The sequence below is a fragment of the Solea solea genome, chromosome 12 (genome assembly GCF_958295425.1).
Source record: "Solea solea chromosome 12, fSolSol10.1, whole genome shotgun sequence".
Taxonomy (NCBI): Eukaryota; Metazoa; Chordata; class Actinopteri; order Pleuronectiformes; family Soleidae; genus Solea; species Solea solea.
Window position 1 is genome coordinate 18744956 of NC_081145.1, and position 72089 is coordinate 18817044.

General features: G+C 39.1%; 3 protein-coding genes across 9 annotated transcripts in view; 2 read left to right on the top strand and 1 right to left on the bottom strand.

Moving 5' to 3' along the window:
• Positions 1-12244, top strand: part of LOC131470564 (protein inscuteable homolog) — a 44937-nt gene extending 32693 nt beyond the window's left edge. For all 3 annotated transcript variants that reach the window (XM_058646467.1, XM_058646468.1, XM_058646469.1), the window contains exons 7-13: positions 2158-2283; positions 7049-7220; positions 7802-7980; positions 8222-8288; positions 9278-9433; positions 10298-10374; positions 11319-12244. In XM_058646467.1, coding sequence (XP_058502450.1) covers positions 2158-2283; positions 7049-7220; positions 7802-7980; positions 8222-8288; positions 9278-9433; positions 10298-10374; positions 11319-11447 — 906 coding nt within the window. In that variant the 3' untranslated portion in view covers positions 11448-12244. The remainder of the gene's footprint in view (positions 1-2157; positions 2284-7048; positions 7221-7801; positions 7981-8221; positions 8289-9277; positions 9434-10297; positions 10375-11318) is intronic.
• A 20473-nt stretch (positions 12245-32717) lies between these two features.
• LOC131470556 (ethanolamine kinase 1-like) lies at positions 32718-53309 on the top strand. Its single transcript, XM_058646457.1, has 8 exons — positions 32718-33167; positions 35224-35486; positions 36575-36727; positions 43059-43207; positions 43732-43815; positions 44602-44759; positions 47252-47325; positions 51916-53309. Exons 1-8 carry the CDS (start codon positions 33033-33035, stop codon positions 51989-51991), a joined length of 1092 nt encoding a protein of 363 aa, XP_058502440.1. The 5' UTR covers positions 32718-33032; the 3' UTR covers positions 51992-53309.
• Positions 53310-59608: 6299 nt separating this feature from the next.
• The window catches only part of LOC131470218 (transcription factor SOX-6-like), a 100549-nt gene continuing 88068 nt past the window's right edge, over positions 59609-72089 (bottom strand). For all 5 annotated transcript variants that reach the window (XM_058645888.1, XM_058645892.1, XM_058645891.1 and 2 more), the window contains 4 exons: positions 67190-67298; positions 66109-66279; positions 64228-64441; positions 59609-62581 (listed from right to left, as the gene is read on the bottom strand). In XM_058645888.1, coding sequence (XP_058501871.1) covers positions 62233-62581; positions 64228-64441; positions 66109-66279; positions 67190-67298 — 843 coding nt within the window. In that variant the 3' untranslated portion in view covers positions 59609-62232. The remainder of the gene's footprint in view (positions 62582-64227; positions 64442-66108; positions 66280-67189; positions 67299-72089) is intronic.

Genomic DNA, 72089 nt, shown 5'->3' on the forward strand with positions numbered 1-72089 from the left:
CGATGAGTATGAAGTCAGTGGAAACAATGGAACTGCAAGTGGTTTGATTTTCACAAATCGTTGGGCTTGTTGTTGTTTTTTCCCAAGTGTCTGGTAGTAGTTTTTGTTTTTTCTCCTCTCACTGATTTTTGGAGTGGATTTTGAAACTTTGGTAATTATTATGATGTGCTGTAGTAGAAAGTCCCCTGCAGGGAGCCCCTGAGCAAGGTACCTAATCCTCATTGCTTATTGTTAATTAGACACTCTAAATTGACCCCAGTGTACTCCTTGTGCCAGTCCCAAGCCTGGATAATGGGATAATTCCTGATAATACCCATCAAAAATATACACCGTGTATAAGTATCGAGATCCAAATAGTTTATGCTGCTGCAGCTAAATTGAGAATGAGTGTGCTAGTATCTCTGTAAGCCTGCTTATGCTTTTGTGCTAAATACTAACATAATGCTCAGATGTTGGCTCTAGATGAGAAGTCAACCGATCCGAAAAATTATTACAATTCATCCAAAGAGGGACAAGAATGTTGACCGTATTTTATGGCAATCCCTTAAACAGCTGTTGTCGGTAATTCACTCACAACCACAAATGTGAACCTTATGGTGAAGGTAGAGAAAAGGTCAGAGGATCTGGGTAAAGACTCTGTGCACCATCTGGAGCGGAGTTCATGGCCGTCCATCCCACAGTCGTTAAAATGTTTTAGTTTGGACCAAAGTGTTGTACACACCAACATGGTGTTAGCACGGCAAAGACATCACCTGGTCAAAAGATGTTTTCCGTTTTATTCAAGTTCTGCCACAGACATTTTTCAGTAAATCATTGAATCATTATCATTTTGAAGCAAAGAGCTAAGGCTTCAAAAGAACATCAGACCACTGTGAGATTCTTTCACGGATTCTTTTAAAAAGCTAAAGCAACGTTACACAACAGGTTCAACATCCTCTTCATCACAGACGCCCAAGCATAGATTAAATAAGCCAGTGAGCCACTCTGGAGCTTTGAAAGGTTTACTGAAAAGTGTCTGTCGGTGTTGGCAGTTCCTCCAGAGATGGCGGACCAATATTATGTAGCAGAGAACAGAGAAGAGCGGTCAGGCTAGAGAGCAGAATGATTAGCCACTCCAAACCTCAGCAGCGTGGCCTTAACAGCGCATGAGACATACCAGCCTCGTATAATGGCCTTATTAGGATAATGGCGGTAGTTATCGGCCACGTCTTCCTCCTGGTAATTCTGTCTATCTGCACAGTGAATAGAATTCAATACCTGCAAATGTTTTTTTGTTTTTTTTTGTCAGTGCGGTGCTTTAGTGTAGACATGGAGCCAATACAGGAGCTATTTTTGTATGTTTACAAGCATAATCCAACAGAAAATGCTCTGCTATTATGGCTTTTTTTTGTTCCCTGCAATGTTTTCCATTCATGAAATGTGTACATACATATATTTTGGCTGTTGTTGGGAGACGTGACAAAATGCTTGAGCCATTTGATTGGCTCTGGGTTTGGCAGGCATAGTGAGCAAAGCTGGCCAAATTCATTGGCCATTTCAGGTCTCGTCGGGTTTCTACAAGCAGCGTCCTGCTATTAGCTGAGGTCTATGGGACCTGATGACGGTCACTGTTCTGTCTAACAAGGACAGGTTTGATCTGTCATTTTGACCAGTCCCATGTGCGTCAGGACAAGACCTAAAGATGATGATAGATTATATGTATGAAAGTCTAAATAGTCCCGAACAATCCACCTGTATACGCTGCCCTAAGTAATACTGCTGAAGACCAAAAGAGAACTAACTGTACCAAAGTACTCTCTAATCTCTTTATCTCTCAGTCCTCCTCATTATATTATATTACAATGAATATGATGGAACAGTCTGGAACATACCTGCTTTGAAAGCCAGGTTGTATCAAGCTGAGGTACCAGACATAAAATGCTGTTTAACAGTCATGGTGTGACTGTTAAACAGCAGGACATGATTAACACTCACTTATCTTATTAGCTACTTGTTAACTACTTGTTCAATTGAGTCAAACTGGGAGTTAACTCAGATTTTCTTAGTTCTCATAGTGATGTATGGCATACCTTTATTGTATTAGGGATTGAAACACAATTATGCATTGTATACTTTCAAGAGGCTCAAAGATAAAGTAAACATGTTTTCCCTCGACAGGAAGGAGCTGTGGTGGCCCTGTTCAAGATCTGCAGGCAGGACCGCTTTAAAGACCTCTACGCACATGCTCTCAGAACAGTGGCCTCCATCTGCTGCGTGGAGGAGGGAATCAACCAGCTGGACAAGGTCGGTCTCAAAGTAACTACAGCACAAGATACTGAAAACATAGTAATTGTACATCACTGAGCAACTTTTGGCCTTCAAGGCAAATCTCACTCACCCTCTCAGCCAATCTCATCTGACATAGAACAGGACTTGGGGTACACCGTGGACAGATTACCAGTCCATCACAGGGCCGACTCACAGAGATGATCAACCATTCGCTCTCAATTTTAGTGTCCAATTAAACCTCTGCATGCTTTTGGACCCTGGTATGAAACTGGTGTACCTGGAGAAAGCCCACGCACACACGGGGAGAACATGCAAACTCCACACTGGGTCAAACTGGGATTTGAACCAGCGTCAAGGCAAACCTCGCTCTGTTAATTATGCCTAGATATAACCAATCAATGAAAAGGGGGGAGGAATATACAGTATGAGCACTAATCCAAACATTCTTGCAATATTAAAAAGGGTATTTGGATGTGTATGATACAAGAGAGATAGAGGGACATTATTCAACATTAATCAAAAGTAAGTAAATACAGCACTTCCAGTAAAATCCCTTGGCTACTGCCAGCACAGACAGATTATATATACACTAATCAGCTGAACGTTGTAACTCAGACAGGCAGTTGTTCCTCTTTCCAGCAGCACAGTATATTCTGTCTGTAGCACACGCTCAGTTCCACTCTCCCCGTCCATGTTATGGCTGTAGTTTGTTTTCACTGGCCAATGTGCAACAATGACATCAGGAGCTGGAGGCCTGGCTCAGTAATAAAGTGTCATTGTGAACTCAGGATCAACAGCTGAATTAAAGTTTGAGCAGAAGAAAACACAAAACTTTTTTTTTACTGGGAAAATGTAATGAATACACTGCTTTTATTTTAAAGTGTGTTAATATAATTATTTTATACATGGCATTATCGCTACATATAGACCTCACTTTTCTTCCATTGTTTAACCTTTACTGAGGACAACACATGTCCAAGGTGATCTCACCAGCTAGAATTTAGTAAGTAAAGTTTATTTATATAGCACTTTTCGCAGATAAAAATCCCAATGTGCTTTACAATCATAAATAAAATACTACAGCAAGGAAAAACAAGAGAGCACATACTACGCACATTTGTCATACACAAATTATAATCATCAACCCTAAGTAAAAACCTGTCTAAAAAGATAAGTTTTCCACTCCATACAGCACGGGGGCAGTTTAACTTAGCAACTTATATCTCTTAATGAATAATTGATGTAGCTCGTTCATTTGTTTCGGAGGCAAACGCTGACTCATACAGGTTTATTACTTTACTTATTCTTTTTTTTTTTTTAAAAAGCAATACATTTTGACTGCATTGCCAGAGAGAGCACTGAGGAAACAGATGAGCTGTGAGCTGCAGTGAGGTTCTACCATGCTGCGAAGACATTGAAACATGGGAACGTTTGACCTCTGAGCTGAGAGGTCAAATCATTTGATATGTGTTTAAAAGAGAAAGAGAGAGAGAGAGAGATAAAACTTTTCTTTTGTTTATTCCCTTTTGTGGATTCAACTAAAATAAACAACATACGCACCTGTGTCAAGTGAGCCTTTACAGGAAGACAAATATAACCTGATTCCGGCGAATAATGATGCCACAGTGGTGTCTGTGCTCACATGTATGGAGCAGCTGGGACGGCATGAATCATCTGAGTGTGAAAACTTTTTAACGGGAACCAAAGTCCGCCCCAGATTAGCATCTTCATCTCACAGGGGAGAAGCTGTCAGGCAAGTGTGCGCTACCAAGCGCTTGCCGGCGACCGCTCAAGCTTGAGAAACACAACTGTCTCTGTTGAAGGGTGATTGAGAGAAGGGGCCGGTACGCACCAACACTGCTCACCGGTGAATATGCAGTATGCTTCTTAGTTTCACTCCCAACAGAAACATGATGCGATCAGAGCTCGGTGAATGGGAAACATGTTGATAATGACAAACACACAAAGTAAAATAACATCCACATTAAAGGTCCGGTATGTAAGATATACATTTCTTTTTTATTTTTTATAATACAATCCCCTGAGTGTATGAATTCTATTTTTATTAATTTTTTTATTACCACAAAATGAGCCATTTTTATTTACAGCAGGAGTGGGTCTTTTCCACAGAGGCCACCATGTTGGACGACCATGTACTTTAAAGATCCAGCGTGTCAAATGTAGTTATTTTCATTTCATTTGGCAGATATTCAAAATGAAATAATTAGACTTAATTTAGTGCAATCGTGACATCACAATGATCCTTTTATATTTAAATCAGGAGTGGTGTCAGCTCTACATTATGGACCACCATGGTTTTATAATACAATACAACACGTTTTGAGTTTTAATGATAAATGAAGGCTACCATAGGTTCTCATACATGCCTGGAAGGGAAGGGTGAAGAGAGAGAGATTCAGCCGCACCAGATGTTGCTAAATCCTACACACCGTCATTGATAAGTGTTAAATGGACAGATTGCAAGTTGACCACATTCATGTGCTCGGCTTTAGTTCACATATCTACATCATCATGGTACACAATCGCCCGAAAGCTCAACAAACACTCAGATAACATACAAACTTACACACATAAATACCTCCATACCCCCAATAGAAGTAATATCAAATCTGATAAGGACGTTACTAAAGGTGTCTGTATTTTAGTCAGGTCTGGTTGCCAAACCTTCAATTTCATTCCATTTCCATTTCCTGTCAATGCAAAAATATATTTTATTTTGCTAGTTAATTATACACCAGTTGCAAATTTGTGGTGCTAATCAAATAAGCTTTTGTCATAATGTTAAGCTGACAATTCTTTCAATGTAAGACTGAGCCCTAAAACACCTACTTGATACATCAGGTTTACACTTTTTCTGTTTTCCTGTGGAGTAAAATAGATTCCATGGTCTACATTGTTGATTCAGTTGACATAATGTCATACAGACTACATGTGTGGAAAGTAAAATCTATATGATTCATGATGATGCTGGCAATGTCCTGGCAGTGTTACCCTGCTACTCTGCAGGACTACTTACTGACATTTACTGTGGGAGTGGGAAGCGTTATATTCATGTCCACAATTGACAAATCCTCTTAAACAAAAGCATTCAATTAATTCACCTCATCACAGTCAAAGATAGTTGAAAGCAACAGTGACACTTTAGCTATGACTGTTGACAGTTATTCATGAATGGCATTCGCTAGCGTTGGAGAGCAGTTTATTTTTGGGAGGTTCATCGTCATTGGGTGGCTCGGGCTCACGGCTGCAGACGTCCGCAAGACAAAAATAGTGATTCGCCCTGCGAGGATTAGTGCACCGATGCCCGTAAGCACAAAAGACTGACAGGTGTGAGGGCTGAGAGCCGACTGTCTACGTCACCCTGGATGTTTCTCTCGAAACTTGGTTTATTTCCTTTTTTTCTTACCTAATTGACATCAGTGAGAGGAGGCTGTGATAAAAGGCAAAGGACTGCTTTACGTGTCCATCACCACCCTGGGTATCATCGTCCTGCAGGTTTTAACAATGAATTTAAAATGGAAGTGAGTAGTGATTATCAACACTTGCACAGACAGGAGTTGTATTCAGGTGAAGTAACAATCGTCATCACCAGCAACTGCTGTAAAGATTGTACAAACTGAGCAACACTGCCCCCAAGTGGATACAAACCCATTCTACAACTTTTTAAAGCCTCTCCACAGTGAAAGCAGATCATAAAGTAGCTCATATCGCACAATAAAATTAATGACTCAATAAAGTGATAAAAGAAGAAGAAGTCAGCTCACTAGATATTTTAGAAAGAAGACTTAAAAGCTATCTTTTTATATTTGCATTTAACCTCTTGACTCTAGCCTTTTCCCATTTCATTCCACCCTGTGTGGTGTTGTACTGTTTTATTTATCTCTTTTCCCTTAAAATTTTATTTTCCTTTTATTGTGAAGCAGTATGAGCTGCAATTCTTGTTTTATTATTGTTATGAAGTGAAAATGATTTCATTTTGTACCTTGATGTGAAAGTGTTGAATTTATAGATGATCATATAATGTTCGATCATACCACCAGCAATTGTATCCTTGCATTCCTAAAAAAAAAAAAGATTCTGTAAAAGGCAATAGAAAATGTTAAATTTGATTTCACAACTGTGCAGATATGCGAGTAAAGATGTGTTTTATCTCAATAATATAATGTTAAAACATACACTTCTGCATTTCTAACAAGCATTATTTTTGTAAGATGGAGCTTCATTGCAGCACAGAACCTAAAGGAAAAACGCCTATTAAAGTATTCTCCAACATAATTGATCTGGTCACTCAAGTGACTCATTTTGAGATGTGTTCACTTGAAAATGCTCTTATATAAAATGATCCAGTCTCATTTTGGTTGATTTCCAATCATCCTTCCAGCCAGAAGTTTCCATTGGCTTGGTGGTGGGGCGAGCTCAGGGATTTAAGTGTTCTGACTAAAAATCAATAATACATTGTTGTGACCATGAAGTAGCTATTAGTCGTGACTGGAGTGTACAGGATCCTCTTATTGGTGCATTGTGTGTCACACTCACACAACAGACTTTATGTTGTTTGTGCTCATTAGTAATGTTACCTTTAGTCATTTGAAGAAATAGAGTCATCAATTCCACGTAACTCACACACAAACTCTTTGATCATTTATTGTTCAGTGAACAACAAGGTTCACATAATGTAACAGTTGGCTATTCATACACTATCAACAGAGTAAGACATGATGAGTTATTCTACTTACACTGTGTGTCGCCTAATGTGCAGGTGGATGGGATCCTGTGTCTGGCAGACATCTTGACTGATGAAAGCAGTGTGGAAGCAGCCAGGGCCGAGGCGGCGGCAGTTGTGGCCCAGATCACCTCGCCTCACCACACGTCCACTCAGCACCTCGCCAGCTTCCTGGAGAGCATGCATGACATTGTCACTTCGCTCATCAGTATGTAGATTTGACACTCATACCGACCCTGACCTTTGACCTGCAGATAGTGAAACAAACTCTAGAAAAAAAAATTGATTTAATTTTTATTTTTTATTCATTTAATATTGTGCTTAGTATGTTCATTGAATCTTGGATGCAAGTTTATTAGGTACACCTTACTAACCCTAGGACATCCCTAATATAAACTATGTCTTTATGAAAGTAACAAAATTGTCTGGATTCATTTTAGACCTGGTGTTCCAACATTATAGTCATTCTAGAATCTATATTTTATGTTACTGTTGAATATTGTGGTGTTATTTTCAAGCCAACAAAATAATAACAAAGTAAAAATAAAATAACAGTAATTAGGAGAATATACACAGTATACAGACAATAAATTACTGTTACACAAAAAGGCAGTGAAGTCACAGTCACCCCAGGGTCTGAGCACACAGTGTGTGAAAAGGACCACGAATATTGTGTTCATAAAAGAGTTCACTTCTGAGACTGAGCCTGTTTTTCATTGCATTACATTTGACTTGATGTTGACTTGTATTGAACCACTTTCCTAAGCAAGTGTTGCCTTCTTCCCTCAGAGTTGTGCGAGAGCGCCTCCTGTGGTGAAGTATTCCTCCTCGCATCTGCAGCCTTGGCCAACATCACCTTCTTTGACAGCATGGCCTGTGAGATTCTCCTTCAGCTCAATGCCATCCACATCCTGCTGCAGGCCTGCAAAGATCGCCAGAGAGTGGACACGCCGTACTCCAAAGACCAGGTACACATGTGCAGCTCTGTCACTCTCAGTTTGTCATTGTTTGTGGTGGGGATGGTCAGTGGGAATGACCTTGACTTAGGGCTTGATTCCAGCTCCACAGCAGAGTATATAGACTGTATTCTCAGTGAAAATTGAATTGATCAATTTAAAAAAAACTGCATTTCAAATGACACTCTCTGAACACACTAGTTAGAAAAGTGTGCGTATGTGTGTGTTTAATTGTCTCTTGTTTGAATCTCAGGTGGTGACAATTTTGGCGAACCTGTCCGTCTTAGAGCAGTGTTCCTCTGAAGTCCTGCAAGAACAAGGTGATCTATTCTGTTTTTCAAACATCGTTTATCACTGAATATTATATGCAATTATTCTTTATTATGGAGAACAAATGTCTCTGTTCGTTAAGTATAATTTGACATCTTAATCAAGAAATAATAATGTGCTTTACTATTTGTTTCTCTTTATTTGTTGTAAAACGGTAAATTTGAAAAGTCATGGATAACAATAATAATCATATTTTATCCAATCTAATCCAACTGCATTTGTAAAGCACTTTATAACAACCTCAGTGGGCCAAAGTGCTGTACAGAATATTAAATAAAAGACACAATAAATAAAAGACATAGAAGCTCACACGCGGTGATAAGATACATCTAAAACAACAAAAAACAATTAAAAGACATAAAAATGTTGATAAAAATGTGGATTTTAGCATTAAAAAATATCATTTTTGGTTAAAGAGCTTCTACATACTGGTGTATTAACCATTACAGAAACATAAAACATTTTTTTTGATAATTAATGATGCTGTTAATTTAGTGCAGCTGTGGCTTTGGGTGGTGGTCTAATGCATGTGTTAAGCTCTGTATGTGTCAGAAACCAATGAACTACTCTTTGCATTCATTTGCCAATTCAATGACACATTAGTGCAATTCTTCTTTAATCCTCATGATGGCAGCACCAGGTAATCTCTGTGCAGTGTTGGGCGAGATTGATGTTCATGATTTTCATATTTTCTGGTCTTTATTATGTCTGCAGTCCGTCATGTTTGTATTTCTGAAACCAATTTTACGTGCACTCTTCCATTTACTCCATTTTTCATGGGCAAATATGGATGTATGTGTTTTTATCATGATTCTAAATCATTGTTTTTGGGTTAACATATTTATGACTGTCATATATTGTTATGTCTTTATTTTCTTTTACAGTTTTCTGATGTGACTCTGGTGTTTGTTGCACGTGTGTTCATTTTTTCTGGATTCTCCTCCGGCTAATCGGTGTACTGTATGTTCCTGTGTTTTAGGAACAGAGCGACTGCTCTTCTTTTTGGGAGAAAAGCCATCCTCTTCCAGTCCATCAGAGGGAGCTGCTTGTGAGCGTGTCCAGCAGAAAGCTGCGGTCACGCTGGCCCGTCTGAGCAGAGACCCTGACGTTGCCCAAACAGCTATCCAGCTAAAAGGTGCCACACCTTGTCTAATTTGTTTAAAGCAGTTACATTTAAAACCACATGTCCCTAAAGTACAAATGTTTCAGCAGCAGAAATATTGGGAAATTCCAGCACCACAATCCCCGGAACATAAATGACCTTGTTGTAGGTTCCTGCAACCACTAGAGGGCGCCCACACAAATAAAAAATATTTGTTCTCATGATGAAGAATTTAAGTGACTGTCTTACATCTGAAGGCTTCTGTTACAATTTTATAGATTAAAAAGAAATTGTAAAAAAAAAAAAAATTTAATTAATGTGTAAAGTTCCTTTAAAATGTAGCTGAAGAGTATGTACAATAATGGTGGGTATTGAATGACGCATAGCAGCCTAACTTAAAATTGTCAATAAACTGAATAAATCACTGACTTTATTTCCCTTGTCCAACATACTATTGAACCCTGAATATTGACTTAATTATTGATCCTGATATTTTCTTACTTCTATTTAAGGGGAAAGACATGTCTTATTTCCCTGTGATAATGCCACCATGTATCTGATCACTGAGAGGAAACCCTCCTCCTAAATACTGCATGTTTGTATTTTCATACTTCTGCATATCTCATTATCTCATGGGAATTAGCTCTTTATGAATACTTTATAAAATCTCACAATTTGGTCTATGACACTCCATAACAAGCCATGTAAAGAAAAAGTGTATTTTTCCCTAATTGACTCTGGTATTCGTAAAAGAAAAGAATGTGAAAGCAAATAATAGCTTTTAATATCCTATTATTTATAGTTTAATGCAGCTGTTTTGCACATGTTTGATATCAATATCTAAGAATGGGACAAGCATATAATATAATTATTTTCTTTTTTTCTCTCCTGTCTTAGCTGTTCCTCTTCTTATTGAACTGTGTCGGTCCCCTACTGAGAGAAATAACAGCGACTCAGTGCTGGTCGCTTGCCTGGTGGGTGTAAAGTGTGTGTCTATGTGCTTGTGTGTGTGTGTGTGTGTGCACTTTCACATACGTGTAAATTAGTCCATGTCCTGAATACAAAATGTGTAATGTGAACATTCAAATTGTCCATTTCACTTTCAAGAATTTGCCGTTGTGCATACTATATAGGACTTCAGAAGAACAAACGCAGGATGTTCTACCACAGGCCTGCATGTGTAGCACGAGTGCAGCAAATGACTGTCCGATTTAATTACATCCACAGGGTAACGTTTGAAACTGAACATATATACATGTACATGTGCATGTATAGCTCCACCTCTATCTATAAGTCGTGTTTAAGTAGTGGACTGATTCACATCATCTCAAATGACGTGAATCAAATGTCCCGTGTTTAAATATGTACATATCATGAATAATATCCCCGCTTATACTTTATCTGAATCTGAATCTCATCATTATTATTAAAAACCAGATCTTAGGGCCGATGAAGAAATTAAAGCCGCATAACGGTCGGGGCCTTAATTGGACTGCCTCGCTGTGCTGCTGCGGAATGCCCTCCTCCTCTTCACTGTAACCACACTCGTCAGTCTGTTCAAATTAGTGTTTATATTTAATCCTTTTGGCCCTGGGGTTAAGGGGTGCGTTTGTAGGTGTTGGATTTGTATCTTCAAAGGACGCGGGAGCTTTCACAGATCATTTGTAATGTTAAATGTAAATGTTGGACACTAAAATCTGAATGAAAGGGTCACAAAGACTACACCCATCCTTTAAAAAGCTATGTTGCGTTACAGAGATCCCAGATCTAGTTGAATTGAAATGAAATTGTTTTTCAGTGGTCTCTTTTGCTGCTAAAATAATGTACACACAGCACTGCAATATCTTGGTATGTGAAAATATACACACACATGTTTTAACACACCTGTGTGTGTGTGTGTGTGTGTGTGTGTCTCTAGGCTGCCTTGAGGAGACTGGCAGCAGGGTGTCCAGACAGCATTGAGGCAGCCGACCACCAGCAGCTCATCAAACCGCGGCTGGTGGACTCTTTCCTGCTGTGTTCCAACATGGAGGAGAGCTTTGTATGATGGTCCGGACACTCGACACTGAGAGTGGAGAGCTGAAAGTCTTAGCACACAACCATGTACATATAATGTGTCGGGACACGGAGAGGACTACAGAGCATTTACATTCAAAAACATTCCGAGTGACCATTTGTTTGTCACTCTGGGTTAAAGAAATGAAACTGCGTCGTCAGTGTGAACGGATGCAGAACGACGTAAAGAAATGTGCTGTGTAGGTGACGTCATGACGATGCTAGACCTGTTCTGAATGAAACACTTTATTTGCTACCACTGTGCAATGTTTTTGTTCTTGTTTGAAGATTTTTTTTTTTTTTTGTTCTGTTGCATTTTGACGTATCAAAACAGTGGATCATACAGTAAAAAGGCTCCTGTCTGATTTCACAATGTAAAACCAAAGTGTATGCGGTTTATTTCCTTGTAACTCTCTCTTTTTTTTAAATGTTTTAAATCAGCTGCCACTTTATTTAGTAAAAAAGTAAATTATACATGTTTTCTGTGTGTATGTTATTTGTCTACCTTTATTGTCAGGGCACAATTGATATTTAATTTTTTTTTATTTTACAGAAGCATATGGTGACGTAATCTACGTATTTGTGGAATTTGTGGAATGAATTGTTTCTTTAACAGCACCGTATGGCTGATGAAAGTAATTTGCCATTAATCAAGTAAAACACATATTTCCTACTGGAAAATATCATTTTAAAATAATCATGAATTTGAATATTAAGTTGCTTTTATTTAAAGAGAATTACCATTATTGTATGCTATGCATGGAATAAAGGCAAGCATCTCGCTCATGATCGGTGTTTTTCATTTACAGTGAACTACAGCTCAGGGCTGTTGAAGCTTTATGTGAGGATGTATATTTTATATTTGTAAAGTACACTGATCACTGCTTAAACTAGTGATTTACATAAAACTGTTTTGCTAATGATATTGATCACGTGGTTCATTTTATATTCACAATATTGGAAATGAATGCACAAAGCCACAGAACTGAAAGGGAATCCCCATGCTTTGACAAAATGACAAAATCAAAATTACAGTAATCAGCCAAAGCATTAAAACTGGTAAGTGGTGAATTGGTTGTGTAATAAACATTGTAAATACATTCTTATTGTTAGAATATCACCTGCAGCTCTGCTCAGCTTTACCGAGTCCATTTTGATTCACTCTCATATATCACATCATTATCAGCACCTACATTAATAGCTTTTGGCAGCTAAAGAGGAGGATTTTTCCCTTGGTAAAAAAGAAGCTAAAAGAGTGAGAACAGGACTGTAACACGGAACTCCATCAGTGATGGTGGTGATGATCCTTGCATCTGAAAAGCAAGAAATAGCAGGTTTGCCAGAATGTAACTGATGCAACTCACCCACTCCCATTTGGTATTTTGGCAAATAAAATTTCAGAATTTTCATGAATTCTTTCATGACTCGCTCACTAACTTCTGGAAATTTACTTCAGCCGTGTTTGGCTTTTTTTTGCAGCGAATGAAGACTGTGGTCACGTGCTGCTAGAGCTTGGGAAAGTTGTGTGCAGGTAAGTGACATACAGGTACGCAGAACAATCATTCCAAGTGGTCCTAATTTATAGGTACAGTATTATGAGTTATACAGACGAGCGGATGACATGAAGATGAATTCAACAGCTATAATAAAACAAACTAATTACAGACTGTACATGTAAGTGAATGTGAGAAACTGTGCTCATGAGGTTTCTACATAGGGTTAGAAAATGTGGACAATAATGTGTACACACCTTATATCTGCTGCCCTCAAGTGGACAAAGAAGAGGTTCAATCATGCACACACTATTATTACAATGCCAATACTTTAAAATGTAGAGGCAGTTTAGCTCATCTTTACCGCTGAACAGAATTTTAACCTTGGTACGAGAGCCAAACGGGGTCTAGGTCCATGCAGCTCAAGTCTTCCTGAAGGTCCTGCCTTCACACTCCTCACACATCTGTCTATAGCCACAAATGCAGGTGCAGAGTGAAGCCGTTGAATGAGCCACACAAAGAAAGAAGGAGACTCAAGGTTAGCACACTCAGTAACCAGTGAACCAGCAGGTCCTCTCAAAGAAATATGGGGAGGCGAATTTGCAATTTGCCCCTCCAATTTCCAAAAAATCGTACACTCATCGGGAGGAATAACAGCAGCAGAACAGATGTGCACAAAACAAACACGTGTCAACACTTTGAAACAGGATTCACAAGCTCAAGTCCAGCAGAGTTGTGTTTTTTCCCCTCTTCTTTTTTAGCTCGAAAGACGCAGAAAGTGATAGAAAAGAAATGTGAGGATTATCTGAAAAACTTGCCCTTCGTATTGTCATCTCTCTGATGAAAACATTCTGTTTTTTTTTTTTTTTTTCTCTCTGTAAGTCTTCCTCTCCTTGGAGAGACAATTGAGGGCTCTCTTGCTCGCTCTGTAGCTTCTTTTTCACCTAAGGGCACTTATGCTGAGCCTCAACTTGTTACACCCTCACCCAGTGTCGGGACAATTGAGCTGCTTTGTATGTGTGCATGTGTGTTGTCCAGCATCCGCGTGGGACTGTGTTCAGAGGCCTTTGTGATAAAATATGCTCCTGCCTCGCTTTGTTGAGACCCACTGAAATATGTATAGACACAGAGGAGAACTAAACAGACGGCCTCAAAACACAGGTTCCTTTGATATTGTTTTGGTTCCACCATGAACAACAAGTCTAAGTATTGTGGAGTTTTTCTGCTTCTCTGTTTCTTAGCTCATCTGTTTTCCCTCTTCCCTGTATTCTGCATGTGTGTTGTGGCTATTGTTAATGTTTTAATCCACTGCCAATGCCGTTTGAGGGCGATTAAATGATGAAAAACCAGATAGACATATAGATAGATATGATTTCCATGTCCATCTTTACTGTTTCGCGTCCTAAATCACAGGCATTTTGTGTAAGAGCGGGATCTGAGGACCTGTGGTCTAATGCAAAAAGACACTTCTTTGTGACTCTCTTGAGACTTGAATATTTTATGTGTCACATCTTTTGCTTCTGACTGGGAAATCCTCCCCTCTGTCTTTTGCTCATTACTTCAAAGCAACAGAAATTTGTTTTGCTTTTAATCTGCTTCCCAAACTTTATACATTAGATGTAACTTTTCTAAAAAAGAAAAAAAAAAAACTCACAAATTGGGAGCTACTTGTCTCTACTGTTAGTGTTCTAATGAATGAATGAATGAAATCATCAGGAGTGGAAGATAAGAAACTCCAGAGAGAAGCATATGACATTAAAAGTATTAAAGTTAAAGGTAATATATCTACATACATGTCACATTATTGGGTCATTCAGATGGATTACTCTCGTACATAGTTTTGATCATTTCAAAATAAAGTCACCCTGTTGCCATCTTTAGCATGGCTGCATCAGTAATGTCAGTGTAATGTCAGTTCTACCAGTATAGTCTTTTTGTTTAAATGGAGATATTAAGCCATCAATTAATTCCATAATTGTTGTTGTAGTCTTTGTCGTGTCAAACAACCAAAAATTATCCACTTGGCAAAAACCTGAAAGCTTATCCAATGCACAATGATGCAAAAAAGAGGGGATCCACCGTGAAGGATGTGCCCTGAAACTTTATAATTACATGTATTGAAAACACACTCTGGACGCGTTACCAATACAAAAGGTTAAAAGACGAGCAACAAACAAAATGAAACCGACATGACAAGATCACCTCCCCATCATACATAGTCTATATGTATAGAATGTAGATGGAGACTCACCTGCAGTTTTCCTATTGCTGACATATAGTGTATACAGAGGGAAACAAACAAAATTTGCGAGTAACAAACAATATACACAGTTCATTGGGTTATTTTTCCTTTGTCAATACAGAGGAGACAAACACGAATAGTTTGCTTTTCAACACACACATGTTATATTTGCTTCTCTCATGCCTTTGCACATTATGTTTCAAACACATTTGCTTTTTGTCCCCGTAAGTAAAGCAAGTCCCCATAATGTGACTGTGCGAACAGATTTTGGTCCCCACAGCATGTGTAATACCTGACACACACACACAAACACACACTGGTTTCCGTGAATTGGACATTACATTAACTTACATAAATTTCCTGGAGACTTACTTGAACCTTAACCTTAATTACTACCGGTCTAATCTTAACCCTAACCCTAACTTTAAAACATGTCTTCACCTTAAAATGTAGTATATTATATGGACTTGACTTTTGTCCCCATTGGAAGACAAGTCCCCATGATGTGATTGTGTGACAGATTTAGGTCCCCACAACATAAGCAATACCAGGTACACACACACACACACACACATGGCACTAATTCCACATTAGCATCCTGCAGCAGCACATATAGATCTGTCTGTATCAAGACTAATTATTTCCTATCACCTGTTGGACAGCCAATTAAGAGTGTACTAGGTCTGGTCCAGTCCCCAGCTGACTCCCATTAGAGGGAACAGTGGGATTTTACAGTAATTGCTGAAATACAACCAGAGCATTGAGTGCAAATTAATATCAGCACTTTGTTCTCACAACTTTTGGCCAAAATCAGTGGAGGGTAAAGACTTAATGCCAACAGTGGTCAGAGGTTTGTGTACTGTGGCCGTATGGATTTATCATTTAACTGCCACGCATTAGCACAATATCAAGTTTAACCCAATGCACTGTAACGCATTTCAGATTTTGATTCAATACAGCAAATTCATGTAATGCAATAATGACACCATCTGACTGAGTAACTGGATTTTCTTAACCGTTTCTGTCGGTTCTGTGGTGTAGCAGACGTTAATTCCACACATGCCACTGTCTGATAAGTCTGATGAGTACTTAAATCCAATATTTCCATCATTCTTCTGGTTCTGCTCGGTCTCTTACCTCCTACCCAAAAAGTACTTACAAGTTAAAATGAAAAAGTGCTACAAGCCTTTTATCTGGCCTGTTATTTACAGGTGCATTGTATTTGCTATAGTTTCTTCTTCTTCTTCTCCAAAAGATTAGATTAGCACAAGGCAAGACAATAACACACGCATACGTTGTGGATCTTGATATTATATTGTGCAAAACAAGATTATTTTCTTTTGTGCATCCATACAATACATATAATTCTGCACAAATGTCTAATGCCTCAAATTGGATTTGTTGTTTTCGCAATGCTTTAATGAACTAACGGTATACAAATATTAAATAGCGTTATCTTCAGGAAAACAAAACAAAACATAAAACTGCCTCTATGTTAAGTGTTAAGTGTGACCCACCAGCATGACCTTGGCTCTCGTAAACTGGAGTGGAACACTAATTAATGTTATTGGTAAAAACCTGTGTTTGTTCTATTATGTTATGCTGTGGGAAAAAAAGTCTATTATGCCAGCTTTATTCTCAACATGCACCCGTCGTACGAGTTACAACTGCATTTTTCCAGTTTAAATGAGTATGGCACATATTTCACATGTGTCTCTCAGATCCACACAGCTGCCATCAAAAGGAGACTCAACTATGCAAGTCATATAAAGAAACTCTTAGGATTGTCATAAGAAGGAATTAGATGTGTTCCCTCAAAATAATTAACATGTGTGCATAAGATTAGAATAATAAAAAAAAAAACCTTTCCAGTGAGGGGCTCTGTCTCTTTCTTAGTCACTAAAAGTGGTCAAATGTTTTTGGTTGGCTGCATAGAATGTCTGATTAGGTGCTTTCCTAATTTTTTTGGAATCTATTTGCTTTGTTCACCCTTTTTTCTGTTCACTCTTTAGCCACTTCATAAGACCAAGACATTACATTTTTTAAGGCATTTTTAAATGATCCAATTTTGGTAGAAATGCATGTTAATTTTTTTTTTAATGAAACTACCATTAAAATAAGTCAGGCTGTATGTACTGTACACTCAACTTTACTTTCACAGACCTTCAAGGTAAAACAAAACGCAACCCTTTTTTTCTTTTTTTTTTTTTTTAAAGAGAATTCCTGTTGGACTGACATGAATTTGTTCAATTGTTGCCTGAGTGCACCTTAATTTGTTCGTGGCAGGCAGGATAGCAGGAGGTTGCTCTGTGTGGGTCAGAATTGACTCTCAAATAAAAGCACTGCGCCAAGGCTCCAAAAGCTCATTTTTTTGTCTCAAGACGCATGGCCTTGATCAAATGTTCGGCATATTCAGGACTGTAATTTATTTTCCATGCCGTAAAGTAAAAGATAAACAAAGGTGATTAATTTTCAGTGAAAGAAAATGAACATTTTCAATCTTTTTTTTTCTTTCACTAAAATAATTCTTCGGCGTGGTGTACAGTAGCTCATTGGACAGCGAGCTTGTGGAAAAAGGAATGAATTAATGAAATGTGGTGATTAAAATTTGAGCAGCCACACTCTTGTTAGTTTCAAAGGCTGTTTTTATGTCTTTTTTGCGTTCTGTCTATTTTGCATCTGTGTGTGTGTATGTGTGTGTTCCTGGGTGTGTGCATGCATGTATATATATTTGCATAAGTGGGAAAGAGAGAAAGAGACCACTGCTCTTTCAGGACCAGAGCAATTATATATATGTATTTTTTACCCCTGAACATGTATGGACCTAGAGTGACTTCTTTTTAACACATTTTCTTCCTAGCATTCAGAGTTTAGTGACAGTTTTATTTGTCCATATTTTCTAATGCTTGTCTCCGACAGTGGGATGGCGGGTTTAACTAATCCTAACTGAAAAACAATCTTATCTTTACATCTAAAGTGTGTATTTATATAGTCTTGATGACCACTTCATTTTTTATTTATTTATTTTCCATTCACACACCTGTACTCATTCACATACTGTCAGTACTGCTACCAGGAGCCATTTTGGTCATACTATAATAATGATAACTAGTACCCCAAGCGGTTCCTAACGGGTTTGAGCTCGAGGGCTCTCCGTGTACCCATGTCGACATGCGCGCCTCTAGCTCATCTCCCGTTCATTCACCGCTTGCGGTACTGGTTATTTTCAGTCCTAGTTATTTTCTGCGCGAAGTTAGAGGGCACTTCCTGTTTGAAATGGCCGACTTCCTGTTGGGTCAAAGGCTTGTCCTTAAACGTGTTCAGGGAAGTTCCCTTGACTCACATATCAAGTTTTGTACAGATCGGACAATGTTAGACTTTACCTCCTGTTTCGGGCATTCCACTTCCTGAGGGGAGGTCATGTTTTACAGACATGTTCAGGACGGGTCACATATCAAGTTTCAGGTGGATACAACAATCCATGTTAGAGCAGCATCAAAAACTGTAAGTGTAATTCTGTCTGCTGTCACCAGGGGCGCTGTTTTTAAAATTAAAAAAATATATTACTTCAGTTTCTTAAAACCACAAAGTTGATTGGGAGGATATAGGATGTGTGTGTGTGTTTATGAATAGGTGTATGTATACATATGCATATGTAGGTTGTTGTTTTGTGTGTGTGTTTTGTAGTATGCAGAAACATTCTTGTCTGCTTGATTTTTTTTTAATGTTTTAAACTGTTTTTATTTCTATAGGCTATGTCTATTTTTTTTAATTGATTTTGTTTTAACTTGCCTATGTATATCTGTATATATATATATATATATGTATATATATATATTATATAGGCCTATATATATATAGGCCTATATAATTATTATTTTTTTATTTTATTTTTACTTTTAAGTAATAGTTCAGTCAGAGCAACATTTCGATCCCCACTCCATACCAGATGGTGGCGGTAATGCACCAAATCGTTGTTTGCCAACCGCCATTAAACCTCAGAAAAGAAGAAGAAGAAGTAGCATAAAGCGGAGACTGGTGACACACAACACACCTGCTAATCTTCACGCAGGTGTTTTTCCAATCAGCTGATGACCGCTGATTGCTTCCTCCTCCTCCTCTTATTTAATCTCCCTCCAGACAGCAGTTCCGTGATGCTACTTTGAAGAGAAGCTGCACGAGCTGTGAAACGAAAAAAAAAAAGACGCGAAAAAAGTGTCGCTGCTTAACTACTGAAACTGTTCCGGGAGGAGGAAACTTATGGCGGTAATGCACCAACCGCCATAAAACCTCAAAAATGGAGGGGACTTTAAAAAAAGAAGAGAAACACAAAGAAAACTACCGCGGCGTGACGTCAGACGCCCGAAAATGTGTCCGCGTGCATCAGCTCCTGTATAAAACGCACCAAGGCGCTCCAGGATGGCGTGTTTGACCTGGTCCAGACTGGTGGCCCGTCCAGAATGAGAGGGGTCTAGCTGCAGACCTGCACTGTCAGGACCCTTCGTTGCAGACCTGCACTGTGAGGTCTCCTGCACTGTCAGGACCGGAAGTTGATTCGAAGCCTTTCAAAATAAAAGCGAGCATACCGGAAGCATACATTCAAAATAAAAGCGAGCATACTTGAAGCACGTATTTTTCATTCCCCATGTGAAGTGTGAAGACGACGAGGTGAGTAACAGTCAAGTGACAACAACTTTGCGTCATACGAAGAAACAGAAACCGTCTTTATTCACTAGAACGTTATGTTGCACACTATATATTGTCCTGTAACGTTATATTAATTTGAAAGAATCGGGTTTTGGACTTTTGGGTAGTTTTCAGCGTTGTTATCGTATGATAGTGCTCACTTAAATGTGCCATTTTCCTACTCAAAGACCAAGAAAACTGAGTTATATCATATAATTTTTATATAATTTTGTTTTACTTATTACGACATCAACACTTGTTTGCAGCCAGAGTGGAGATGCCTCAGATTTTGAACATGAACAGCACCCAAACAGAGGAGGCTGCGCAGGAAATGGGAAAGCTGTTTGACACGATGGATCTGAATGAGGAAGAGAAAGAATTAATTCTTGAGCCTTTTAAATTTATTTTTTACCAGATTGAAGATATGTGGCTCTTCTGTGAAGAGATTATGGACAAACGAGGGTACTTGTCGTACTGTGAGTACAAAGAGTAGAAAGAAAAAAAAAAAAAAAAGTTAAAATTGTGGAAAAAGAAAAAAAAACTGCTTAGGAGATATTGGTTATCTGAGTCATAGGTATTCAGTAATTCACTTTGAATACACAAAGCTAAGTTCATTTAAAATCATCAACCCTCACACCCTCCATGTGGTCCAATAGCACAAGGTAAGAACATAGCACAAACAATATTAAGCAATTATTAAATGAATTATGAGGTGTTATAATTGCAAACAAACATAAGATATTGCCTATATAAAAAAATAAGTAAATCAATATGTATATGGTCCAGCAGTATATAATATTTTGTTCGTTTTTTATCTTGACATTTTCCTGAGTTTTTTCACCTTATACAGTTGAACTGGAAAGATATACAGTTTTTTTTTTTTAAATCTCTTTCATTAAACACATGGATACACGTAAACATATTTACATTGTAAACATAAAATAAAGATCCAAGAAACATTGGGAACGAAAAATACGTGCTTCCGGTATGGTCGCTCTTATTTTGAAAGGCTTCGAATCAACTTCCGGTCCTGACAGTGCAGGAGACCTCACAGTGCAGGTCTGCAACGAAGGGTCCTGACAGTGCAGGTCTGCAGCTAGACTGTCTTGTCCAGAATGGTGAGTAACTTTTGTCAAGTTATCTTAACGGTTTGCCATTTTGTCTGGTTACAGCAGTTAAATCATTGGTTTAAATGGGGCTGCAACTAATTTTTATTTTCATTAACCTGTGATTTATTTTCATGTTTGGTCCATAAAATGTTAAATGTTGTTCACTGTTTCTAAATTCAGTTATATTCTTAAATTATTTCGATTCAGTGATTGCTTAAATAGAACAAAGCAATTAGGAAATATTCACATTTAACAAAATCTACTAACAAAAATCTGAAACTCAAACACTGAAACCAATCCATTATCAAAATAGACAAAACAAGACTAAAAACATGTTAAAAAGGCTGCTGTGCTATGTTATCTCACTGTTCCACTCATGGTCATTTCTATTGAGTTTTTCCACTGGAAAGAGGTATTTTGTTTTTATGTTAAATGTTTAAAAACAGATTCAGGGTTTTACATGTATTTTATAATTCTAAACTTTTAATGTAGTCATTAAAATACAAACTTTTTTTTTTTAAAGGAACAACCTGCTTCCTGCTCACGGAGACCTGGTCGGACCCGCCATATACAAAAGCCTGAGGCTGTCAAAAGAAGGTGAGTGACGCCTTTAGAGAATTTAATACATCATTGAAAATGTTATGGCTAATTTTCATAATGTATTTAACTGATGGCAATATATGATATTAATTTAATCACACATGTATAATATAAGTTGTTTTGTGTTTTTAAAGAGTGTGGCTACTGACATTTCTATACTTGAACTTAAAAGGCATTCCTTAAATCTTAATCAACTTTATTCTACACCAATTGTGATTATGTTAATTTCTTTGTTCACTGTTAGAATAGAATTTGTGCTGGCAGCCATGTTTTCACTGAAAGTGAGTCTTTATATCTCAGGCTGGGTGAACCATGTCTGTACCTCATACAAACACATTGTAGAACACCTTACCTAGTTATTTTACACCTGTAACGGTATTAACTTGAACATTGTCAAGGTTGGAGACTGGACTCAAACATTTTTTTGTTTGTTTGTTTTCCCCCCCCAGATTGATCTTCATGAAGACTGTCAAATAGTAGGTGTCATGATTTAATTCTGGGTGGCCGCAGTGTCCCCACTCTTTTTTGGTCGCTGTGCCTACATCTATCTCCATTGTCCAACGTGGCCACGTTGTTTCTATTCTCCTGCTTTCCATCTGTCAAATAGCTGAGGGTTGTACATGGAGCATTTGCCACAGGTTGGTTATGTATGTTCCTGTCCACTTTATTGGGTGGTCTGAAATCTGGTCCTTGTTGGTTACATTTTTGTGGAACTGCTGAGCGAGTGATTTGAAAGAATGAGGTGACTGATGGAGGGTTTGAAATTCTCTCTCTGAATGAAGGGGTTGTGTGTGACTGAGATGCCTGGATTGAATAGTTAAGATGGTCTGAGAATATGATTATGTTCAGCAGTTCACATTAAAGTAGATATGGTGTCTTGAAGGGCTTAGATGCTTGATAAGTTATAATGCACTAACATTTCCTTTTTAGGTCTGTCTACAAAGGGTGAGTCCATATTTTTTTTTATTTCTTCTCTGGGGGCTACTGTCTTGGCCTCCATGTGTGCTAGGGTTTGCAGAGTAGGGGAATAAACAAAATAAAACTTGTGTGTTGTGTTTTTTGAAAGTGCAGGTACTTAGGTGTCGGCAACTGATTTGCTAGTCTAGCTGCCCACAGCTAACTACTGAGTGACACTGACAATTTACATGCAAAGGTAAGAACACGCCTCTCTATGGAGGCGTTTTCTTGCCTTGCCACTGTGCCCTTAACCACTTTTTCTTTCCAACTGTTACGCAGGCCGCGGGCCATCGCTCTTCCGGCCGCCGTGTCGATCTGTCCTGGCCCTCGTGCCTTTCCTTACTTCTAAAAGAAAAAAAAATATGAACTTGAACTGTTTTCTTTAGCACTAAAATATAGTGATGTTGGAGGACCAGATCTTAAATGAGGTTTAAATGGATGTTTGTGTACAGTTAAAGCTAGAAGGTAGGAATAAAATCAATGTTGTCTCAAGGCAGAGACTTCTTGGCCGCTTTTTTTTTTTTTCTCTCTTTTCCATCGTGGCCATTAATCTACCGTTAGCCCTAGAACGTTAAAATAGATCCTTGTGATCTACAAACACAGTACCTGGCTTTGGATGGCAGCCCTGCCATTGCCTTTATATTGCCATACGTCCTTTAATGCAAGTTTAATCCATATTTACTTAATACTAAAGTGTGCTGACTCTTATTTATTTTATTTTTTTGTTAGATGCTGGACCTTGCCAAACTGTACACATGCTACGTCACTCTGCCCAACAGGACATCACCCAGATTTTTTTATTTTTTTTAAATGGACTTTAACCCCCCCTGTCCCCACTGACCCACAACCACACATGACAAAACACTGTACATGTGATGCATCACCACAGTACAATACAGACACTGCTACTTTCAGCCTGTAATGTTAGACATTGAAAACTTGTATTTATTGCCTTCTTTATATCAAGTAAAACTTTTTGTTCTTAACTTTATGGTTGACTTGTATTTTTTCAGTGATTCTGTGATGAGTGTTAGTTTGACAAGTTAGTGCTTCGAACTTAAAGATGTGGAATTCTTTTAAAACAAATTGCACTGATCTGTTACTGCAGACTTGGCATCTTTTGACACTGCTCCAAGTGTTTGGTTGATTTTAACCAGAAAACTCAAACCCTAAATGGATTTGTACAAGGTTTTAAAGGGAATATAATAATTTGGACTCTAAAGCAGGGAATGCTACAGTGGATGGTGATGCTGCTACTTGCCCCCATCTCACAACTTCCTTACTTCTAGCCACTAGCACTAAATATGACTAATGCATAAAAATATGCTACTGAATATTAGACTACTTTGCTTTAAAATGCCTTCTTTTAACTACAGATGTATTTTTACTATTTAATTTCATCTGCTTTTCATTTTATCTTTTAATTATTTAAGTCTTTACCTTTTTACGCTTAAAGGTTTTATTTTTCTACATGCAAAGCACTTTGTAGAGTTGTTTTCTAAAGTGCTATTCAAATAGTTATTTGAACAGTGTTGCAGTACCATGAACACCAGCAGCAATATGAGCAGCCACACATGCGATGCTAATATTTCTGACTGTCTCAGCCTCATGTAGGTGATGTGATGAATCACAGCCAGATAACGCTCCACACATTAGTGTAGGAAAATATTCAGCAGTTAAATAAAACACCAAAGTGAGGTGCTGATGTACAAGATGTTTCCCAAAGTAAAGATCAGACTTGGGACAACCAAGCGGTAGACAAAGAAATCAGTGGCTTGTTGCAAGCTGCAAACACTGGTGACCCAAGATGGAGAGAGGGGCGAGGATACGATTCTTCCAGTCTCAGCATCCAGTGCATCATGAATCCGACAGGAACAGATAACTGAAATTTTGGTTGTGTGATGATGCTTTTGTGGAGAAGGTGGCTGATTTTCCTTGTGCCCACGTTGTAATGCGCGCCACTTTATTTTTTTGTCTCAAAAATCCGACTTTGCACCGTTGCCATGGCAACACTGTTATACGATCTGTCATTGTATTCAGCATGCATCATCTTCCATGTGTTTTGAGTGTTTTCAAAAACTGAGTTGGATATGATAATCTCTGTAAAAGTTATTTCCAAAATCGTACAGTAACCCTTCTTTGGTTTATTTTCTGCCACCACCAGGAGGTGATCTTTTCAAACTTGACAGTTTTTACATATACGTCTTCAGCACTGGCCCATCATCTATCATCGCAAGTTTGGTTGAGCTCGGACCTTCCATCACAAAGTTATAAGAGTTTCGGTATTAAAAAGGCAAACATATGCAGGAGCCAGACTTTCTTTAAAAGTGGTGGTTCTAAAGCTCACAGGTAACCAGTAAAGGGCAGGTAGGATTAAAACTTGTGACGACAACATTCTTACTCAGCTTTAGTCTTTGTAAGTGCAATGCATTTTAGAGGTCAAGTCTGGAGCAAATAACTAGGGACCTGGGGATGAAGTGTATCAAAATAAGGCTTGAACATGGTCCTCAACAACAGAGAAAAGTGTTCTCTCTCTCCCAGAGCTGCGAGAAAAGAATGACATCATTTTAATTGTAGTGTTCATTTGAGAGTTCTTGCAGCTTGTTCTTGACACATCGTCTGGGCAGAAAACTTTTTTCTTGTGTGGTGTCCGACATGTATTGTGTGACTGGCCAGAAATTTGAAGTGGGTGTGGTTAATGCGGAAATGTTGTCATTCCCTATGAGGACTCTCAGGAGTTCTGCACTTGAGTTTCTCATGAAGTATGAAATATGCTGGCCAGAAGTAACTTTTTTTTTCTAATTCTTGTTCTCACAGCCTGGAGAAAAACAACACATTTGCCGCCTGTTCTTGTGGAGTATGGCCAGGCTTATATGTGTGGATGTGTGGGAGTGGTTGGCACTCAGAAGTGGAGGTGGAGTGGCTCGTGAAAGCAGTGTCAGGTGAGCTGATTGTCACATCTGGTGCTTGTTGGTAATTATGCCGTAGCTTTAAATGCAGTAGCAGCCTGGACATTACAACACTAACAGCTGCACACACACAAATGGAAAGACCTTTTTTTTGTTGAAATCTGGAAGTGCACTGGACACGTTATCTTTCTTTAGCAGTGTGTGACCTGACCTGTCTGTGTTGAGTGAGCTCATGCTGACAGCATGACCTGCTACAAGAGTTCATGGTGTTTTGATACTTAAATGGCTCTGTCCTCTTTGAAGTCCAAAGCTAATGAAGCTATTTTGAGCATGTTCCTGTCCAGGGTATATACCGCCCTTTCGCCCAATGTCAGCTGGGATTGGCACCGCCACCCTCGCTGTCTGCATCAGTGCAATGTCCATGCTGCATGATACAGTGCACACGCACACCAGAAAGTCAAATTTCATATGAATTCAAGTGACGGCAGATAATTTAGCAGGTGACAACCTGGTTTTAGGATCCTGTCAGATTTCATGCAGTATTCTAGTGTGTATAAGTTCTGTACATAGAGCCTCAGGACTTGATGGTGTGGATTTGTATTTTTTTTTTTGTGCAGTATCTGATTTAAGGACCTGGACCATCCAGCTGTGACATGAAACATGATATACTATACACTGTATGCTGCATGGAAAGAGTTCACAGTGCTGTATCAACTGAGGCCAAGACCTGCGTTGTCCCAGCACTGATCTCTTTGCTCATGGGTGCGCTGCTGTTGAATGCATTAATGATGGTGATGTCCACGGTAGCACAGACGCACACTCTTCCCTCTCTGGTCCTCAGAGCCCCCTCCTCGTCATTAACAGGCCACCACAGCACGCCTTCTCCATTTGTGTCGTTTAGTCCACGCAAACCCCTGTTGTGGAAGCATTCGCTCGACTCTTCTGGCCACGCGCTCTCGGGAGGTTTGTGTGGAGATTGTTTCTCCTGCAGACGCAGAGGCAGCAGAATTGTATTTGTTTTTTTCTTTATGGCTGCCTGTGACTGCAGACAGTAGCAAACCACTTTGAGTGCATGTATTAACTGTATCTGTCGACAGTTATCGTGGGATATATCATATAACAGCCTCGCAAATATGTAGCCCTTTGGTCTAACAAGCCAGAGTAAGTTTAATGTCGTTCAAAATTGGCAGCAGTTGTTTCTTGTTTCCAGGGCATTTATATTTTGAATGACACGGTGTGTGATATGTTTCTACTTTGATTTTATTTGGTTTTTTTTAGAACACGGGCTCATAAGCAAAATGCGTGTCCACTTTTCAAAAATAACTGATATACTGTATTTATATGATAACCAGAGCAATTAATTTGCACAGTTTATCTCATGCAACTTTAATTTGTGCATGCATGTAGGGCTGAACAATTAATCGAAATTTTATCGAAATCGCAGGAAGCGCAATCATTTTTAAAGCCAAAATGTGTCAAAATATCATGTTACATTAATTATTGTATTGATTTATATACAAATAATTCTAATTGTCTCTCACAGATCTGCACAAATGTCACTCTGGAATCATTTTAGGTATGTTTTTTGAATGAAAATGAGATTTCAATCGCAATCCCTGTCAAAATAATCACAAATTAGATCAGATTCATTCAGTTGTTCAGCCCCACATGCATGTGCAGGATGCTGTTTCTCAAAGTTTAACTCCACGAAGGACGGCTTATTGTTTGTCCCATTGCAGTGTATGGTTCATCGTGGACTGTATATCTGAGGAAATAGAGATGTTACATTTGTAAAACTGTAATCACCGTCCTAGTGAGTGATTGATAAAACGCACATCTCTGCATATTTGAGGAAATCACCCAGGCTGGACATTTAAATGACATATAAGCTAACACATTACCACAGTGACTCTTGTTGGAAAACAATTTGTCAGTGGATATTTTGCAGATACATTCATAATGAATAGTTTGTAGGTTTGAATTTCCCCACTATGTTGATAAAGAAGAAGAACCACAGGTAAATTACTACATTTTAAGGTGAAAACATGTTTTGAAGTAAGGCTGAGGTCACGGTTAGGGTCAGGGTTAGGATAAGACTGGTGTTCTCTGAATTCATAGAAACATGTGTGTTTGTTTCAGCAAAGATACTGAACATGAGATTACCACAGAGTTTCCTCCGTTCATTCCCTTTTCCCCTCATTCCCTCCCCGTTCAACATTTTCTTCAGGTGCATCGTTTAAACTTTAACTCCAACACTCCTCACCCCCTCCCGCTCTCTCTTTAAGCAAAGATTAAACCCGAGCAGCTCTTGTTACTTTAACAGGGGATATTAACGTAGATATTAACTAGACAGGGTACTTGACAGATGTTTTTTCAGATACTGTACAGCGCCTTTTTTCTTCCTATCAAAAGAGACCCAACAGCAGCAGCACTGAGGGCAGATCTGTTGATTTTCCAGCAGATGAAAGTGAATATTTAATTAAAAAGCTATAATAACTGCCAGTCCTTCTATTTCAAGCTCTCTCCGTAGTCATGGTCAGCAGCCCAGTCCTATGCAATACATATTTAATGGATGAAGACAGAATATGAACATGCTGTTCATATGTTGCTGGATCTGGAGCTATATTATATCATCATCTGTTGTTCTTTTTGACTACTACTAAATTAGGCAGTCAAATAAAACCCTGCAAAGCATCTTTACACAGCAATATTTATCACTTTTTATGTGTCATTAATAAGAAATGCTCTTTTCTGAGTCTGGATCCAGAGAATGAATGTTCCTTTCCTCCACAATTCAGTAACCAGACCACGACTAGAATAAATTCTACTTAACATAAAAGCAAAATGGGCAAACCTTCGCCTCATGTGCTGACATGGTTTCATGGCTCATTCCTCATTTCTACATGGTTTCAGCATTAAAGTCATTCTTCCATGCTCTTTAAATGCTGTCCTGACCACCGTGCCATCCCTTGAAAATACCATCACAGGCACAATCCCTCTCAGATTCCGAAAAAATCCATGCAGAGACAAGACAGCATTGTTGGATGAACACGCCAAAAATAGTGTGGTGGGAGCTGGAGCTGGCTGAGCATCTCTTTTCCAATGATATCAGATTAAGCAGAGCTTTAAGAGCCCGTACGGTGTGAGCGGCACAGATGACCTCATCCGCTGTGGCTTGGGTGGTTTGGCAGTGAGGGACCTTGTATAAGCTCTGGCTGAGGATGACATAAAAGACAGTTTGATGATTAAGCTGAAGGTTATGTATATATCTGTACCATTTATAAGACAGGGAATTTTCTTATATTTGGGGATATACACAACTCCTTATACGGACTTCCTGGGATTGTGTTGTGTGTTTATAGGTCACATATTCAGGCTTTAAAAAAGTGTTTTTTTTAAGTCTTCTTATGAGTTATTGAGACCAGTTTTCTTTAGTTTTTGTTCATTAAAAAACGAGCCAAGTGAACATTGAACTGTGACCTATTTCCACATTTCGCAAATTCAATCCGAGTACTTTTTGGTGTGTTTATATAGTTGGTGAAAAATATATTTTTTTTTCATCAGATTGCCTAGGTTGTGCTGAAAAAAAGGATATAAAACACTCTATTTTGCACATTCTTATACCCTCTGAATATACTGTATGTTTAATGGAAAAATAGCAATGGAAAAATCAGCCAAAATGCTCTGTGCTCTAAGCGTTAATGTCAAATATTGCCTATATTTGTCTTAATACAGGTTGGTGAAGATTGTTCCCAACAAAGTACATAAGAAGATGTCAATCCACCAAACCTGTAATGTACTGTATTTGTCAAAATTAAACATCAATATTTTTTTGTATTAATTTAAACAAAACTTTTTGTACTGCAGTTAAAAAAATAAGCAGAGAAGTCTGACGGAAGACACACACACACACACACACACACACACACAAAATGACGTAGTGTATATTAGCATGCACCTGTGGCTCCTCCAAGATGTGACACATACATTGTATCTACCCCTGTCATCTGTCTGCGCAAGTGAACAATTAATTGCAGTTGATGTAGATCAACAATGTCTCGGACAATTACTTCCTCCTGCCCCTCCCCCCCCGGGGGCTGCGGCCTGAACCCTGCATGTCACCCTCTTCACATAATGAAGAGGCAGAGGGTGTCATGTCTGGACTTGACAATGTGCAACAGACATGAGAGTTAGAGTATTAAATGGACTAACTGCTGGCTTTACCACTGAGGAACACCGTTGTCTGAGCCCAATGATTACCATGCCCCCAAACAAAAATGACATTTGTCTGACAATAAAATTGGATACTAACCTGTCTGAAAGCTGTCTCCATTTGCTTAGAACAAACGTTGGCGATGCTGAACACTTTGACACACTTTTCCCTTCAATGCACAGAGAAGGCGAAGCCATCCTTTGGTTCACGGTAATGGCCCCTCATTGTTGGCCGCAAAGGATGTGGCGCTATTCATACCGGTGGATGATTGAAAAGAAAATTGAATCCCCTTTGATGTGATAAATGTGTCTATTACTGCATTTGCACACAAACTGTCGGCAGAAATTATAGTGGGAGGCAGGGCTCAGAGGGGAAAAATACATAGGGATGGCCTATTTGCTATCCTTGATTTGAGCTTAAATATAAATGTACTGTACCGGTAGATGAAATGAGTCCAAGCTCCCAGATTTTTTTCCACAGGAACTTCACAAATGAAAGGCCTTGAGTGCCCCAATTGTGAGACTATATGAAAGGTTAAATGTGTGCATAGGTTTCTCTCTCCTTTTCTCTCCAGAGAGCTGTTAAAGGACACCAACAACTGTTTCCCTTGTAATGACAAGGGAATTTCTTCCTTTCAGAAACATCAGTTGAAACTGGCGTCTCATCCACATCCATACAACCTTGCATGTAGGAACAACACAATTTCATATTTTTTGACTAATGACGTGCACAATGACCAGCCTTCTCCCTCGTGCACCTATATATTTTAATGAACATTATTCCATCAAACAGAGTCTTTGTTAGTGCTAATGAATGTAACCTTTCCTTGAATGAAGAGTTCAGAGTTGTGGAAAAGGATGGAAAAAAAAAAAAAAACTTTGTGAGGAAGTTTCTCAAAAGACTATATCACTACAATCAACATTCATGACATTTTAACATGATTCCCTAGTTACTCATAATTCTCAGGATTATTCTGTAATATCAGAGTCATCGACACGACATGGTTCTTTCTCTATACCATGCACCACAAACACATTTACACCGGCCTTAATCATGTCCTGTTCAATAATGGATTTTATACACCTTTATTTTTCTAATCTAATGTTTTCCTCTGTCACGCAGCTTAATTCAGTCAGTGCAAGCATCATTTGAGGCTATCGTCCGTGGGTTATGACGTGCATGGAGCGAGTACATTTAGGGCATTATCCATTTATTCTACTGTAGTGACGGAAAAAAAATGGTCACCGTGTCCGTTGCATGGAATTCTTTTACTAACGTATTTTGGCTGGAACATGCAGTTTAACCAATGTTTACTTTTTAAAACATATGCTGTATGTGCTTGCACCTGTTATTTGCCAGGTTGTAGAAGACAATGCGTCTCTGCAAGTGACAATGTCAGTGTGAGTCCGCTGTTTGTGTGTGTTTGTGTTGTGGTCATTCACCCTTGAGTCACCTTTGATAGAAACAAATTGGTTTGGAGTTCACTCCCAGTGACAGGGCAGGGAAAGTACTTGTGTCTGGCAAACACTATTTTTATTATAATAAAATAAAATAAAAACCTAAATATTACATATCACCAGTTGTATTCTTTTTCCAGAAGCAAAAGTAAGGATATACTGTATGTTCCTTGATTAACAACCGCACAGAAATTGCCCTCGCCTCTATTCTCCCTCTCATCACTTTTATTTTAAAAGTTTAGCTGAATCTATAAAGTGCTCATTGTTCTACTGCCTTGTAACCTAAGTGAAAAAGACACTTAGTGTAGGTAACGTTGCGTTTGACAAAACTCCAATAACATAAACTCGGCTTTGTTACATGTTCACGTCTGTCTTCAACGCTACTTTGTAGATCCTTTCATAAAATGATTAATTTTCAAGGCTCAAATGTTAATGAATGTATTCACAGTATTACAATGGGATGGAAGAAAAAGAGGAGAGAGACACCAGACATAAAGACAGCGAATCAGTCTGAAGTGTCTTAACAGTATCCTTCCTTTGTGTGTGTGTGTGTGTGTGTGTGTGGGAGGTTGTGCATCCTCCTCTTGTGTAGGAGCACGCACACGAACACCAACAGTGACTCCATAGTTTTATTCTCCCGCCTGACCCTTACATTTTTAATCGAGACGCTCATCTCCCTCTCAGTACACAACATCTTTGATGATGAGACGCCCTTTGATGGAAAGTGAATTTCATTTGCGTTTAAAAGCTTGCAAAGTATTCAGTTCAAGACGATCACCACATTTGTGACTTCTAGGCAATTATGCTAAATGGTAAACATTGGCCCAACTTCTAAATAATTGAACAGACTGAGAACACGCGACTCCCAATGTTTATGAAATTCATTTTGTGTTTACGGAGTGATCATGTTGAAATGTTCCATGGCATTGAGCTGGTATAAAAGGCCATGGGTCCTCTGGCTTACATGATGACTCAACTCAGACAATAGACTCCGCCCTTGTAGGAAGTTTTTGCTGGTGCACACGACAAAATTACATACAGCTGTGGATTATTTATGGGAGTAAATGTCGTCTCGTTGGCCAGATTTCTGGCATTTACTTACTTTTTTGGCTTGAATTGAGTTAAATGAAGTAAGCAGTAACATAAATTCTCCTGGGAAACTGCTCATTTTTTTTTTGTATTATTATTTTATGCTAGAATAGGGTACTTGGGGTTCAACTGTCAGGGAGCTGTGTGGAGAGTGACTGAAAATAGAGCTCAGTTTTAGGAGGAAAAAATGATGCTCAGCTCGATTCGAACATACGCGTCTCCTCTTTGTGGCTCACAACGAGGACTGCGATCTGTGTGAATAGATTACATCACAAAAGCCTGGTGATGAAAACTTAATTAATTTCCCTGGTTATTTTTTATTGAACTAGTCATTTAAAGTGAATTGTATAGTTTTATAAGCACAATTTTATAGTACAGTTTTATAATTTGCAGACATTTCTCCTGGACCACGATGTTAAAATGAGTAAATATGTTCACCTGATTTCCTTCTGCTTTAACTCCAACCACCAGTGGTTAATGTGTAAACTGAGCAGCAGTGGGGATGAAGATGCCCATAAGAACATTGGCCCCTGATAAGCAAAGCTGAATTGTTGCCGAGTCACTGGGCATACAAAAAGACCATTTCAGTTATTTGCAGATGTCAATGGTGGCTGAACAGTTGTGACAAAGAAGACGCTACAGCTCTGTTGCCATCTGCCTAGATAGTTGGTTAATGTTGTGCTGACGTTTTGATGGTCAGGTTAGTCTGTAAATAATTCAGCCAGATTACAAGCGGAGTAGGACTTTGGTCTGAATGCTAGTGAACATTTCCTGACCGTGAGTCTTTGTAGGAAACAGCGCTTTAATCTGCTTTGTTATAAAATGGACATTGGATCAACTGGAAATATGCTCCTCCATGTCGATATCCTGGTGGAAGAGCCTGAACCTTGGACAGGAATCTTGGGCCTTCTCAAGATACTCCGTCCTCAGTGGAAGGCAGAAGACATTCAGATGAAGGCAAGTGACTGTTTGTGAGAACATCCAGTTTGTATGCCTCTACTGTGTATTGGCTCAGAATCCTTCATTGGTTGGTAAGTTGTGTTAAAATGGTGAAGTTAAGTCATTGTGAAGTGCTGGAGAAATATACATAACATGTTTAATAAATGATGTTGTTTTGTTATGTTTTTTTACTGGTAAAACCTAATTTATTCTCATATTGTGGATAAAGCAGGGTTCAGGTATTTTAGGTGTTCTTTCAGCGCTGCTCTTCAGAAGCACTCACACAATTTGGGAGATGACCTGAAATAGCTACTTTTATGTTGGACATTTGAAGTGGTTCTTTACAAAGAGACACCAGACAAAACCAAAAACACGTCTCACACAATGGATTCTCCTCTCAATTGTTTCTCCAAGGCATCCGAAGTGTATAAAGATACAGATAGATAAAAGATACTTGTTTTTTTAATTTTTTGGAGGAGTTGCATGTTGCAGTTGAATATCCCTCACCTTACCCGGTCTGTCCATTGTTTGCTATTGTAAAACTTGGTGGCCCAAAATGGTGACCTACATATTGCTGACCCGACTCCTGAAATACTGATATATATATATATATATATACATACATACATACATATATGTGTGTGTATATATATATATATATATACATACATATATTTATATATGTATGTATATAAATATATATGGATATATAAATATATATATGTAAATATATATATATATATATATATAAAGATATGTGTGTGTGTGTGTTTGAGGGTTGAAAAAAAGACACATGCATGTTGTAACGATACCAAGGCACTTTGAACTTTGTACAACAGCAGCAACCCAAGGTAACTGGATTTTTTTTTTTTTTTTTTTTTCTTAAACCCTGGAAACAGATGCGTAGATGTTGTCAGAGCATCTGTTGAGAACAGAATATTCCCATTCTGGTCCCATGTGCAAACACAAGGTCCAATCTTTCAGAGAAATTGGGTTTATGTTTGTTAGGTGACAGCACACTGGGTTGAATGACCTCTCAATCTTCACCAGGTCCAGTTATGTACACAAAGGAGTACATGTTTCTCTTCAGCCCTCGTGTCCCAACAGCACACTTAATGATGTATTGTGTTCGTCTGATTGGAATATACAGGGGAAGGACAGTCAGACAGTCGCCACTGCTACACCTGTGCATTTATCTTTTAGTTGCTGTTTCATATTCGTATGACTCCTGTTGTTGTTCATACATTCCAGCAGCACACATTATAATCAGTTCTGGTAGATAGAGTAAACTGAACTCAGTGTGATGTCACTTTATTTTATAAATTCTGTTTGTATACTTAGTTAAGTCAATTGCTTTCCCAACAATTTTTAAACTTCACACGAATCAAAAGCAGATTTAAACGAGGGACCTTATCAAAAACAATATCAAAGAGTTTCATGCCACATGAATGTAGAAAGTGTGTGTTCCATTATAAGTACTACCTGCTGTTTTCATAAATTACATTACACTGTAAAATGCTTAGTGTATATAACAACTTAGTGATGATAAATACAACATAATAAATACAAAATCAGAGACAAAGGGGATTTGATTAAATTACCTAAACCAAAGGAGAGCATGAAAGTGGCCCTCCAGCCTCTGTATAAATACTTGATCAGTTGCCAAGGTGGGCCTGTTTGTTCACTTTCCATCTAGATGAAAAACTGTTGTCTGCAGGTCCCATCTGAGGCCCAGAAAATGCCTTGGAGACTGTGGCAGAGAATGAGAGACTTTGAGAAACCACTGAATGACAACAAATGTGTGACAAGGCCTCTGCAGGCAAACAGTGGTCACTGTGGGGTTGTTGTGTACACAGCAGTACAGACTCTGCTGGAAGTTTGATTTTTTAATGTAAAAAAAAACAAAAAACAAGTTAAGACAGCAGATGTCTATACTGTCATTTACATACAGTATGATGAATGGTTTCCCCAGTTTTTATTCATAGAGAGGTTGCACTGAATTGTTTTTTCAGTTTTACACTTACATTACATTTCTAACATACATGTTTTTCTCTTTAATTTCCTCCCATTCCAGACATTCACTGATGGTCTAACCAATCAGTTGATCGGCTGCTACGTGGGCTCCTTTCAGGAGCCTGGCTGTGTTCTGGTCCGACTGTATGGCAGAATGACGGAGCTCTATGTGAACAGGGACCGGGAGGTGGAGATGTTCCAGGTCTTCCACACCCATGGTTGTGGTCCAGAGATCTACTGCACCTTCCAGAATGGCATCTGCTATGAGTTTGTTACAGGAACAGTGCTGGAGGATGAGATGCTCTGGCAACCCTCTATTTACAGGTCTCTGCCAGAACAGCACATATTTACAAGTGACCAGCTCGTTCACCAACATTATGACCATAGTCTATCGTAACTGAGAGTAGATGAAAATATTGTTTATTCTGAATTTATTGCTAAACGCATATCTTTTAAGATAAGAAAATGAGATTTAAACATGAACTTTCACTTAACATTGACTACTTTACTAAACTCTATTAAATGATTACACCACACTTGCTTAAGAGCTAATAGTGCTCAAATATTTCAGTTCATATTCCGTTCATTATGTATATGCCAGTACAATGTAGCAAGAAGAACCTTGGACCAGTTATTATAATATTTTCAAGAAATTCAGTCAAAGCAGTGACCTGATTGATACGGCATACAATTGTGAAAATCATTATTTCAGCAGCTCTTTAAATTTAAAATTCAAACATATCATTCATTTCTGCATAGGTTGTTCATTTAGTTTCACCAGTATAGTAAAAATTGTTCAATAATGCAAACGCTGTTATTTTTTTAGGTCCATTCAGTGGTCAAAGTGTATCATGTCAACAGGTTTATTGATTATGATACGAGACCCTGAACATTTGTTTTCTGACACAACAGTTAGGTGATTATTGGAGGGTGTGTGTATGTGCATGTGTGTGTTGAATATTTCAACCATGCTGATGCAGGGGTTTTTTCCTTTAATTATTTCACTTGAGCCATGTTTCATGTTGAGCAATGTTGTTTACTCATGGCCCCGGTTTCATAAATCATTCTGAAGATAACACGCCAGCATCATTATTCTCACCACAGGCCAAAAGGACACAACACAGTCTGTCAAGGATGAACAGCCAGGGCCATGACAGACATCAATCACCTTAGTCTGCCTGATACCCTCTGTGAGGAATACCCAAAGATCTTTCTGTTACCACTAAGATGTCTCAAGGATGAGCACTCAACTTGTCAAAAGGTCTCAAAAGCAGCGATGCCCATTTTGTTTAAAACAAGAACGAGATAAGAACACTAAATGGAAAGGGAGTTGTGTGTCTCCGCTGATAATGAGTGTTTGTGCAATAACAGCATCAGCTCGGCTCATGTGAGAAAATGTTTTCTTACTGCAGATTGATCGCAGCAGAGATGGGGAGAATCCACGCCATCCAGCCAAAATGTGACGCGTCTGTTGAACCTCTACTCTGGACGAAAATGTCCCACTTTCTCACAATGTTGAAGAGCAGCACCAACAACAGACCAATTCAGCAACGCTGCACCAAATGGTACACATTTAAGTCTGCATGATTCCTCACTTGATATCAAAGAACATGACTCTGCAGTTGTGTGACAGATTTAATGGCGAGGTTTAGTGGACAGTGGCAGTTTTAACAGGGTCAAAAAATGTGTAATATTCCTGTTGATGTTTGCAATCATTATTGGTGTTCTCTGCCCAACAACATGAGAAGAAACAGTAAGAGTCTCATCTTTATTTAAGTAAGTTAAGAGTTGGCCACTATGATGTAGGTCAAAGTTTCTGCAATGTTGTCCTCACAAGAGGTCAGCGATACCTGCTTACTATTACCTGATGGCTAACTAACTTCATCCAAAAGTTGCATGCTGATCTCAGAGGTGGTGAAACACAATGGCGTTAAAACACTAAACCCTCTGCCCAACATCATCACTGCCAAAACGATTTTTCCAAGGACATTAGCTGTAACAAAAACACCAATTAAAAGCACATTTAAAACCTTACTCAATCCCTCACAACCTTTAACCCAACCCAACGCTTGTCTCTTTACTGAAAAAAAAGGCTAAATTCTTTGAAATAATTCAGATACAGTCAATCTCTCCCAGCACTCTCTCCTATTGGCAGTCCACATCCTTGTACTTCTGTTTATCTCTAAATACAAGGATAAAGATCACTGGCGTATCATTTCTTTTGTTCACCTCTCTCACTGAGGACAATGTGTTAAATCTCCCGATTGCTAACTTTACGATGACATGCACTACACTTCCTTCTAACCAATTTGCTCCAAGCCATCTCTTGTGCTCTCGCTATTGTGCCAAGTCCTTCACTCAACCCTGCTCACAGAGTTGAAGACTATGAACGCGAGCCGAGCTTTGAGACGTGCTGAACACATTTAGCACTCAGTATTTACTTTAAAAGCTGAAATAGACAACTTTTGGCTTAAGCTTGTCATTGTCAGCACAGTGTATGTATATATATATATATATATATATATATATATATATATATATATAAAAAAGACACATCCAGGTTTTTATTGGTCCCATGTAAGACTTGTTTTTTTACAGTTTCTCTTGGCCACCTTAGATGGAGGTTTTGCAGAAACATTACAACATGATTTTTATCACAAAGAAACTCTCTTATTCCATCTCCAAAACAATTTTCACTCAAGGGTCATTAACACAACATCAGTTCGGAGGGAAAGTACCTGCATCCTTACCAGCGTCTTTATTATGTCTTTGCAAAAGCGACAATTTTATTTTATTTGTACAGCAAAATGTGTCCTTTGTTCATATTACTGGAGGATTTTATCTGATTTGACCAATAGTATACAGTATACTGTAATTAACCCTTCCATATGTAAATGTGAGGCCTTTACTAGGACAAGTTAGAACAACTTTCTGCCGTTTACCAGCGTAAAAAGAGAGGGGGAAAGGTTGTGTGTGTGTTTACTGATTTCCATTGTCTCTTTGGGATGTTTTCTGGTAAACACTGACTTTTTCAGAACCAGTAGTGCTCATAGGACCACAGCCTGATCCTAATGAGGAAGAACCTTGTTTCTTAGGCTCTGTTTGGGGTCAAGGGCACGGTATGAATTGTGGTTAGATTAAGATTAGGGTTAGGCTTTAACTGATCGTATAGTTACATTTAGGGATAAGACTGTCCACACAGAAGGTTTGTGTGTGTATGTGTCTGCAGAAGCCTTGAGGATAAATTTAGATTCAGACCTATCTTTGTGAGGACATGTTGACATTGCAAGGATATTTTGGCTTGTCCTCACCATTTTAAAGGGCTTTTTAAGACTTGCTTTTAGGGTTAATGTTAGATTTGGGTTGAGGTAAGGGTTAGGTTTAGTTTTTTTGTCATAAGGGGCAAGGAAATGCATTATGTGTGTTAGGGTTAGGGTAGGGTTCAGCTAATTGCCCCAAATGTTATAGGTCATACATGTGTAGGGGGACTGTATCAAAAATATTTGATTCAGGTCCGGTCTGAACTAAACAGAATATAACGGGTTCCACATAGTCTTGTCTTTTAGGTAGCAGCAGTCACACTGATGCCTTATCATTTTCTCACATAGTAAACACACATTTCTCAGACCTGCCCACAGTGCTCCTCTCCACCCATTTCTTATTAGTAACTGGACAGTCTTTGGTCAAGTTTTTGTGTTGGCACATTCACCTCCCTCACAGTGTAAATGGAGGCTGTCAGAAAGCTGCCATTGGGTAAAGTCAGGGGAAAGAGGTGAGGGAGTGGCCTTTGTGGCAATGACATTGCATTATCTTTGACAGGGGTCATGGGGTGAAAGGTGAGAGGGCCTTGCAGACACTACAAAGAAACAGACGCCCTGCCACAAGCTTCCTGCAGAGCTCCCTTATCTGTCAAACGTTCAATCTTGTTTATGTTTGTGGAGAAAGGGTCAGAAGTTGGCCCAAAGTGAAGCTGGAAGCCAAGAGTATCTGAGTATTTTTTTTTTTTTCTTCCTTTGAGTTTTAGGGAAAGCAATTTGTGGATACGTTTTTCTTACTTTCATCGGTTTGGGAAGACAAAGGCCCCACAAAGACCTAAGAGCACACTAGAGTGACTAGACGTCTTTGTCACGTGGAAGACAAGAAACAGGCAGATCTTCTAGTTCTCAGGCAATATATTCTGGTTCATCTGGTTTCTCATTATAAATCAAATCAGGAGCAAACCCCCTTTTTATTTTCCTGTTGTGAGAGATGGTTTTGGGCAAATGCAACCTACAACTCAAGTTGGCTTAATCAATTTAACTAAACCTGTGTTTTAAACATTAGTAAATATAAAGTCTGCAAATATGTCTCACTAATTAAAATTCAAAACATTCAAAGTCAAAGTGTTTGATTTGTTGAGAACCCAACCTTCTACAAAAAGTGAAATGGAGCACAGCACCCCGTCCACTCACACAGTCAGTCTATTAATGATTATTTAATAATCTGTGCTCTTTTGCATACAATTACCAACCATGAGTAACAATGAGTGTGTGTGAATGACTTAAGATTGAAGTTTCATACTAAACAGTGCATCTGCAAAAGTAAACTAACTGCACTACTTTCAGGAGCCCAATAGATGGTGCTATATTGTGAGGCATTTGTGTGGCTGAGTGGGTTAACACAGTCCACTGGTGCTCAAACACAGAGAGACGTGCAGAAAAGAAAACTATATTTCAGGATAGGAATTTTGGGCCACGCGGCCTTTCTGTGTGGAGTTTGCATGTTCTCTCAGTGTGTGTGAGTGTGTGTGTGTGTGTGTGGGGGGGGGGGGTAATTGAACACTCTAGATTGCCCTATGTCAGCTGGGATTTGTACCAGCATCCCCACGGTCTCCATGTGGAGGATAAAGCGGTAGACAATCGATGTATGGAGGATAGCAGTTTTATAAAATGGGTAGTGGTTTTCTTTTTACTTTATGTATTAACGTCATCATTTTCCTGGCTATATAAAATGGCCTTGTACCTTCAAAGCCTTTGTGGTAGCTGGCGCTTGACTATTATTGATACCAGTGTAACACTTTGAATTGTATTAATAGTAGTTGTGTTGTTTACGCCAGACCAGGGCAGTGAAATCACAAAAGTGGCCTAGTAATTAATTTGTACTTTTGTGTTCAACGTGAAGCACTAAGTGTGGTGATAATGAACTTGAATTAAACAAGTAAACCAGTTTAATGACTTTGGTTTTGCAAATGTGCACTAAATGAGCAATCTTCAACTACAAAATAAAACCAAATAACCTAAGCTCAACACTATTTAGATATCTAAATATATCTTACGATATCTAGACATTTTTAATATATATATATATATATATATATATATATATATATATATATATATATATATATATATATATATATATATATATATATATAATTTTTGTTTTTTTTCTCCACACACCACGCAGCCACTTAGTTTGCTTATGCCTTGGGCCGGCTCTGCTTGTACAGCCTTAACTTATTATTACAATAAGGATTGTTATTATGATTTTTAATAATAAGGAACATTGAAAAAAAAAAAGAGCAAAGAGAGCACAATTTAATCATTTTAAGATTCAAGAGATGTGGCTTCATTTCAACTCATGTCTATGGTGCGTACCTTTATTAAATATTTACTGGCTTTGACTGCATGTGTGTGACGTGATGATGCACACACACACACACACACAGAGAGAGGGTGAGAGAGAGGCAGTGACACGACCAAGACTGGGGGGAAACAAGCAAAGGGGGTTTAAACAGGCATCAGAGAAACTTTTGTACTCGAGAATGTATGAGTGCAAGTATGAATGTGATCTTTAGAGGAAATGGTAAAAGAAAGGCAGAGAGAGAGCAGGAAGAGGCTGCACCTGCAGAGGAGGTCTTCAGCTCTTAAGCCACCCACTGTGCAAGGAGAGAGACAGATAGAGAGAAGAGGAGAGAAAGGGGGAGAGGGTGCGAAAGAGGCTGCAGCAGCTGCAAGGTTCAGAGAGAGAGAGAGGGAGAGGGAGCACAGTAGAAGTCAGCGATAGGAGCAAAAAGAAAGGAGAGCAATGGAAAGCAAGAGTGCAACCTCTTCTTCTCCCAAAGGCCCCCTGCTGTGTCTCCCGTTTACACTCCCATGGATCGTGTAAAGCATTTGAAAAAGGGAAAAAGAAAAAAAAATCAGTAGTGCTTGGCTGGTGTTTGAAATCATATGTAAATAAGGCACATTGATAATGAAGCGCCAGAGGAGGAAATTCCACTAATTACCTTACAGAGACTTGACAGGGAGCAGGAGGCGAATGTACTTGATGTACTTTGCTCTATGAAAAGGACAGAAAAGAAAGAGGAAAAGATCTGATGGCAAGAAGACAGGTTTCCATTTAAAGTCAATGGAGGTCGTTCATTTGGCTTTTGACTGCGAGTATTTGTGGGTTTATTCTACGATGAAGTCGGCTTGTTAAGTCAAAAAAAATACGAATGTGTTGAAAAGGAATCAGAGTAATTCACCATTTGACTGAGCTGAATTTCAGATTAGAGAAGATGGATAATTTATGCATCGCGGTTCTAGATATACGTCAAACACTACTATACAGTCATTTTATAGTATTTCAATCATTTCATTTGACAAAAGAAGCCAAATGAAATAACAGTAAATGTATCAAAAGGAATAAAACCTCAGAAGGAAACAGCTATTTAAAAGGTTTTTTTGTTTTTTTTCATGCTTGCGTGCAAATAGACAAGTAAGTTTATATCTGCATATCGTCTGGATGTAACCTTGATTTTGTGACAAAATCAGATGGAGGAATGAAAGAAAGAGAGAAAGAAGTAGAAGGAAATGATAACCATAAATGACTTGTTGCTTTGTTGAGGCAAACGATGTATACGGCAACACAGCCTCTGTGTCATGACCATAAACAAGGCTTCGCTCGTCTGCTTTTATTGTGCGTTCCTAACAGGCCGCACTAAATTATGTCCACAAGTGTGTATAATACTGGAGCATCTGTTTGTTCCCTTTTGAATAAATAGGTGGTGCTTAAATTACCCTCTTGTCATGGCCTGACGACTGAAAGGAAAACAGGAAAATTAATTAGGGGATGGATGCTCATGCAGAGTTGCATCCACATACATTTTGCATTGACATCCAAGGACATTTTTTGATACATGCAGCAATCAACGGAGTGAAAACAAGGCATGCAACCTTACAAGAGCCCTGAACCGCTTCAGTTTACAAACACATTCTTAGAAGAAAAGTGTGCGAGTTCAGGAGAAACTTCCACTCTTTTGGCAAAACTTCCTCACACCGTCCTCCTACAGCGCCAGGAGATTTCCCTTCATTACAGAAATTATCCTTAAATCCTTATTTCAAAACTTTTCCTTTGAAAGAGCTGCTCTCTGCATCCCTATTTCCCCTCAAATAAAAAGTATTTTAGAGAGAGCTGTGCTTCAATGCAGACTCACAGTTGGATATAAGCCTTAAATAATTGTGCACAAATCTTTAATCTTGTAATTTAATTATGGTTAAAACTAAGCTGCATCATCTTTGGTAGTAACGTCTGAGATGACTCACTGTACTGGATACCTGTCATCATGTCTAGAATGGAGCAGAAATCAAATGAGATGACAAATGTTTCATTATTCCACTCAGACCTACTTTCTGGATTCGCCGGCTTCTGATTCAAAACAGAAATGTGTAGCTCTCGTCTTTTTGCAGCCTCTGGTATAAAGCATCCTGCACCAGTCGATTACTGTACTGACATAACCTTCGGGGATTTTTGGGTGTTGAATTTCACCAAATCGAGCGACTCCTCTTTCATGAAATGTTCCTTGAAGAGTTGCAGTGACAATCTTGACTTCACCTTAACGAAATAATTGAATTAAAGCACTTTTATTCCTTGCAGTTCCGTGGCTTCGCGAGAGGTGCCCAGCTTTGAGACTCTGTCAGCGGAGATGGCGTCTTTGAAGAGACACCTCTTGCAGATTGGCTCGCCGACTGTCCTCTGCCACAATGATCTCCTGACAAAAAACATAATATACAACCACAAAGAGGGTGAGGAGCTGCTCTGCACGTCACTGACCCTGGGAAATGACAGTGAAAATAAGCTGCTTTCTGAAATATTTTATGTGAACACGGTAGTCTTCTATATCAGGGGTCATAAAGCCAAGTTAGTCATAAAAGTCTTACTCTACACGCTAACGTAGCTCTGTTATTGGAACAACTCGGTCAGAGTTTCAGGTGTCTGTCTCCATCAGTTTGAAATAATGCAGCTCACACTCTTCATTCTACTTCCCTTTATTTTATGCCCAGACAAACACATTTGCACCATTAAAAAAAATGTATTCACATTTTATTTAATACTATTACCTTATTCACAATAACCTTTTATTTATAATAATAATTTTTTCACCCATTTTTCTAGTATGTCCATGGTGACTCGAAAGAGTCGCTGTATTCCTTTGACTCCTACAAGGTTCTGTACTTTCAATAAAGGGAGGGAGAGTTACTCTTACCTTAGACATGTTCATCGTGTTGTCCTGGTAACCACTCCTGCTTTCCCTCTCCCCGTCCATTAGAAAAGGTGAAATTCATTGACTACGAGTATGCCGATTACAACTACCAGGCCTTCGATATTGGCAATCACTTCAACGAATTTGCTGGTAGGTGTGATGATACGAAAGTTCAATTTGCTGACAAACATTTATCAAGGCCAAACATAAAGATTGCCTAATGTGGAATCCTGAATGCAGTTGGGGCTGTGATGCACTGGATAATTTTTCAGTTAGTGCTGGCTCTTTATCTTTCTGCCACTGCAAAATAAAAATAAAATTGGGTTCTTCCTCCGATGCTGCTCAGACAAATGTATTCTCTATGTCCTTATATAGTGACAAAAATGTTTTTTGACATATCAGGTGTGTCACAGTAAATCTCGGCAGGGATGAAAACTTAGTTTGAACTCAGAAAATAACAAAAATAAATCAAAACTAATTATGCGGCCACCTCAAACGATAGGAATGCTTGTAACCGTGATATTTTGCAAACCTGGAAGAGAAATGTCAATGTTTGTGACACAGAGATCCCTTCTTTCTATTTTCTAAAGTATTAAAAACATTGTTTCATTCACATCATACCAACCTCACTATGATTTTAAAATTCTGAAACACAAAGTATGCAGAGCCTTTAAGCAATAATAGCAGAACCAGAGTGTAAAGTCATTTTTACCCTGCATTAAAAAGTATCTAGTATCAGTATTATAAACAGTTTTCCCTCTTAGTATAGTTCATCATTGCATTCATTTGAATTACTCAAGTACATCAGTAAATTATTTAAACATGTGTTGACATCCAGTGTCAAAATTATTTATTTTAAGGCCGTGTGTGTTATGTCTTTACACTGATACTGGTTCCATTAACATTCAACTTCATGTACATTTGTGTGTGTTCAAGGAACAAAGGTTAACTTTAGGTTTTATCCAACCCGGGAGCTGCAGAGAGACTGGCTGTTGGCCTATCTGGAGAGTTACAAGCACAGCACTGGGCGTGAGGTCACAGTTTCAGAGGCAGAAGTTACACAGCTCTACGTTCAGGCCTGCAAATACTCATTGGTAAGAGTCTGCTTTGACTTATTTTGAAATATATCTCATCATCCCTCTCTCACAGAAACTCAAACCTCCCAGTGTTATGAGATTCGTGTGCCCATTTCAACAATAACCATACTGTGTGTGTCCACATCTCTGACATGACAGAGCGGCAACACCTCACCAAACCCGATCCTCAGCTGACACACTGCTGCTCAGATTTCGATGGGCTCCATCTGCATTGATTAGGAGCTGCCGCAGGGAAAAAAAAATGAAAGGCAGCAGCCAAAATTATTTTTCTTATGACCACAATTTTCATTCTGTTTGGTTTGAGAGGTGCCGGTCTATCTGTCCCTTCATAGCGAAACACAACATGTAGAATTGTCTGACCGATGTTTAAAATGTCTCTTGAAAATAGCCAGGACATAATGAAGAAGCATATTACCTCTAAAATAACGTGTGCCTTGGCCAAACAGGAAGAAGTGAGCGACAAAGGGGAAAGAAATATGAACTGGAATGGGGAAAGAGAGGCGATAACATCACGTTGATTGAAGTCAGATTTTCTTAGACAAACCAAGGGGAACTAGAGGGAAGTGGGAGAACTTGATCACCGTCACTCGACAAGCCAACTTTCTAGCTTGACTCATTTTTACATGCCATGTGTCAAAGTGAGGGACAGTGAGACTGTTAACAGAGAAAATGACAGGCTTTACTTTTCATAATTTCAAGATACTGAGCTGAAATCTCTTGTTTTAAATATATGCAGCTTCCTTTTGCTCAATTCAAACAAGTATCATCTGCTCTTCTTGTCAGTGTGAAATATTAGATGACCTATTTTATTTTTTTTCAATCAGTTAATTGTTTGTTAACAGATAAATTGGCACAAGTGAATTTGCTCCATATAAAGATCTCACTAGATTTCAGTTTTTTGTAAACTGGCTTTTAAAGTTTTTTTTTAAAAAAAAACAGCAGTAATTATGAATTCAGTCTAGTGGCTTTTTTTTTTTATCCGCATCCATGTTTTTTTGTGTTCTTCCTATTGTGAATTTGATTAGATGTGATTTCATTATTTTGTGTAATTGATGTATCACTTGGTAATTGCTTGAATGAATCAAACTACATTGAATCTACGTCTCAGTAGTTAATAACACGGATGAATTAATAATACTTTTGAATGGTTAAAATCTCACCAGTCAAGGAAATCAATGTGCACTGAAAGGAGCTGTGCGGCTCTGCTGTGTGGCATTGACAAAGCCTGGCTAGATGCCAAATCGTAAATGTTGGGCAAGCCTTGCCAAGACACTGTGAGGTCTCTACGACTCATCCTCTCCTCCGCAGAGATCCCCCATGATGTGGCGGCTAAAGCCCACGGCTCTGTGATGTCACTTTCCCTACATGTCTCTTATGTTCTTTTTTTCCTCAATGGTTCCCTGTCACTGACTGTCTCTGCTTAGTGTTAGACTAATGCTTTCTTAATGGGAAGCAGTTATTAATCATAATAGAAATACACTCAATCTCTCTTCCCAACTAAAGACATAGATTAGAGATGAAAATCTGCCAGGGAGGGAAAAAAAGCCAAGGGAAAACCGCACATCGCTCTTCAAGTATTTCAATCCACCCTTTATTTGATTATCAAATAAAAATGTGATTATATCATTGGGCCACAGAACAGAGGCCTGTCTGGATCTTATTAGGACTTGCTATTAGTGGTCTTACCATGAAGATTTACAATAAGGGTGGGGAACAACAGAAATTTATGGAAGCATGGAAGTCCGCAAGCCTAAGTGAGCAAAGCCATTAAGGAGGGAACCATTCAATACAGAGGTTTGTCATTTTGACTGAGTACAACTGGCATGTCACATCATCAGCAGCAGCAGCAGCAGCAGTTGTAGCATGATAAGTGGAGGTCAATGAAGTGCTGCCTTACAGTTAAGGGCAGCGGTAGCTCAGTGGTAGAGCGAGTTGTCTTTCAATTTGAAGGTTGTGTGTTTTCCCCGCTCAGCTAGTCTACATGCCGGTGTGTCCTTGGGCAAGACACTAAACCCCCGCGTTGCTCCTGACAGCTGTGCCGGCAGCGTGTGAATGGGTATGAAAGATGAGTGAGTGACGGAAAGATGTGCTGTATGAAAGTGAGAGTGAATGGCTGTAAAGCAGCTTTGAGTGGTCATCGAGACTAGAAAAGTGCTATATGAATAATACATTATTTACAATATGCTCGATAGCACAGAGAAAAATATCAACAATAGAAGAACAAATAAGATAAGATTGGTGAAACCACACAGCATATGTGTTGTTTAATGATTGAAATTCAACTTCTTATTTGGATTTGTTATGTTTTTCCCTGATGTTTTCTGTCCATGTGCTACTTTGTTAGAGCAGTTCATTTTCACAGTTATCCCAAACAATGTGTTATTTATATATCAATTAAAAAAAGGAAAATACAATGTGCTTTTAAAACTACTCAGCGATAATTACTTCAATGATGCTGTAATGTTTTTCATTTCTTTGTTCTCCTCCAGGCATCCAACTTATTCTGGGGGATCTGGGCCATCCTGCAATCACACTATTCCTCTATTGACTTTGACTTCCAAAGGTTAGTACGTCTGACAAAAGGCAACTTAAATGTCCTGTGAAACACTATGGCTGTCATTTTCTCCATCAAATGCCGTACAAAATAAATATACTGCTGCACATGGTCGAAATCTAAACCGACATCCTTCAAACATTAAGCACCACTTTCACATTTACGTCCCCCCAACAGCTGTTTAATGTAGAAACATGTAAAACCACATAGACAATTATAACTCTGAGCAACATCATTGGACCATCTTATTGCTTATGTTGGGGCGAAGCTCCCAGTAATTCTTTATAATGTTTAGACAAACAGGATCTTCATTAGGATTGCTTGAAGGGGAATTAGCTGGCAGAGAAAAATGCAATAAAATATTGGAAACTTGAAACACGAGTGTGGAAATATTTCATTTTTCCCCGAGCAGTGCTTTTAGGACTGTATTTGTATTTGTCATAAAACATGCAGTAAAAGCACACTTTGTCCGCTCCTCTTGCTCCTACCAAACACAGACAAAATATTTACACGTGAAATTCTCTGCTGTTCCTCACTCAAATACCACACACTGTGAAAAGATGAAAGGCTGGACTTAAATGAAGACACAAAGAAAAGAAAGAAATGATTTTATTTCTCAGTGTATTATGATAGTTATCTTTATACAAGTCCAGGAGACATTCCTCTCTTCCAACAACCAGACAATAGAGTTCAGAAGGGCAACCTTCTGAACTCCCCCCCCCCTCCATCTCGCTAATCTCTATTGACATACATCACCCTCCCCTCTGTGTGGCTTTCTCTGCCCACTTGTTAGATCAGCGACAGGGCCCCCACCTCATTTCGATCTGGACCTCGGAGGAAATGTGATCCAGAGGGGTGCCGAGGCACAGAGGCGCTATTGTTCCCGTGCCGTCGGTCCTCCCTTACATATACGTCTCTCATCCCTGGCTGGGCCACATATATACGGCTGCTAGACGTCTGCTCCTCTAAGCTGCTGGCTGAGGTTGTCTTAAAGTGCATGCTGAGGGTTGGGTTACGCTTGTTGAACTGGAGGGTTCAAATGAAATGAGCTCAGTCTGAGAGCACCAGAAAAGATGGGGATGGGCCTACCTCGTGAAAGTTAGCCAGCATACAACCCTACTCACTGAGGGTCGTGTCCTGTGACTGTGACGTGTGCCTGCCCTCTTGTAAATGAAATGACAAACAAGCAAATGGTTACTTGAACATGCGATCTATGCCATTTGGGCCTTCGGACCTCACTGTGTATTAATTAAAATATACACATGGGAATTCAACCGATAAATACCTACACATCTGGCTCTTCATGCATTGCACTTTCAGCTCGTTACTTTGTGGATTGTATGCTGCTGCTGCTGCTGCTGCTGCTGCTGCTGCTGCTGCTGCTGCTGCTGCTGGGTAGTTAGTCCACAGTGAGTGCTCATTGCTCAGAACAGCTGCCTACAGCTGCTGGAAATGAGGTTATGAGGATTGAGATTGACTATATACACGGTCACTTCCTGGTTCTCCAAAAGCCAGCCTGGTAACTTCCAGTGAGCCGGCAGCCAAAGATGCAGAGATTTTATAAATTAAAGAACACATTGTCCATTTGAGGCCATGTTGAATTCCCCCGGGACTAACAATTAAAACCACTACCAAAAGACAATCTAAACGTTTTTTGATCCGTATCAGACGTTTTAATCACTAACATTGCTTACTTTACAAAGTTTCCCCCTGACAACTGACCTGCATTTCATTTAGTTTATTTACTCCACGAAATAATGGTTATTTGACCATAATTTGCTTGTTAGGACTATAAATGTAAAATTAGTTTATTGATGCATTTTTATTTTCTTTATACTGAGAGATAAAGCACACTGCACTGCTTATGCGTTATGTGTTTGTGACAAATAAGATCTATTGAGGTACGAGATAATAAGTTAAACCCCTTGTTCATGTGTGTGTACGTGTGTGCACGTGCGTGTGTGTGTGTGTGTGTGTGTGGGTTTCCACCCACTGTTATCCCCCTGAGCCAAATTTCCACCGACTTCCCAACAAGTGACGTCGCCCAGGCCTTGTGCTTTAACCAGGGCCAGATGTAGATGTGACAATAGGGAGCCACAAGGGGAATGCGCAGAAACCCACCCTCCCTCCATCATCCGTATTTACTTTCCTGATATGATTTTATTCATGTGTTTAAAGTGTCTGCGAGTCAGTGGTTAAAATTTGTGGATGTGTTGGCAAGGCGAGCCGTTATTTGACAAAGACATTATTATGAGGAAATGAATGAGGAGGAGGCCCACTGTTTGGACTAGGCTGACTGCAAATTTGGGGAATTGTGCACAAAAGCACATTGTGAAATGGAATACCTGCTTTGGAGGGAGTTCATTTTCCCCCTACTTCTGGTAAATAGAAAAACATCTCAGTTTCACCTCTGATGATGATAAACGTTGCACGCGCTAGTTTTAGGTGTTGGCTTTAATAAAAATAGTGATGAATGGGATTGTCTATGAAAGTTGCTTTTCTTTTAAATGGTCAGCACTTATGAAGGGTATGGATGTGAGAGGTTATTAAATCAACAGGACAGAATGGTTTGACCAGTGCCTTTATGTATTTTTTAATGGATATACTGTCACATGTCTATTATAATGTGATTAACATTGTTTAAAAGTTAAACATTTTAATTGCATTTCTTTTGAAGGGCAGAAATCAATATTAAATAAGGGTGAATTAACATCTTACTATAGGCAATTTCCCCTCAGGGGTCAATAAAGTATTTCTGATTCTGAATTTTAGTATCTGTTAAAAATAAAGACTACATATGACTGTTTTCAGTCCCAATTAAATTACTATTATACCAACTGTGGTTCCAAAAACCATAAAGTGATCATTTTAAACTTTGATAACTGTGTCTGAAAAAAAGGGTCAGGTTAATAATGAGAAGTAACATTTCCTTAAGGATGTAGACACTGCTAGTTGATAATAAGAATTAAAGAAGTAAATACTGTAAAAAAAAAAAAAAGCGAACGTGTAATTTTGTCATGATGTTAGAGGGTTGACTCTAATTTTCCACTTTCACACAGTTGATGATTCACTCACATACGCAGTGAAATGCTTTCCCAAACTGTCCAAGGTCGACAAAGCGCACAATAAAGAAAGGATCAGCATTTCATTAAGTTCCTTTTTTTTTACCTGATTTTTTTTTTCTCAAAATTTACATGAGACTGAATTTGATGTGTCCAGCTGAATATCTGTCATGACTTCCCTCAGTGACGGTCAGCAGGTGTTGTTTTGACCAGTCAGGGAGAGGAACACTTCATTCCCTTGTCTGGGTGAATGTGTGAATTGTCAATCATCCACTATAGCATACATTTTACACAAAACTATGTCTGTCCAAAGACAGCATCATGGAGTTTGCCAAGCCACAATTAGAGAAGTGAAAATTGCACGCTGGTCTGCCAGGCTACCACCACAGATTTTCCCCTGCAGATTTTCCTTAACACTTGTACAAAAACAAAATTTCTAAGGAGACAGTGTTGAAGTTAGACCGTGCCACCGATCTCTATCAACACTCTGCTGGTGAGGATCCTATAACTAACGATGTCCGTCATATGTGAAGCAGAGAAAAAAAACAACAACATTGTCAACAACAAGAAAACAGATTCTGACACGATAATTAGAGAGCAGTTTTACCCAGAGACACAGGTGAGAAACATAGGGATGGAATACAAGTAACTAAAAGGCATGTGTCTGAATTATATTTTTATTTCACTGATTCTGCATTGAGGAGTTCAGTGAAAGCACTGATTAAAGGACAGCGGCCTCTCTGGGCCTGCATTTTCTGTGCTTTTAAAACTTCACTTTATTTCAAAGGGTGGAGTATAATGGCCAAGGGCAGCAGCACACTCAGACATCACATGTATTGAAGCACTGATAATATGGTTTGAAGCGAAATACAAAATCACCTTTGTCCCATATGAGCCCTGAGATGTGTTGAGGCTTTGCCACAGCTCTCGTGTACAGTGCGTTATTTAATAGAGCGTTGATGCTATATTTTTTCAGGGTTTTGTAAACGCAGGATACAACTTGTGCCATAAGCGACGCCTGCTTTTTAAGCTTCGACGGACACAAACACACCGTTTTGTATCACAGTGAATGTCCTGAACACTCTGGTGGCTGTTAATTGTAATGCAGACTATGTCAAAGAGTTGTTTTGTTGGTTTGTTTTGAGTGGAATGCACATTAATACATATTCATCTCAAATCTTTTTTGCGTATTTCTCCCTTTTACATGAAAAAAAGTTTGTGTGACCACTACTGTGTGTTGCTATTTTGTTGTTATTTAATATATAATATGAAGCTTACGTGTTAGAGTATTTCTTTGTCTTGGGGTTGTGTAGGTTTACACTTTCTAAAATCTCTCCTTTCAAAGGAATAAGTTGCATCCTTGTCACTTTTTTCTCAGAGGGAGGTGAAATTAAACCGAGCTTACACTGTGGCTATTTTAACATAATATACAGTAAATGTGACATTGTACATTACATGTCCTTCACTGTTATTCATTGTTATATTACGAGTGAGTTGTTCTCTAATCTCTTTTGTCTGTCCTGTGTTCTCCTCTCAGATATGCCATGGCGAGACTGAGCTTCTACTATGAGAAGAAAGAGGAATATTTTGCATTGACAATGAACAACATATAATACAAGCGGGACGGTACTTTTTAAAGTAAAGAGCATTACCTGCTCTGTCGTAAGCTTTCAGTGACTTTGTCCTGCTTTAAAGGGCACAGAATAAACGTATAAATGTGTTCCCCATTGTTTGTTGTTTCAGGCTGTAGCGTGAGTTAATATGTTTTGCTATCATCGTAATTTTTAAAATATTTCTTTCACCACAGTCAGTATGCCAATAAGCCTATTTGGCTAATTGAGAAGAGGCTTATGCCAGAAACACATTAATTGTTCCCACATTTGGCCGGGTCACATAAAGCCACACAAACTGAAAGTGGGTTATTTGCAGCCTTACAACAGTTCTGAAAGAAAACAAGTTTTCACTTTGTTTCACTGCATTCTTTTAGCGTTTGCCTGTAATTTACATTCAAAAATTGTTCCGTGTAAGTGAGAGAATGAGAGATCTTGATTTTTTTAAACACAATCGGGGGTTAATGTATAAAACTCTTGTCACACGTTTGTATTTGTCAGCATGTAAATCCCCGGAGTGACAGCTATTTGAGCAGATTATACAAAAATTTAAACATTAACAAGAGCATCCCATTTAAAATGCTGTTACAAAACAGTCCTATGACATCACTGTTACAGTGAAGGAGGACGTTTGCATCCATCCATCCATCATTACAGCCTCTCCTTTGACAGTGGGGAAGAAGCATCCCTACAGGCCGTTTAAATGAGCCAACAATCCTGAGCATTATCTGCATGCCTGGACTGTTAGAGTATGAAAAGACAACTCACACAGACACACACAGAGAGAGCATGCAAACTCCATACAAACATCAAACCAAGAAAAATCTTACTGTGTTTGTGACACTGCTAATTATGTTTCCACTGCAGACATTTCAGCTTCTCTTATAGCAGGAAAAGTAGAGGTGCCCACAACATTAGTGATGGCTCTAATCCTTTTCGACATGTTTAAGTTTGTTAAAAAGCAGCACGCGTGCCATAGCCCACAAGTGAAGTACATGTACGCAGTAGCCCCAATGAATCCAGTTAAGCAGCACTTGTACGACATGTCTGTCATGACAAAGGTTTATACTGCCGGCGTTAATGTAACACCACCATTCCAGCTCCCACTTCCATCCTTTGGGATGTTTCAGGTTTAAGATCTGACCTGCTCATTTTAACGTGAAGCCCATAAAGAGACTAATATGCATACCAGATTGTTTTATATCAGGTGATGCCAGTATGCTGTGAACATCACGTGTTGTAAATGTATACAATGCTGCATTTACTACTACAAGGCTTATATTAGTGATTTATCTCGTGAAATAAAACGTTGTAAAAGAAAGATGTTTTGATTTATGGCAGAAAAGGCCAGACTCTGTGTTTCCCTGAATCCCCCTTTATTGTCTTTGAACTGAGAGAAACTCACGTGTCAAAGCTTTGTTACTCTAATACAGGGGTGTCAAACATACGGCCCGGGGGCCAGAACCGGCCTGCCAGAGGGTCCAATCCAGCCCACAGGATGAATTTGTTAAAATTTCACACTACGATTACAATCTAAACGTAATCTCAAATGCAATATTTTTCACTTCCAGATACCTGTGACTAAATGTTTGTGCCTTTTATAGATCCAGTGTGCTGTGTAAATAGCACATTTAGGCATGATATTGTTGAAATTGCACTAATATTTCTAATATTTTGTTTTGTAAAAATATCCCTCATTAAATGTAAGACAAAAGGAGAAAAAACAAAGGCGTTCTTGTTGTTTATAGGTTATTATGCTGGTTTCATTATGCTATTTTACTGGTCCGGCCCACTTGAGATAGAATTGCGCTGTATGTAGCCCCTGAACAAAAATGAGTTTGACACCCCTGCTCTAATACATCTATTTATATTATTCTTATCAACGCTATGTGCTAATGAAGCATGTCAAATTTAAGAAATTGTCAGCCACCCCAAGCGGTATGGCTTAATAGTAATTTTCTTCTAAGAAGCGATAGAAGCAATAATTTTTTTTATTTGTGCTTTACATTCATTGTTCCCCTTTCCTCTTGTGTATTGTTTGTTCATATCTTGTCTGTGTTTGTGTATGTGTCTGGCGTCACTTCCTGGCTCCTGTTTTTCTCTCCGACACATCTGCCTCATCAAGCCTCCTGTAAATGAGATCGGTGCAGCCTCGCACGACTCTCTCCCAGACTGTCACACACTGTCAGCGCTGGAAGCATTTAGGCCACCTTGTAGTTGTGCACTTTGAAGTTCAGTCACTCTGCACGTTTTTTTCGGTCTGTCTGCACTAATGAATAAGATGCGTTCAAGTGCTCTTTGTTTGAAGATAAGGACAAAATGGACGCTGCAAAAAAAAATATATCCCTCTAATTCCCTCTCTTTGCTTTAAACTGGGTTGATTAAAAAGAAAGAAAGGTGTTACCATTTTTATATGGTTTATGGAGCTTCTGCAACCTAATTATCAGTTTGCGTAAGATCATTTAACTACAAGGGATGGGAAAGGTTAAGCATCTACATAATAGTCAATCTGAATCACTGATTAGTTTTACTTTTCAATGTCACCTGGATTGTGTGTGGGGAGGACAGCAGAGAGATGGCGGAGTGTACAAACCTAATTAGTGCAACAGATAAATCCTTTAAATCAGTGTTCTACCAATATCTTGTCTAGTTGCCGAATGTCTCATGTACTATGACTTGCCTTAACATAACCATGAAGCATACTGTCTGCTAAACAAAAGCGGGACAAAATGTACAACATATTTATATTTCCATGACCACACTGCACACGAAATAACTCGATTAAAGGTATGAATCCTTTTTATTTCAGACTTTTAGAGAGTAATTTGATTTGTACCAGAATCAGTTGAAATCTCCAAGTTTCCCAGTTCTATCTGTGCATACGAGGATCATGACATCAGTGTGACTACATTACATTACATGTCATTTAGCAGACGCTTTTTATCCAAAGCGACTTACAATGGAATGGAGTACAACCTGCCAGGGGCGGGAGTTGAACTTGCAACCATGATGTCTGTTGTACACAGGGTACCGGTCTTAACCACTGAGCCCACTAGCAATTTATTAATAATTATTAAGCATGTATTAACACCTTATTCTACATAACCTTATTCTACCTCTATTGAATTAAGATTTGTCCTGATTAAGGTGTTAATACATGCTTAATAATTACTAATAAAGGTCTGGTATGCTACTTATATACATGTTAATAAGCGCCTAGTTAATGGTGAATATGTGTTCCCTAATCTAAAGTGTTACCGAGGTGTCTTTGCTACTTGCAAAGACACATTCTGTTCTTGTATTTCAAGGTTGTTTGTCTGCAAACTATAGTAGCTTGTGCTTAACGCCATTTGAATAATGAAGAATCACTTAATTTGTAGTCAGTGAAACAAACATTATATTGTGTAAAATGAATGAATACAACATGCTCAGAGATGTTTCCTCCTGCATGAGTCTCTATCGTGTATTTGTCCATAATGCACACAAAGAAGAAAGTAATTGTAAAATCAGTATAGAAAGGATGACGACAGGTCAAATGAGGGGAGCACTTGGAACAATGGCGTTCTTTACCTCTTCATGGCCGCACACAGTTCCACTCATCAAGGCTAGCGCTTTGAGTCAAACAATCCGACTGCTTTCAAAGTAGCATTTTCCGTTAAACATATGATATTTAATTAGCAGACTAATGCACTTTCAACGACAAGGACTTTGCCTCAAAAAGGAAAAATTGGCCTTTTGTCCGTTGCCCATTTTTCCTGAATAAGAGCCGTACGTTTTTTTTTTTCTTATTATTTCTAGCTGCATTAAAAAAAAAAGAAGTATAGCCCTTTATGCAATGTTTCAAAGACACAGAAAGACAGACAGAGAGACACTGCTTTCAAAGAGCTTTTTTGTATGATTTTCTTTAATTCCGGGATTGCATTTAGCTTTTTAGTTTGTTGAAGGCCTCAAGGTGACTGACCCTAGGGATTTTAATAAACGGTCCGCCCAATTTACCGTTGTAATCCATTTCCATTACCTGAAAATTGTCTAACAGTGTCTTCAAGATACAGATTTACAGAATGGCCAATGTAACATAGATTCCTGGACTCCAGACTCCCTTTTGTAGTGACCATCAGTTGGGCAATTATGGTACTGACTTATAGGAATGTATTTGCTTTACATTCACATTCTCCTCAGAATAAATTGTAATAACTTTCATAATCTTTTTCTCCATCATCCAGTGTCGTCATTATGGTCATTTTTCATCTTGGGTATTGGATATGAATGGTTTGGACCATTTTGCAGCAAAGACACGCTGGAGAAGTTGGTCTGCAGCTGAATCAGGTGTGTTTGTTGAATGGTAATGATGGATGAAGAACAGAAAGGAACATGCAGTTGAAACCAACAATACAATGAATGTTTTTGCTGAACCTATTTGAGTTCCCTAACCTCAGTAGACCGAAATAAATGTCGTCATCAACGTTGCGTTTTAGATTCCACATGTTGAAATGTGCTCAAACGAGGACATCTCCACTAAACCGGTAAAATCCCATGAACACTGCTCATCATGAAACAGTATCAGCTCAACACAGAGCAAGGGTTAATTAACTGCTGAATATTAGAAGCGAATTGAGTGATTAAGCATCATGAGCTCTTAGCTGAAAATAGGACGGTAGCATGCTGCTGCACCGTGATCGGTCTGTGTGTGTTTTGATGAGTAGTTGAGTCTCCATGATCATCGACATGTGGCTTTGATGCCTCATAAAAAGCCTCTCCAACACATTTGAAGTGGGATCCTCCTTTGTAATAACAACTTATTATTCTCTTGATCTAAAGACCTAATGGGTGAAAGAAGAAAAATAAAATGGTTCAGTCTCCTCTTCAAGAAGGGTTTGCTCAAAACCAAAAAGGAGATTTGCCTTTGGGGTTCTGTCTGAGACCAGGCTTTCATCAAAAATGTGTGTCATTATGTCTCATCGTCCCCGACACACACCAAACCCACAAAGACAAGAAAGGTAAATTCAAAGTCCATGAAATCACTCAAGAACAATTAACATGATAACAAGGCAAACCCTCACTCTTTACTGTAAAAAAATATAGTTTTACCTTTTCTAGGAAGTGCAAATGACTGGGTTTAAGTCACCCAAATAACAGCCCATTTGCATTCTTTGGCAAAGCATTAGGGATAGATTCTGTAGTTTAACCCAGAGGACGCAGTTAGTCCCAGCCAGGCCACACGTTTGAAAATGAAAGTGCTAACAGTCAGAGTAATTAAAAAATGAGTCATCTTCAATCATAACCATTCATTTGTTATTTAAGCTCTGTTAATATCTGCATGTTTGTACTGTTTTTAATGCTTATGGATTAATTGCAAATGAATAAATGAATATGTGTAAAGTAATATCTGAAATACAAGTGACTTTAAAGTGCCATATGCTGTACCTGACAACCAAAGCTCCTCAGAAAGTAGACTGTAACAACACGTTAGTGTCTGTGGCTTTTCATAAATGATGTGAGGATTGTTTACCCGTATGCTGCGACACTGATTTGTTGAATTTTCAAATCGATGCACTGCTCTTTAACTTTATGTTTGACTAAAATATTTCCTCTTCAGTGCCACAAATTATTTCCTGAACTTTCATAGAAGACGGGATACTCGCAATTTATTCAAAACTGTCATTTTCTTCTTGTCATTCTCGCCACTGTCCTTGCATTCCTCACTTGCCTCCAACTCACACTCAACCACTTGGGTTTCAAGAGGAGTAAAACGCTGAAGAAGTAACCCAGAATATAGCAATAAGTGATATACTATATCATGCTATCTAACTTTTAGAATATTCTTATGACTTCTTCTTATTCTTATTATTATAATTCCCAACACCATGTTCATGGCAAGAGCAAACAATTCTACATAGCATTTGTCCAATTGTGGAGCCCCATGCAATTACAAGGGACTTTTTATTCAACTGATCACCAATGATGACTTTCTTTCTCTCTTCTTTCTTTTCTTTCATTTTCTCAGTCTTTAACTTACCACCCAACTCTCATCTCAACTGTTTTAAAGTTACTTTCATAAATATCTGTCTTGTATAAAGTACCTTAAAGGGATACTTGAGTAAAAGTACAAGTATCTTACCAGAAAATGATTTTTACCAGAAAGTTACTTTTTGTAATATTACTTAAGTAAAAGTCTTAAAGCATTTGAATTTTACTGAAGTTAAGTACTTAAGTAAGTACTTTTCTGATATAAAATGTACTTAGTTTTAGAAGTATTTATTTTAAAAAGTTGGGATTGTGCCATGGTAGATCAGTGGTAGGGCAAGTTGTCTTTCAACTAGAAGGATGTGGCTTCAATTCCTGCCTCTGCTAGTCTGTCCTTGAGCAAAACACTTAACCCCATGTTGAAGCTTGTGAATGGTTGAATGGCAAAACTGTAAAGCAGCTCATCAAGACTAGAAAAGCTCTATATAAACACAGACCACGACCAAATCTTCTTCTTCTTCTGATTTTATTTGGTAGTAACGATTAACAAAGATAGTTAGAAGAAATTTAGTGGATTAAAGTAAAAGTTGCTAGAAATAACTAAGTAAAGTACAGATATGTGGATTTTGTACTATTATGAGGCCCATTTAACTATTATTCAGCTGGCGTATTCTTCACATTTAGCTACCTGTAGCTTTACCAACTGGGACAACTGACTGGAAACTGCAGGATTACGTCTATTTCCTGTGGGGAAAAGTGAAGTTATACATATAGTACATACTGTACATACTGTACGTACTGTATATGAATGTGTGTATCAAGCTATGTCAGCGTGACTGCTCCAACTGCACTGTCCTTTGTAAAGGTGTGGAAAGCTTATATATACCCAATATAGCATATATACACAATCGAGCACACACAGCAACGTCTGTAAACTTGCTAACCACTAAATGTTCATCATGCAGAGAGGAAAAAAGGAAATGTAAATTATGATGACTTGTTTAACGAGATTAGCATGGCAACACTGCAAGTATGATTTCAAACACCCCTCCCAATTGACACCCACACACATGCACACACACACACACACACACAGAGTTGCACGGGAAGGAGTGTGTGACAAACTTGCCGGCGCCCCTCACAGAGTGACGCTATAGTTGATTTGGGAATTACAATTAGATTTATGATGTGGCTGCATATGGCTGAGCTCTCGCTTTCTGTCTCTGAAACTGCTGCGATTGGCTGCAGTGAGCATCGGCGCCGTGGCGTATACACCACAGCACATTCATAATGTTTGGCATTAATTCACACACACACACACACACGAAAGCATGCACACACACACACACACAAGAAGAGAGAGGGAGAGAGAGAGAGAGAGACAGAGAGAACAATAGGCCACATTTACTGTAATAGGCCACCAAAATATAAAGACCAAGAGGAATAGTCCAACTTTGGAAAGAGAAAGCCTTGCATTGGAAATCATTCATTCATCCCTGAATGGGAATACAATCATCAATGCATTACTACCTGAATCTTGTGTACAGTGCTTTCCCGTGGAAATCACAAAAAAAGTTTTGAGTGCTTTTCTGCATATCTACAGAACAACTGATAACATCATAGAAACACTTGGTAAAACAAGGACGAAATGACAGATTGACTTAAATTTTTATTCATTTATTATTATTATTTTTTTGATTGTCTTTCTCACCAAGTTGTACTGACACTTTTAGAGCCAAAGCTGGCTAATAAATACAATGAAATGTTAAAACGCACAATTGAATTTCAAATACAATACTCATCACAAAAAAAAACAAAAACAAAAAAAAAAACGCGTGTGACAATAAAACCTGTATTCTGTTTCTGCAGGTCACAACTGACAAGAGCATGAGGTTACCTTTCTGAAGATCAGAGGTGATGTGACTACTTTAGGCAACAAAATGTATTTAAATAAATGAAATGATTCTAGAGAAAATGGCAATGGCAGTTTACTGGTGCTCGACATGTACAAGGCTTCCTCGAGAGCACAGACGACTTTTGACTGTTCTAATTTAGCAGGATGAAAATTAAACAACTTCACATTAGTCAATACTAAAAAAAATGAAACAAAAAAAAAAAACATACAACTCATATCCAGTGCTTATGATGCGTACAACACTAACATGAGGCTTATTTCCCTGTGATGCAAGCGAAACACAATGTTTAGTCCCAGCTTGTGAAGCTTTACCAATCAAAAACTCCAAGATATGGTCATGAAGAGAAATATGAAGTCAGCTAAACAGAGCACCCAGAAACCACCTGAAGACGCAGGCGATCAAAATGGAAACCTTTAAAATTGAGTGTGGAGAAAAGAAATATGTGTCTCCAGAGAAAGATTGTGACATGTGAGTAAAATAGCAGAAAAAAGCGTGCAAACCCAGCATGGTGCTGACACCAGCGTGAAAGAGGAACACCAGACTGTGGAGAAACGTGTGTGCTCTGACCAGGCTGCTTGTGAAGAAGATGCTACTTTTATCTCTTAATATTTCACTTGTCATCAAAATATACATGCGACGTAAAATACCTATTTGACCCCTTTGTAACTATATATAAATTATTATTATTATTAAAACACCACTTGGATGTTTCGGTCGATGCTGAGAAGACATTTAAAAAATATGAACAAGCTAATAAAATATGAACATTTTGCACATTTTTGTACCAATTTAAAATACAAGTCAAAACAGTAAAGGGATCCAGAACATTTCAATCTCTTATCCTACAGTATAATATCTTCTACTTCCTGTGTTATGATGCTGAATGAACAGTCAATGAAGGTTCAACGCTTTTGAGACGGATCTGTCTGTCTGGCCAAAAACATATCTTTGCCTTTAGACCAATTATTGTCAGATATGAATGGTAAATGTTCGGGGTTCCTCACTGTGCCGAAACTTTGCTGCACAATGTGTTTGGCCTCGAGGAACTTTGGGCATTATGATTTATGAAAGCACCAACGCAGTGGAATACGACGAGCAGTCTGCCAGACAGCTACACAAACTGTGCATTCTTGTGTTTGTGTGTTGTTGAGTGTGTGCGTGAGAGAGAGAGTGAGACAGAGAGACAGAGAGACTGAATGACTGAGCGAGTGTGATGAAAACACGTTGTCCCTGAGCTCTGGCTGAGACTGGGCCAGAGGGGGAGGCAGCAGTTACCAAGCAGGAACTCATCTCATCAGAAAGGAAAAAGCTGATTGTGTAAGACTTTTTTGCAGCACTGTAACTTAAGACTAGAACATCCCAAGTGAATGTGAATGTAGGTTTGGCACATTTGAAGTCAATTTGTATAATGTCTGGGTACTTAAGTTATGAATAATAACAACAACAATAATAATATTAATAATAATAATAATAATTAATATAATAATAATAATGTGATATAAGGGATTTTGTTCCTTTCATTGACAGTCTGTATATTCCTACCACTCGTTTTGTATGAAAACAAATAAAACAAACAAAAAAGAAAGAAACACATTCACAAGCTGGCACATCATACCTGAGCTGGGATATTTAAAAAAAGAAAAAGAAAGGAAAAAAAAATGTCATGTAAGCAGTTTGTCAGAAAAAAAAAAAAAAAAAAGATGTAAATGCACTGTATTTGTAAGAAACAAAAGTAAGACTATAAGATTACAAGAGCTAGGGTTTATATTAAAACTTTTCAAATTTCAAGTCCAGAGTTTGTACAGGCAGAGACCTGTCAGACAAAAGTCTATAGACAACAAAACAACAACAAAAGTCTAAAAAAACAAAACAAAAATCTAAAAAGTAAATACATAATGATAAAAACTAAATCACTCCTTAAACATTTAAGACCAAATAGCCGTTGAAGACCAATTCCTGATGCTTCAAAATCCATGCATGCTCTTTACAAACCACACAAAGATGTGTTTGTCGTTCATTTGTTCTTCGTCCCATTCTCTCTCTCTCTCTCACTCTCTCTCCCCTAACTCTTGTTCACTCCTATGAAGATTGTCACCGTGTAGAAACTGAAGTTCATCGTCAGCTGAATGGATGTCACATTCTTCCCAGCAGCCCTCTCCTTCAACTGGACATCCATTAGTACATTGTCCAAAAATGTTTTCAGCGTTTAGTTTAAATCCTGTGTGGGCATGCTCAGTGCATGACACAGCACGTCCTGAAGAGTTGCCTGGAGGTCTCTGTAATAAACTATGTTTTAAAAAGTGTTTCTGCGTATAACAGGAGTTTTTTTTCTTCTTCTTTTTACAACTGGCACCCTGAGCACACTCAGTTGGCACTGACGACTTCCCGTGTCTCATGGTCGCTGCTATAGTCTGACTTGGGCTCATCTTCAAAGTCATCGTACATGTCCATGTCCTCATCTCCATTGGTGGGATTGCTGGGCATATCCAAAGCTCGGACTCTACCGCCGTTGCTGCCGCCACCGCCGCCACCGCCGGGCTCGGTCTTTACCCCGTACGTGCTCTGAATGACGGGGATGGCTGGTTCGGGGCTGACCGAGTTGCTGGAGCAGTCTGAGGTCAGGTGTGGGGATGGTGTGGCTGCTGTTGCCATGTTTATGGCACCTGGGTAAACTCCACCTGGGCTGTTACCGAGAGGAATTGATGGCTGGGGCCTGACAAATGAGGAAAGGAGAAAAGAAGGGATGTCAGTATAAAAAAGTATAAAAAAAATATTATGAGTGACTGACACTGCAGTCCCTGCAGCCATGCTATTAGCGCTGATAAAAAGATTGCATGGAAGAGACTGCGAGAAAGAAAGAAAACACCAGAGGTCATAGAACAGTTGACGTATCAATTGCCGATGGTACAACAAGGCTGACAGCTTGTGACAGATTGGATTGTGATTCATGATTCATTTAAAGCTTTGAACAAACCGCTTTGAAGCAAATATTAATTCTAAAGGCCACTTAAGTTAACAGCAGAGCTTCTCATCTGGTCGGGCATGTGCTAACACAGAGCTCTACCTGCCAGCTCACAGCAGCAGTGTCAACTAAATAACCTGTGGAGATACAGATGGAATGAGGGTTAAAATGTGCTGTCACTTTCCTTACCTAACAGCTCTCTCCCTATTCTGTCTCCTGCAACAATTACCGCTGCGCACCCAGACATGCTCATTTACACATTCAATTCTTCAAAAACATCACACAAGTGCCAGAAAATGGATCGTGTACTGGCTACGAGAAGCTATTTGATTAGCGTTTTGATTGAAATTCCAGGCCTTAAGAATTATATGCTTTTTTTTTGCATTTGCTTGACCACACACAGTAAATGTGGCATTTAGCTTGTGACGTTGGCTTCACTCTTGTTCCCCTTCAAACATCTGCTTACATTTCATATTCCACTATGTCTGTCTGTGTCCAATTTCACTGCCCGCAAGCGCCCGGCATTGTCCTAATTTAATAAATGACAAGCTATTAAAAATCGCTCCTATTCAAAGCCGTGGCCTCTGGTAAATCCATCTCAAGCACAGGCCACTGTGATGGCTTTAAACACATCCATGGCTGGTTCCTATTAAGACAATGCCACTGTTATTCCCCTTGCTGTGTTCACTACACACTAAAAATGTTAAGCTCTTCAGAAAGCGTTTAAAGGGTTTTGCAAATGGAACCACAAGAGACTCCGAGAAGGAACCTTTCATAAAGGGTCTATAAACCCTGATCATCACTCAACACACAAACCTCCAAACTAATGCATCTTAAGTTAAGAATCTTCAAGCGTTGTATTTTTATATATTCATACTGACATGCATGTAAAGTGTCAAGAAATATCTGAGTGAAAAAACCAAAGGGAACACAAATGTTGGTTAAAATAGACGTATTGAGACCAGTGTATGAATGATGAGTTCATTTAAGAGACAAGTGAACTGAGGGGTTAAAGTGCCATGTCAGAGTCATGCTCTCTTTAACCATTGTGTCTGTCAATGCACAAAAGCCACTCTAATAAGCAAAGTGTATGTGCAGTGAAGGACAGTTCTGTAAAAAAAAACAACCCTGTGCAATAAGTGTACTTTATTGTATATGTTGAGGAAAAAGACAATAGCTGAGGGTTTCACCCCCATCAGAACCCAGGAAGGAAACAAATATGCTGAATGAGTGGGCCCTTGTTTATGGAATTTAAATTATTATTATTAGTGGTATCATTATTATGTCATTTCAAGGCTGTGACATGTTTAATGGCCAAATGTAAAATTCAGTACAGCATCCGCATACAACTGCAGCTCTCTGAGGACAGCTAGGACACGGACAGCTTTTCTACTCACCCCACAAAAAACTGCCTCATCTCCTGACGTCGTGACCGCATCAACTGTTTGTACTCGCCGATGCGCAGCTTTTTGCCATCAATGATGCAGGTTCTCTTGGGCCGCGGCTTGTATTTGTAGTTGGGGTATTTCTCCAAGTGGATCTTGCTTAAGCGGGCCTGCTCCTCGTAGTATGGCTGTTTCTCCTGGTTGGTCATGGCTTTCCAACGGGAGCCTGGAGCAAACGATTGAGATTTTAGTTTTGTCACAATTTCTGGTTTTGGTTTAGTTTTAGCTTTGTTACTTTTTGAGAGATACAGTGTTGTTGTTAAAACAGATGAAATCTGCAATCAATTATTAATCCAACAATACAAACATAGTGGAATTTCAGCTGCAAAGGGTGCTGTTTGAAACCAGGAGTGGATTACACTCTCTTTCCTCTTAGACACATTGTGTACTTATCATTTTCTTTGGTTAGAGGACCCTCTGAACAAGTGGACAAGGCCATTACGACAGGAATGCAGGACATCTGTGCACTACTCTGACAACTGATTATACACACCGCACTGCTCCTCTGTTTATCAAGGTTTATCATAAACTACTCGTGTATTTTTGTGGCACAGGAAACAGGGGAGTTTCTTTAAGGCCACCCACTCCCAAAAGTCCAGCTGTGTTATTATGTTGGGAAGACATGCATTGTACACATGTAGTTATTTACACATACACAATTGTGCACTGAGTTCTGCTCCGTCCTTGTTGTCCCATATCTGGAAAATTGCTGTGCTTGGTGTTCGGTGCCAGGAGGATCTCAGAGTTAACGTCTGACTAAAAACCTGACTATTAAACAAACAATTTTGCTAGGATAAAATATTTAACATTGAATTATTATAATTTGAATTCTGTAACTGAATTCAAATAGTTCAAATAGTTTTTGCATCAAACAAATTAAAAGCCTTTTGGGAAAACACAAACCCTCCCTTTACCAGAGCCCAATCAAAGCTCTAAGTCAGTCAGTCAGTCAGTCAGACGGACCCACCTCAGAAGAAGCACTTTGATAATGTTGCTCAGGAGGAGCATTTACATGCAGAATACATAAAGCTTACTGGAGCACTGTGTTGGACAGTGGAGGTCTTGGGAACGTTACGCTCCACACTGTGTGAATGGGTATCTGTGTCAAGGAGGTCAGTATCAACACGGTTGCTTTTAAAGTGAATGCATCCATCACACTCGTCAGGCTGACACAGTGCAGCTCTGTGTGTGCAGAGTTCCAGGTTGTCAAACACTAGACCTTCTTATAATCCACAGAATATTAGTAAGAAACCCTGTGAACTGTAGAAACCGGTGGCAGAGACGCTGACCTTGAAATAATCGAAGGGTGTGAGGGATTTTAATTATCAAGATAGTGTAGTGTCTTTTTGTTCAGTGATTGTGGGTGTTAATCTATAATGAATCTGTAAAGAATACACAGTACATTGGTTTTTTTCCTCATAAAAAAATTAAATGTGCTTAAACCTTACCTGGCATGAGCCAATTCATATTTGTGTAATATTTGGGTTTTTTCAGTTTACAGTATTTTAAATGTGTGTAATTAACAGTCACAGAACAGACCAACATCCAATCAAAGCTAAGGCCGATGTAGACGGAAATGAGCTGTTGATAACGTGACTGTCTTTTTCTGTTAGGTTAAAAAAAATACTGTTCAATTGCAGATGAAATCCCCGTTTAATCACAGTCAAATTCACACCTTAAATATGTGAACTACATATGAGGTAGATATTCCCACACGGAGATGAATATAAAAAGAAACAGTGCATCAATGATCAGAGAATATGATTTAAGATTGTATTTCAGGTTACAAATCCTCTCTTTCTCGTGCCAATCATGCAGCTAAGAAAATCTCACCGAGTATCTTGCTGATGTTGGAGTTGTGCATATCCGGGAACGTCTGCAGGATCTTCCTCCTCTCGTCTTTAGCCCAGACCATGAAGGCGTTCATGGGCCTCTTGATGTGGGGCTCGTTGTTGTTCCTGCCTCGTGCCTCCCTGAACACCCGTGCCTCGGTGATGTTACTCCCTGTGTGAAACAAAGAAAGGTCACTTTCTACGTGTCTATCACCAAGATGTTCATCTTCCATACTTTCACACTTTGAATGCACATAAGAGGACAGATAAGAACACGCTCGTGTTGTTTGGTTCTTCTCTTCTCTCGTGAGGCCCCCGCGTGCCGTCTTGTAAGAGGATGTATAACAAAAGTCTGATGGGGGTCTTGCAGGGATGCCCCCGACATGCTCACACAAACAGATAGTATCTCAATGCATATGCTCCCATATTTACTTGTCTCACTCTAAACTAAGCCACGATGAGCACTCTTCAAGCCCTCACTGCCCGTAAACAGTGGTGCTTTATGAGAAACAGGTGGGCGGTGTGAAAGAAAGACACTCTCACACTCTCACACGCAGAGAAAGCCAAAACTTCAGTTTAGTAAAGTAAAGTTGATTTTATTGACAAATTGACAACCTGTTTTTGTTTGTGTGTCTTACTGTCACAAACACTAGCTGTGGAAGTAAGTGGGAAAATTCTGCTTCACGTCTCGCACTTAACAACAGCGAAATTGTCTTTAAGAGCGTAAGATGTTGACGTTGAGCATTCTGTTTAGCTCGAGAGAGTATCCTTCACCTTCCTGTCCTTCTAAGCTTCCTGAGGAGGACAATAAATATTTGTGTTTGCTAAATACATGTATGTTCTCACTCTCTGGCAGCTGCCTTCAGCTACACCGGAGCTCTGAGATATGAGGTCAGCAGAAGCAGGGCCTCTTCTTTGTGGGGCCCACAGAATAAAGAGCCACTAGTATTTAGTACCTTAAGACTCCTTTAACCTCCCCTTGGTCCTCCATTAACTTTCCTTTTTGTTGTTGTTGTTATTTGTTGTTGCAGTGATTTCTTTATTTCCCAAGAGTGCCAGCTACCAACATTGGCAGTGCTTACCATCCAGATCTTCTGGTCTTGTCAGGTCAATGACTCGGTGGACCATTTTCCCAGCATCCTCTCCAAGCTTCCCCAGGTGCTGGCTCAGTGTCTCATAGTGCAACCTCTCCTGCAATGTGAGAAAAGATTACGAAGGTCAGTATTACATTAAAAAAAAAAAAGCTGCTTGGAATAACTTTGATGGTAATGACAATAATTCTAATTGCTGGGTTAAACTGCAATGGACAAATGTCAAGCTTCAAAACCACACTCTTCATATTCAAACAATTAACTTTGCAAGCAGCTTCACTACTTTTGTTTCTTACAGTATCCAAGGAAAATGAGTAATGGGGTTGTTTATATGATTAGCTAATAGCTAATCATATGAATATCTACTTCAAAGTTGTGCTAATCATCAGTGTCTTCCTCAGTCTCTTATGCGCTCCATTTCTGTGTTTCTGTCTTCTTGCCTGCCACTCCACTTCTGAGACATATAACTCCGGCCATCAGCCTGCCTTGGGGCCTTCCAGCTAAAATTACTGCACCACACTCCCAAACTGTGGTGGAAAACATCGAAGCGTCCACACAGCTACCGCACATCCACGCTCCTCCTTTATTCTCTCCCCCTCTCCGCTCTTCTTGTCCTCTGCCCTCCCTCCCCCCTTCCTCTCTGCTCTCCCAGCTCTCCACCTTTTTCTGGTGACAGAGGCATTTTGTTTGACGCAAGGAATGGTTGGTGGATGAAGTCATGCCACGGTAGCCGCTGGCAGAGTTGGTGGAACTTAAGGGTTGATGTGTGTGTGTGTGTGTGTGTGTGTGTGTGTGTGTGTGTGTGTGTGTGTGTGTGTGTATGTGTGTGTCTGTGTTTATAGATGAGGAGTCGGCGCGGGCCAATGTCAGCACTACAGCAGGGCTGTAATCAGGCCCACCACAGAACATGTGCCTGGGCAGTGCCATGCTCACCGCAGGAAGCAACTGCCTAACAAAGGAGTAAAGAAAAGAGAGAAAAAGGGAATGACAGAACGAGATAGAGAGCACAAAAAGAATATAGTCTGAAATCCAAGTGGAAGTCCTCTTAAAGTTTGTACTGCTAAACAATAGAAGGGTGAAAAAAGGGTTAGCTCATGACGAGGCAGTCAGACATCTGTCTCTGAATGCCGGTTTGCTTTGCTGTTGGAGATTCCATTTTCAAAAATGATACTAAACACGGCTACTCTTGCATAGGTGTTTTGTAAAGCATACTTTTTTAAACATCCTGAGTAGTTTCAGACTTGGGAATATTGCTGGTAAATGGAAGGAGACCAGTGGAAAACTAACGCAGACTAAAGTCAAGGTTTTGGAAAATGGACCAGGACGGCATCAATAGAGGTAGACGGATCCAAAGTACAGATTAACAGCAGACCTGGGTCAAAATTTGCAAATATTCCCTGCGGTTGGTCTGCTTTGGTGCACTTGAAAGTTCTTGTGGCATATGCAATAAGGAACCGTCTTTGCTTTGTTTAGTCAAGATTGAAATAGGTCTGGCTTGTGTGCCTGCTGGTTTGATACTGGAAGGCTGCCTCTGGAGCAGCACAATTTCATGTTCTTTTATGTCAGTCCATTGATGTTGTGTACACTGTTAAATTCATCCTCTTCATCGCAATGAACTACCTGGTTCAATACAATCACTGCTCAGGAAGTTCTGGTGAAAAGAACCACTCAGGGAAATCTCAAATCTAACTTGCCCAAGCAAAAAGAGCACTTGAATAAGAACATGACTAACCACACTCTTAATGACACAAAATACAGAAAAAAAATAAAGGAACATTTCGTAAAGAATTCAAGTTCAATCATAAAAAGAGGAGCATTCCTTTTTTTTTTAGTATGGCACTAAACAAATCAAATCTGTGCTGCTACAGTACTTTTGACAGACTATTTCTTTCACTGGTGCTGCTGAATGTATATTTCTAAATTTAAGAGACACCCTACTCTTTCTGTTCCGCCTGGTCTCTCCATGTCTAGGCATTTGCTTCTCTCCACTGTTGCTAGGGTAACGCTCTAAACTTTGCTGCACTTTTTTTTTAATCCACACCGTATTGAGCTCATTACCACAGTTACAACTCGCCCACTGCCAGCACGGCCTGCCTCCAACTGACCCGCAACCGTTTACTGTCTCCTCCTGGACCAATCAAGTTTGGCAACCTCCTCAGTCTCCCCGTTGTCAGTGTTCCCTCTCTCCTCCCCGTTTTCTTCATCTTTCTTTCTCTCTTTCCTTGTCCACACTTTGCTGTGTGTGTCGATAGAGCTGTCAGTCAGCTCGGTTCTGTTTTGATTTCTCCTCCCCTGCTTCTCCTTTTCACCATTCCACCTATTCATAGCCCTTAACACCCAACAAGCAACCCTCCACCCTTTAAGGCTCTAATCCCAAAGACGTAGACACTCAACAGTCTATTTGCAGGTGCCAGACTCAGCTTTGTAGTATACATTATTATAATGTATATCATTCAGGCTTCAAATACAGCAACATTACGTCGACCTTTAATCAAGACACAGCTCAGAACTGTCTGAGCTGTGGGGTTCACAGGCCAGCCTCCTACAAAGACCAAACTCACCAGTGGAGCCAATATAAACATCTATACAACCATTTCCTCCCTCCCCGTCCTCCTTCCAGACTTATTCTGCTCTCCCGTTAGAAACTTCAACACAGTTCAACACGGGACAGACCAAAGACACATCTCTAAGACAGACCATGGGAAATTTAAGAGTAAATATAAAGTATTTTGGACAGCTTGGAGAACTCAAAACTTTCCCCGATATAAACCTAATTAAAAGTCAAGTTGTCGTAAAAACAATACATTTAAAATTAGGATTAATAAAAAAAAGTGTCTGGCAAAAACAGGGCTGTGAGCACAAGGGAGCCCCCAAACTTGTGTCTGTATAGCCAGTGAAGGATTTACTGTCAGTTTTGGCTGATTAAGGCAGGGTTGTTTTTTTGTTGGGACAACTAAAACAGTGAAAATATGAGAGTATGATATATTACAGGACAATTGAGAATCAGATGAGCGATTGTGTGAGATTAGCTACCAAAAGGGGTGGAGGGGAAAAAACTGGTCCTTCTAATGTATCCTGAAGATTTACCTGCAGCCAGTGAGCCATAGCCCACCAACCCAAACTCATCTGGAGACAGGAATAAGACTTCTATATTTTCTCATGCTTTATTCTACATAAACTTCACTATGTCACACTTTTGAGATACAGTATATCACCATGCAGTATAAGAGATTCTCATAGATCTAAACTCTCAGAAGCCTGGTGTTTGCCTTTAAATGGGCTTCAGGGGTGTTTGTGGCTGTTTGGATGAAAGAAATGTCCACTGTCCATTTTACACACACACACAGAGACACACAAACACAGACACAAACATGAACACACCCACAGTGTTATACACAGTGGCTATTTTAGTGAGCTTTGGCAGCCGCAGGCCAGCTGTACGCAACGTAAGCGTAAGGTGATACTCAACAATGCCACTCACTGGCCAGGCCTCTTGTGTGTACACCAGCTATAATGACATTAACATGGCCAAGGCCAGTACAGAGCCACGATGGACACACACACACACACACACACAGAAGCTCAGGATCAGTTTCAGCTCTTACCAAAATGTTGATGGCATCTATGTTTAAAATGAATACTGTGGGACGAAAATACACAAACAAGTAAAATAATCACAAGACAGACTCACACACCACCACCACGGCTGCCTCTGGGTTGAATGTGCGTTGACAACAAATAGCTCAACATTCTATATGACTCCAGAATACCACTAAGGCAGTCGCTGTATTCTTGCAGTGTCGTAAAACAAGAAGACTTGGGCACAGCTTCAAAAGTCTCGAAGGGAACGATTTAAGTAACAACTGTGTTTGATGAAGAGAAAACAACACACAAATCCAAGGTAAAGAAAAAGAGAGCTGGTCCAGTTGCCTCCCGAGGTGGAAGGGGTGAGTCACACTGTCAGCATCCAGCAAGTTCCATCCATGAATTGTTTAAGACAGAGCAAAGCCTTTAAGAGCTTAAGCAAACGCACGCGCAAATTCTCCGTCCCAAAGAAAAATTTATGCATTCAAAGTTAAGAGAAAGAGTCTTTGAGCTGCTGTTGTTAGGTGACGAATAACAAAATGGCAACAAACACCAAGGCCTGCTGCCTTCCTCAAACCGAACACAATTACTTTGAGATGTTCAAAATCCGCTTTTTATTAGCACAGGACTGTCCCTGTAAAGCGCTCACCTCAATTTGTGATCATTTCAAAGTAAACGTTTTGTAAAAAGCTCTTTTAAGCATGCATTTATTTTGGGAAATGATTGTGATTGTTTTGCCAGACCTGCAGTAGATGAGTGACATAACATTTTAACAACAATTTACAAGTATAGGCAGTTGAATAATTGATCTTCATGGGCTATATTTATGAGTGTTTACTAGTATAATTACTTAAAAATATCCACTTGGGACTGACAGTAAGTACACCAGTGTTATATTTATGCCAAATCTTGGATGTTTTCCTACTGCAAATTCAACGCAAACAAGTCCAAAAAATTCAAAACAGCCTATCCTTGGAGTGCACCATTCATGACCTACTTGGGGTTGGTGGGTTCAAAGACTCCACCCCTAAAATATTAATGCGTTCCTCACTCCGCCTTCTCCTTCTCCTCGCAAGCAACATGGGATCAGTCGGGCAGGAGAGGCCATTTAATCGTCTTCCTTATTTGACTGAAATTCTGATCCTTGGAGTATGTGATTGGCTGATTAGACTGACTGAAGATGTTTTGAAATATGGGTTCCCCTCTGGACATGAGATCCTGGTACAAAGGCCCTGTCTCCTACACCCCAAGGGAAAGAATGAGCTGGGGTAAGAGGTGAATATGGAAGGGGGGGTCTCTTCCCTAA

What these genes read in the sequence shown, in the direction of transcription:
- LOC131470556 (XM_058646457.1), top strand. Translation starts at nt 33,033, where the DNA reads ATGGACATTGGATCAACTGGAAATATGCTCCTCCATGTCGATATCCTG. An exon ending in CAGAAGACATTCAGATGAAG is followed by an intron (nt 33,168 to 35,223) that starts GCAAGTGACTGT and finishes CTCCCATTCCAG; the next exon opens with ACATTCACTGATGGTCTAAC. An exon ending in AATATACAACCACAAAGAGG is followed by an intron (nt 43,208 to 43,731) that starts GTGAGGAGCTGC and finishes CCCGTCCATTAG; the next exon opens with AAAAGGTGAAATTCATTGAC.